Source organism: Sus scrofa, chromosome 17 (genome assembly GCF_054392235.1).
Source record: "Sus scrofa isolate SSC_HxYL_T2T_F1_AM1 chromosome 17, Sscrofa_HxYL_maternal_Yorkshire_Landrace_v2.0, whole genome shotgun sequence".
Taxonomy (NCBI): domain Eukaryota; kingdom Metazoa; phylum Chordata; class Mammalia; order Artiodactyla; family Suidae; genus Sus; species Sus scrofa.
The window spans coordinates 6,407,659-6,479,747 of record NC_139399.1 but is presented as its reverse complement, the minus strand read 5'-3'; positions in this window follow the sequence as shown (position 1 = coordinate 6,479,747).

Here is a 72,089-nt window from a genome sequence, read left to right as displayed (position 1 = left end):
ATTGAATGCAGAGGATTCCATGCATTGTGGCGCAATGGATCCCGATTGTATGCAGTGGAGTCGATGCAGCGAGGCCCAAAGCATCCCGATTGAATGCAGTGGATTCCATGCATTGTGATTGAATTCAGATTACTCCATGCAGCGTGGTAAAATGCATCCCTAGTGAATGCAGTGAACTCCATGCATTGTGTTAGAATTCAGTTGATTCCATGCAGCGTGAAGAAGTGGAACCCTATTGAATGCAGTGGATTCCATGCAGCATGATGGAATGCAGTGGATTTTATGCAGCATGGCCCAATGCATCCCGATTGAATGCAGTGGATTTTATGCAGCATGGCCCAAAGCATCTCGATTGAATGTGTGGATTCCATTCCTTGTGATTGAATTCAGTGTGCTCCATGCAGCGTGTTCAAATGCATCCTGATTGAATGCAGTGGAGTCTATGCAGTGTGAAGAAATGGAACCCATTGAATGTAGTGGATTTTATGCAGCATGATTGAATGCAGTGGATTCCATGCATCATGATTGAATGCAGTTGATTTTATGCAGCATGGCCCAAAGCATCCCGATTGAATGCAGTGGATTCCATGCAGCGTCATTGAATGAAGAGGATTCCATGCATTGTGGCGCAAAGGATCCCGATTGTATGCAGTGGAGTCCATGCAGCGAGGCCCAATACATCCAGATTGAATGCAGTGCGTTTTATGCAGCATGGCCCAAAGCATCCCGATGGAATGCAGTGGATTCCATGCAGCGAGATTGAATGTAGTGTACTCCATGCAGCGTGGTAAAATGCATCCGTATTGAATGCAATGGACTCCATGCAGGGTGATTGAATGCAGTGGATGTTATGCAGCATGGCCCAAAGCATCCCGATTGAACGTAGTGGATTCCATGCAGCGTCATTGAATGCAGAGGATTCCATGCATTGTGGCGCAATGGATACTGATTGTATGCAGTGGAGTCCATGCAGCGAGGCCCAATGCATCTCGATTAAATGCAGTGGATTTTATGCAGCATCGCTCAAAGCATCCCGATTGAATGCAGTGGATTCCATGCATTGTTATTTAATGCAGTGTACTCCATGCAGCGTGGACAAATGCATCCCGATTGAATGCAGAGGATTCCATGCAGCGAGAATGAATGCAGTGGATTCCATGCAGCGTGAAGAAATGGAACCATATTGAATGCAGTGGATTTTATGCAGCATGATTGAATGCAGTGGATTCCATGCAGCATGTTTGAAAGCAGTGGATTTTATGCAGCATGGCCCAAAGCATCCCGATTGAATGCAGTGGATTACATGCAGCATGGCTCAAATCATACCGATTGAATGCAGTGGACTCCATGCAGCGTGATAGAATGCAGTGGATTCCATGCACCGTGAAAAATGGAACCCTATTGAATGCAGTGGATTTTATGCAGCATGATTGAATGCAGTGGATTCCATGCAGCATATTTGAATGCAGTGGATTTTATGCAGCATGGCCCAAAGCATCCCGATTGAATGCAGTGGATTCCATGCAGCCTCATTGAATGAAGAGGATTCCATGCATTGTGGTGCAACAGATCCAAATTGTATACGGTGGAGTCCATGCAGCGAGGCCCAATGCATCCAGATTGAATGCAGTGCGTTTTATGCAGCATGGCCAAAAGCATCCCGATTGAATGCAGTTGATTCCATGCTTTGGGATTGAATGCAGTTTATTACATGCAGCGTGGTAAAATGCATCCCGATTGAATGCAGAGGATTTCATGAAGCGAGATTGAATGCAGTGGATTCCATGCAGCATGTTTGAAAGCAGTGGATTTTATGCAGCATGGCCCAAAGCATCCCGATTGAATGCAGTGGATTACATGCAGCATGGCCCAAATCATACCGATTGAATGCAGTGGACTCCATGCAGCCTGATTGAATGCAGTGGATTCCATGCACCGTGAAAAATGGAACCCTATTGAATGCAGTGGATTTTATGCAGCATGATTGAATGCAGTGGATTCCATGCAGCATGTTTGAATGCAGTGGATTTTATGCAGCATGGCCCAAAGCATCCCGATTGAACGAAGTGGATACCATGCAGCGTCATTGAATGCAGAGGATTCCATGCATTGTGGCGCAATGGATCCCGATTGTATGCAGTGGAGTCCATGCAGCGAGGCCCAATGCATCTCGATTGAATGCAGTGGATTTTATGCAGCATCGCCCAAAGCATCCCGATGGAATGCAGTGGATTCCATGCATTGTGATTGAATGCAGTGTACTCCATGCAGCGTGGTCAAATGCATCCCGATTGAATGCAGTGGATTGCATGCATTGTGAGTGAATTCAGTTTACTCCATACAGCCTGGTAAAATCCATCCATATTGAATGCAGTGGACTCCATGCATTTTGTTAGAATTCAGTTGATTGCATGCAGCGTGAGGAAATGGAACCCTATTGAATGCAGTGGATTTTATGCAGCATGATTGAATGCAGTGGATTCCATGCAGCATGTTTGAAAGCAGTGGATTTTATGCAGCATGGCCCAAAGCATCCCGATTGAATGCAGTGGATTCCATGCAGCATGTTTGAATGCAGTGGATTTTATGCAGCATGGCCCAAAGCATCCCGATTGAATGCAGTGGTTTCCATGCAGCGTCATTGAATGAAGAGGATTCCATGCATTGTGGTGCAACGGATCCCGATTGTATACGGTGGATTCCATGCAGTGAGGCCCAATGCATCCAGATTGAATGCAGTGCGTGTTATGCAGCATGGCCAAAAGCATCCCGATGGAATGCAGTGGATTCCATGCATTGTGATTGAATGCAGTGTACTCCATGCAGCGTGGTAAAATGCATCCGTATTGAATGCAATGGACTCCATGCCGGGTGATTGACTTCAGTGGATTCCATGCAGCGTCATTGAATGCAGAGGATTCCATGCATTGTGGCGCAATGGATCCCGATTGTATGCAGTGGAGTCCATGCAGCGAGGCCCAATGCATCCCGATTGAATGCAGTGGATTTTATGCAGCATCGCCCAAAACATCCCGATTGAATGCAGTGGATTCCATGCATTGTGATTGAATGCAGTGTACTCCATGCAGCGTGGTCAAATGCATCCCGATTGAATGCAGTGGATTCTATGTAGCGAGATTGAATGCAGTGGATTCCATGCAGCGTGAAGAAATGGAACCCTATTGAATGCAGTGGATTTTATGCAGCATGATTGAATGCAGTGGATTCCATGCAGTGTCATTGAATGCAGAGGATTCCATGCATTGTGGCGCAATGGATCCCGATTGTATGCAGTGGAGTCGATGCAGCGAGGCCCAAAGCATCCCGATTGAATGCAGTGGATTGCATGCATTGTGAGTGAATTCAGTTTACTCCATACAGCCTGGTAAAATCCATCCATATTGAATGCAGTGGACTCCATGCATTGTGTTAGAATTCAGTTGATTGCATGCAGCGTGAGGAAATGGAACCCTATTGAATGCAGTGGATTTTATGCAGCATGATGGGATGCAGTGGATTTTATGCAGCATGGCCCAAATCATCCCGATTGAATGCAGTGGATTACATGCAGCATCATTGAAGTTAGAGGATTCCATGCATTCTGGTGCAATGGATCCCGATTGTATGCAGTGGAGTCGATGCAGCGAGGCCCAAACCATCATGATTGAATGCAGTGGATTCCATGCATTGTGATTGACTGCAGTGTATTCCATGCAGCGTGGTAAAATGCATCCCTATTAATGCAGTGGACTCCATGCAGCGTGTTAGAATTCAGTGGATTCCATGCAGCGTGAAGAAATGGAACCCTATTGAATGTAGTGGATTTTATGCAGCATGATTGAATGCAGTGGATTCCATGGAGCGTCATTAAATGCAGAAGAATCCATGCAATGTGGTGCAATGAATCACGATTGTATGCAGTGGAATCGATGCAGCGAGGTCCAATGCATCCCGATAGAATGCAGTGGATTTTATGCAGCATGGCCCAAAGCATCCCGATTGAATGCAGTGGATTCCATGCAGCGTCATTGAATGCAGAGGATTCCATGCATTGTGGCGCAATGGATCCCGATTGTATGCAGTGGAGTCGATGCAGCGAGGCCCAAAGCATCCCGATTGAATGCAGTGGATTCCATGCATTGTGATTGAATTCAGATTACTCCATGCAGCGTGGTAAAATGCATCCCTATTGAATGCAGTGACCTCCATGCATTGTGTTAGAATTCAGTTGATTCCATGCAGCGTGAAGAAATGGAACCCTATTGAATGCAGTGGATTCCATGCAGCATGATGGAATGCAGTGGATTTTATGCAGCATGGCCCAATGCATCCCGATTGAATGCAGTGGATTTTATGCAGCATGACCCAAAGCATCTCGATTGAATGTGTGGATTCCATTCCTTGTGATTGAATTCAGTGTGCTCCATGCAGCGTGTTCAAATGCATCCCGATTGAATGCAGTGGAGTCTATGCAGTGTGAAGAAATGGAACCCATTGAATGTAGTGGATTTTATGCAGCATGATTGAATGCAGTGGATTCCATGCATCATGATTGAATGCAGTGGATTATATGCAGCATGGCCCAAAGCATCCCGATTGAATGCAGTGGATTCCATGCAGCGTCATTGAATGAAGAGGATTCCATGCATTGTGGCGCAAAGGATCCCGATTGTATGCAGTGGAGTCCATGCAGCGAGGCCCAATGCATCCAGATTGAATGCAGTGCGTTTTATGCAGCATGGCCCAAAGCATCCCGATGGAATGCAGTGGATTCCATGCAGCGAGATTGAATGCAGTGTACTCCATGCAGCGTGGTAAAATGCATCCGTATTGAATGCAATGGACTCCAGGCAGGGTGATTGAATGCAGTGGATATTATGCAGCATGGCCCAAAGCATTCCGATTGAATGCAGTGGATTGCATGCATTGTGATTGAATGCAGTGTACTCCATGCAGCGTGGTCAAATGCATCCCGATTGAATGCAGAGGATTCCATGAAGCGAGATTGAATGCAGTGGATTCCATGCAGCGTGAAGAAATGGAACCATATTGAATGCAGTGGATGTTATGCAGCATGATTGAATGCAGTGGATTCCATGCAGCATATTTGAAAGCAGTGGATTTTATTCAGCATGGCCCAAAGCATCCCGATTGAATGCAGTGGATTCCATGCAGCGTCATTGAATGCAGAGGATTCCATGCATTGTGGCGCAATGGATCCCGATTGTATGCAGTGGAGTCGATGCAGCGAGGCCCAAAGCATCCCGATTGAATGCAGTGGATTCCATGCATTGTGATTGAATTCTGATTACTCCATGCAGCGTGGTAAAATGCATCCCTAGTGAATGCAGTGAACTCCATGCATTGTGTTAGAATTCAGTTGATTCCATGCAGCGTGAAGAAATGGAACCCTATTGAATGCAGTGGATTCCATGCAGCATGATGGAATGCAGTGCATTTTATGCAGCATGGCCCAATGCATCCCGATTGAATGCAGTGGATTTTATGCAGCATGGCCCAAAGCATCTCGATTGAATGTGTGGATTCCATTCATTGTGATTGAATTCAGTTTGCTCCATGCAGCGTGTTCAAATGCATCCCGATTGAAAGAGGGGGAGTCTATGCAGTGTGAAGAAATGGAACCCATTGTATGTAGTGGATTTTATGCAGCATGATTGAATGCAGTGGATTCCATGCATCATGATTGAATGCAGTTGATTTTATGCAGCATGGCCCAAAGCATCCCGATTGAATGCAGTGGATTCCATGCAGCGTCATTGAATGAAGAGGATTCCATGCATTGTGGCGCAAAGGATCCCGATTGTATGCAGTGGAGTCCATGCAGCGAGGCCCAATGCATCCAGATTGAATGCAGTGCGTTTTATGCAGCATGGCCCAAAGCATCCCGATGGAATGCAGTGGATTCCATGCAGCGAGATTGAATGCAGTGTACTCCATGCAGCGTGGTAAAATGCATCCGTATTGAATGCAATGGACTCCATGCAGGGTGATTGAATGCAGTGGATGTTATGCAGCATGGCCCAAAGCATCCCGATTGAATGCAGTGGATTGCATGCAGCGTCATTGAATGCAGAGGATTCCATTCATTGTGGCGCAATGGATCCCGATTGTATGCAGTGGAGTCCATGCAGCGAGGCCCAATGCATCTCGATTGAATGCAGTGGATTTTATGCAGCATCGCCCAAAGCATCATGATTGAATGCAGTGGATTAGATGCATTGTGATTGAATGCAGTGTACTCCATGCAGCGTGGTCAAATGCATCCCGATTGAATGCAGTGGATTCCATGCAGCGTGAAGAAATGGAACCATATTGAATGCAGTGGATTTTATGCAGCATGATTGAATGCAGTTGATTCCATGCAGCATGTTTGAAAGCAGTGGATTTTATGCAGCATGGCCCAAAGCATCCCGATTGAATGCAGTGGATTACATGCAGCATGGCTCAAATCATACCGATTGAATGCAGTGGACTCCATGCAGCGTGATTGAATGCAGTGGATTCCATGCACCGTGAAAAATGGAATCCTATTGAATGCAGTGGATTTTATGCAGCATGATTGAATGCAGTGGATTCCATGCAGCATGTTTGAATGCAGTGGATTTTATGCAGCATGGCCCAAAGCATCCCGATTGAACGAAGTGGATTCCATGCAGCGTCATTGAATGCAGAGGATTCCATGCATTGTGGCGCAATGGACCCCGATTGTATGCAGTGGACTCCATGCAGCGAGGCCCAATGCATCTCGATTGAATGCAGTGGATTTTATGCAGCATCGCCCAAAGCATCCCGATGGAATGCAGTGGATTACATGCATTTTGATTGAATGCAGTGTACTCCATGCAGCCTGGTCAAATGCATCCCGATTGAATGCAGAGGATTCCATGAAGCGAAATTGAATGCAGTGGATTCCATGCAGCGTGAAGAAATGGAACCATATTGAATGCAGTGGATTTTATGCAGCATGATGGAGTGCAGTGGATTCCATGCAGCATGTTTGAAAGCAGTGGATTTTATGCAGCATGGCCCAAAGCATCCCGATTGAATGCAGTGGATTCCATGCAGCGTCATTGAATGCAGAGGATTCCATGCATTGTGGCGCAATGGATCCCGATTGTATGCAGTGGAGTCGATGCAGCGAGGCCCAAAGCATCCCGATTGAATGCAGTGGATTCCATGCATTGTGATTGAATTCAGATTACTCCATGCAGCGTGGTAAAATGCATCCCTAGTGAATGCAGTGAACTCCATGCATTGTGTTAGAATTCAGTTGATTCCATGCAGCGTGAAGAAGTGGAACCCTATTGAATGCAGTGGATTCCATGCAGCATGATGGAATGCAGTGGATTTTATGCAGCATGGCCCAATGCATCCCGATTGAATGCAGTGGATTTTATGCAGCATGGCCCAAAGCATCTCGATTGAATGTGTGGATTCCATTCCTTGTGATTGAATTCAGTGTGCTCCATGCAGCGTGTTCAAATGCATCCTGATTGAATGCAGTGGAGTCTATGCAGTGTGAAGAAATGGAACCCATTGAATGTAGTGGATTTTATGCAGCATGATTGAATGCAGTGGATTCCATGCATCATGATTGAATGCAGTTGATTTTATGCAGCATGGCCCAAAGCATCCCGATTGAATGCAGTGGATTCCATGCAGCGTCATTGAATGAAGAGGATTCCATGCATTGTGGCGCAAAGGATCCCGATTGTATGCAGTGGAGTCCATGCAGCGAGGCCCAATACATCCAGATTGAATGCAGTGCGTTTTATGCAGCATGGCCCAAAGCATCCCGATGGAATGCAGTGGATTCCATGCAGCGAGATTGAATGTAGTGTACTCCATGCAGCGTGGTAAAATGCATCCGTATTGAATGCAATGGACTCCATGCAGGGTGATTGAATGCAGTGGATGTTATGCAGCATGGCCCAAAGCATCCCGATTGAATGAAGTGGATTCCATGCAGCGTCATTGAATGCAGAGGATTCCATGCATTGTGGCGCAATGGATACCGATTGTATGCAGTGGAGTCCATGCAGCGAGGCCCAATGCATCTCGATTGAATGCAGTGGATTTTATGCAGCATCGCTCAAAGCATCCCGATTGAATGCAGTGGATTCCATGCATTGTTATTTAATGCAGTGTACTCCATGCAGCGTGGACAAATGCATCCCGATTGAATGCAGAGGATTCCATGCAGCGAGAATGAATGCAGTGGATTCCATGCAGCGTGAAGAAATGGAACCATATTGAATGCAGTGGATTTTATGCAGCATGATTGAATGCAGTGGATTCCATGCAGCATGTTTGAAAGCAGTGGATTTTATGCAGCATGGCCCAAAGCATCCCGATTGAATGCAGTGGATTACATGCAGCATGGCTCAAATCATACCGATTGAATGCAGTGGACTCCATGCAGCGTGATAGAATGCAGTGGATTCCATGCACCGTGAAAAATGGAACCCTATTGAATGCAGTGGATTTTATGCAGCATGATTTAATGCAGTGGATTCCATGCAGCATATTTGAATGCAGTGGATTTTATGCAGCATGGCCCAAAGCATCCCGATTGAATGCAGTGGATTCCATGCAGCCTCATTGAATGAAGAGGATTCCATGCATTGTGGTGCAACAGATCCAAATTGTATACGGTGGAGTCCATGCAGTGAGGCCCAATGCATCCAGATTGAATGCAGTGCGTTTTATGCAGCATGGCCAAAAGCATCCCGATTGAATGCAGTTGATTCCATGCTTTGGGATTGAATGCAGTTTATTACATGCAGCGTGGTAAAATGCATCCCGATTGAATGCAGAGGATTTCATGAAGCGAGATTGAATGCAGTGGATTCCATGCAGCATGTTTGAAAGCAGTGGATTTTATGCAGCATGGCCCAAAGCATCCCGATTGAATGCAGTGGATTACATGCAGCATGGCCCAAATCATACCGATTGAATGCAGTGGACTCCATGCAGCCTGATTGAATGCAGTGGATTCCATGCACCGTGAAAAATGGAACCCTATTGAATGCAGTGGATTTTATGCAGCATGATTGAATGCAGTGGATTCCATGCAGCATGTTTGAATGCAGTGGATTTTATGCAGCATGGCCCAAAGCATCCCGATTGAACGAAGTGGATACCATGCAGCGTCATTGAATGCAGAGGATTCCATGCATTGTGGCGCAATGGATCCCGATTGTATGCAGTGGAGTCCATGCAGCGAGGCCCAATGCATCTCGATTGAATGCAGTGGATTTTATGCAGCATCGCCCAAAGCATCCCGATGGAATGCAGTGGATTCCATGCATTGTGATTGAATGCAGTGTACTCCATGCAGCGTGGTCAAATGCATCCCGATTGAATGCAGTGGATTGCATGCATTGTGAGTGAATTCAGTTTACTCCATACAGCCTGGTAAAATCCATCCATATTGAATGCAGTGGACTCCATGCATTGTGTTAGAATTCAGTTGATTGCATGCAGCGTGAGGAAATGGAACCCTATTGAATGCAGTGGATTTTATGCAGCATGATTGAATGCAGTGGATTCCATGCAGCATGTTTGAAAGCAGTGGATTTTATGCAGCATGGCCCAAAGCATCCCGATTGAATGCAGTGGATTCCATGCAGCATGTTTGAATGCAGTGGATTTTATGCAGCATGGCCCAAAGCATCCCGATTGAATGCAGTGGTTTCCATGCAGCGTCATTGAATGAAGAGGATTCCATGCATTGTGGTGCAACGGATCCCGATTGTATACGGTGGATTCCATGCAGTGAGGCCCAATGCATCCAGATTGAATGCAGTGCGTGTTATGCAGCATGGCCAAAAGCATCCCGATGGAATGCAGTGGATTCCATGCATTGTGATTGAATGCAGTGTACTCCATGCAGCGTGGTAAAATGCATCCGTATTGAATGCAATGGACTCCATGCCGGGTGATTGACTTCAGTGGATTCCATGCAGCGTCATTGAATGCAGAGGATTCCATGCATTGTGGCGCAATGGATCCCGATTGTATGCAGTGGAGTCCATGCAGCGAGGCCCAATGCATCCCGATTGAATGCAGTGGATTTTATGCAGCATCGCCCAAAACATCCCGATTGAATGCAGTGGATTCCATGCATTGTGATTGAATGCAGTGTACTCCATGCAGCGTGGTCAAATGCATCCCGATTGAATGCAGTGGATTCTATGTAGCGAGATTGAATGCAGTGGATTCCATGCAGCGTGAAGAAATGGAACCCTATTGAATGCAGTGGATTTTATGCAGCATGATTGAATGCAGTGGATTCCATGCAGCGTCATTGAATGCAGAGGATTCCATGCATTGTGGCGCAATGGATCCCGATTGTATGCAGTGGAGTCGATGCAGCGAGGCCCAAAGCATCCCGATTGAATGCAGTGGATTGCATGCATTGTGAGTGAATTCAGTTTACTCCATACAGCCTGGTAAAATCCATCCATATTGAATGCAGTGGACTCCATGCATTGTGTTAGAATTCAGTTGATTGCATGCAGCGTGAGGAAATGGAACCCTATTGAATGCAGTGGATTTTATGCAGCATGATGGAATGCAGTGGATTTTATGCAGCATGGCCCAAATCATCCCGATTGAATGCAGTGGATTACATGCAGCATCATTGAAGTTAGAGGATTCCATGCATTCTGGTGCAATGGATCCCGATTGTATGCAGTGGAGTCGATGCAGCGAGGCCCAAACCATCATGATTGAATGCAGTGGATTCCATGCATTGTGATTGACTGCAGTGTATTCCATGCAGCGTGGTAAAATGCATCCCTATTAATGCAGTGGACTCCATGCAGCGTGTTAGAATTCAGTTGATTCCATGCAGCGTGAAGAAATGGAACCCTATTGAATGTAGTGGATTTTATGCAGCATGATTGAATGCAGTGGATTCCATGCAGCGTCATTAAATGCAGAAGAATCCATGCAATGTGGTGCAATGAATCACGATTGTATGCAGTGGAATCGATGCAGCGAGGTCCAATGCATCCCGATAGAATGCAGTGGATTTTATGCAGCATGGCCCAAAGCATCCCGATTGAATGCAGTGGATTCCATGCAGCGTCATTGAATGCAGAGGATTCCATGCATTGTGGCGCAATGGATCCCGATTGTATGCAGTGGAGTCGATGCAGCGAGGCCCAAAGCATCCCGATTGAATGCAGTGGATTCCATGCATTGTGATTGAATTCAGATTACTCCATGCAGCGTGGTAAAATGCATCCCTATTGAATGCAGTGAACTCCATGCATTGTGTTAGAATTCAGTTGATTCCATGCAGCGTGAAGAAATGGAACCCTATTGAATGCAGTGGATTCCATGCAGCATGATGGAATGCAGTGGATTTTATGCAGCATCACCCAATGCATCCAGATTGAATGCAGTGGATTTTATGCAGCATGGCCCAAATCATCTCGATTGAATGTGTGGATTCCATTCATTGTGATTGAATTCAGTGTGCTCCATGCAGCGTGTTCAAATGCATCCCGATTGAATGCAGTGGAGTCTATGCAGTGTGAAGAAATGGAACCCATTGAATGTAGTGGATTTTATGCAGCATGATTGAATGCAGTGGATTCCATGCATCATGATTGAATGCAGTTGATTTTATGCAGCATGGCCCAAAGCATCCCGATTGAATGCAGTGGATTCCATGCAGCGTCATTGAATGAAGAGGATTCCATGCATTGTGGCGCAAAGGATCCCGATTGTATGCAGTGGAGTCCATGCAGCGAGGCCCAATGCATCCAGATTGAATGCAGTGCGTTTTATGCAGCATGGCCAAAAGCATCCCGATTGAATGCAGTTGATTACATGCTTTGGGATTGAATGCAGTTTATTACATGCAGCGTGGTAAAATGCATCCCGATTGAATGCAGAGGATTTCATGAAGCGAGATTGAATGCAGTGGATTCCATGCAGCATGTTTGAAAGCAGTGGATTTTATGCAGCATGGCCCAAAGCATCCCGATTGAATGCAGTGGATTACATGCAGCATGGCCCAAATCATACCGATTGAATGCAGTGGACTCCATGCAGCCTGATTGAATGCAGTGGATTCCATGCACCGTGAAAAATGGAACCCTATTGAATGCAGTGGATTTTATGCAGCATGATTGAATGCAGTGGATTCCATGCAGCATGTTTGAATGCAGTGGATTTTATGCAGCATGGCCCAAAGCATCCCGATTGAACGAAGTGGATACCATGCAGCGTCATTGAATGCAGAGGATTCCATGCATTGTGGCGCAATGGATCCCGATTGTATGCAGTGGACTCCATGCAGCGAGGCCCAATGCATCTCGATTGAATGCAGTGGATTTTATGCAGCATCGCCCAAAGCATCCCGATGGAATGCAGTGGATTCCATGCATTGTGATTGAATGCAGTGTACTCCATGCAGCGTGGTCAAATGCATCCCGATTGAATGCAGTGGATTGCATGCATTGTGAGTGAATTCAGTTTACTCCATACAGCCTGGTAAAATCCATCCATATTGAATGCAGTGGACTCCATGCATTGTGTTAGAATTCAGTTGATTGCATGCAGCGTGAGGAAATGGAACCCTATTGAATGCAGTGGATTTTATGCAGCATGATTGAATGCAGTGGATTCCATGCAGCATGTTTGAAAGCAGTGGATTTTATGCAGCATGGCCCAAAGCATCCCGATTGAATGCAGTGGATTCCATGCAGCATGTTTGAATGCAGTGGATTTTATGCAGCATGGCCCAAAGCATCCCGATTGAATGCAGTGGTTTCCATGCAGCGTCATTGAATGAAGAGGATTCCATGCATTGTGGTGCAACGGATCCCGATTGTATACGGTGGATTCCATGCAGTGAGGCCCAATGCATCCAGATTGAATGCAGTGCGTGTTATGCAGCATGGCCAAAAGCATCCCGATGGAATGCAGTGGATTCCATGCATTGTGATTGAATGCAGTGTACTCCATGCAGCGTGGTAAAATGCATCCGTATTGAATGCAATGGACTCCATGCCGGGTGATTGACTTCAGTGGATTCCATGCAGCGTCATTGAATGCAGAGGATTCCATGCATTGTGGCGCAATGGATCCCGATTGTATGCAGTGGAGTCCATGCAGCGAGGCCCAATGCATCCCGATTGAATGCAGTGGATTTTTTGCAGCATCGCCCAAAGCATCCCGATTGAATGCAGTGGATTCCATGCATTGTGATTGAATGCAGTGTACTCCATGCAGCGTGGTCAAATGCATCCCGATTGAATGCAGTGGATTCCATACAGCGAGATTGAATGCAGTGGATTCCATGGAGCGTGAAGAAATGGAACCCTATTGAATGCAGTGGATTTTATGCAGCATGATTGAATGCAGTGGATTCCATGCAGCGTCATTGAATGCAGAGGATTCCATGCATTGTGGCGCAATGGATCCCGATTGTATGCAGTGGAGTCGATGCAGCGAGGCCCAAAGCATCCCGATTGAATGCAGTGGATTGCATGCATTGTGAGTGAATTCAGTTTACTCCATACAGCCTGGTAAAATCCATCCATATTGAATGCAGTGGACTCCATGCATTGTGTTAGAATTCAGTTGATTGCATGCAGCGTGAGGAAATGGAACCCTATTGAATGCAGTGGATTTTATGCAGCATGATGGAATGCAGTGGATTTTATGCAGCATGGCCCAAATCATCCCGATTGAATGCAGTGGATTACATGCAGCATCATTGAAGTTAGAGGATTCCATGCATTCTGGTGCAATGGATCCCGATTGTATGCAGTGGAGTCGATGCAGCGAGGCCCAAACCATCATGATTGAATGCAGTGGATTCCATGCATTGTGATTGACTGCAGTGTATTCCATGCAGCGTGGTAAAATGCATCCCTATTAATGCAGTGGACTCCATGCAGCGTGTTAGAATTCAGTTGATTCCATGCAGCGTGAAGAAATGGAACCCTATTGAATGTAGTGGATTTTATGCAGCATGATTGAATGCAGTGGATTCCATGCAGCGTCATTAAATGCAGAAGAATCCATGCAATGTGGTGCAATGAATCACGATTGTATGCAGTGGAATCGATGCAGCGAGGTCCAATGCATCCCGATAGAATGCAGTGGATTTTATGCAGCATGGCCCAAAGCATCCCGATTGAATGCAGTGGATTCCATGCAGCGTCATTGAATGCAGAGGATTCCATGCATTGTGGCGCAATGGATCCCGATTGTATGCAGTGGAGTCGATGCAGCGAGGCCCAAAGCATCCCGATTGAATGCAGTGGATTCCATGCATTGTGATTGAATTCAGATTACTCCATGCAGCGTGGTAAAATGCATCCCTATTGAATGCAGTGAACTCCATGCATTGTGTTAGAATTCAGTTGATTCCATGCAGCGTGAAGAAATGGAACCCTATTGAATGCAGTGGATTCCATGCAGCATGATGGAATGCAGTGGATTTTATGCAGCATCACCCAATGCATCCAGATTGAATGCAGTGGATTTTATGCAGCATGGCCCAAATCATCTCGATTGAATGTGTGGATTCCATTCATTGTGATTGAATTCAGTGTGCTCCATGCAGCGTGTTCAAATGCATCCCGATTGAATGCAGTGGAGTCTATGCAGTGTGAAGAAATGGAACCCATTGAATGTAGTGGATTTTATGCAGCATGATTGAATGCAGTGGATTCCATGCATCATGATTGAATGCAGTTGATTTTATGCAGCATGGCCCAAAGCATCCCGATTGAATGCAGTGGATTCCATGCAGCGTCATTGAATGAAGAGGATTCCATGCATTGTGGCGCAAAGGATCCCGATTGTATGCAGTGGAGTCCATGCAGCGAGGCCCAAAGCATCCCGATGGAATGCAGTGCGTTTTATGCAGCATGGCCCAAAGCATCCCGATGGAATGCAGTGGATTCCATGCAGCGAGATTGAATGCAGTGTACTCCATGCAGCGTGGTAAAATGCATCCGTATTGAATGCAATGGACTCCAGGCAGGGTGATTGAATGCAGTGTACTCCATGCAGCGTGGTAAAATGCATCCGTATTGAATGCAATGGACTCCAGGCAGGGTGATTGAATGCAGTGGATATTATGCAGCATGGCCCAAAGCATTCCGATTGAATGCAGTGGATTGCATGCATTGTGATTGAATGCAGTGTACTCCATGCAGCGTGGTTAAATGCATCCCGATTGAATGCAGAGGATTCCATGAAGCGAGATTGAATGCAGTGGATTCCATGCAGCGTGAAGAAATGGAACCATATTGAATGCAGTGGATTTTATGCAGCATGATTGAATGCAGTGGATTCCATGCAGCATATTTGAAAGCAGTGGATTTTATTCAGCATGGCCCAAAGCATCCCGATTGAATGCAGTGGATACCATGCAGCGTCATTGAATGCAGAGGATTCCATGCATTGTGGCGCAATGGATCCCGATTGTATGCAGTGGAGTCGATGCAGCGAGGCCCAAAGCATCCCGATTGAATGCAGTGGATTCCATGCAGCGAGATTGAATGCAGTGTACTCCATGCAGCGTGGTAAAATGCATCCGTATTGAATGCAATGGACTCCATGCAGGGTGATTGAATGCAGTGGATGTTATGCAGCATGGCCCAAAGCATCCCGATTGAATGAAGTGGATTCCATGCAGCGTCATTGAATGCAGAGGATTCCATGCATTGTGGCGCAATGGATACCGATTGTATGCAGTGGAGTCCATGCAGCGAGGCCCAATGCATCTCGATTGAATGCAGTGGATTTTATGCAGCATCGCTCAAAGCATCCCGATTGAATGCAGTGCATTCCATGCATTGTTATTGAATGCAGTGTACTCCATGCAGCGTGGACAAATGCATCCCGATTGAATGCAGATGATTCCATGCAGCGAGAATGAATGCAGTGGATTCCATGCAGCGTGAAGAAATGGAACCATATTGAATGCAGTGGATTTTATGCAGCATGATTGAATGCAGTGGATTCCATGCAGCATGTTTGAAAGCAGTGGATTTTATGCAGCATGGCCCAAAGCATCCCGATTGAATGCAGTGGATTCCATGCAGCATGTTTGAATGCAGTGGATTTTATGCAGCATGGCCCAAAGCATCCCGATTGAATGCAGTGGTTTCCATGCAGCGTCATTGAATGAAGAGGATTCCATGCATTGTGGTGCAACGGATCCCGATTGTATACGGTGGATTCCATGCAGTGAGGCCCAATGCATCCAGATTGAATGCAGTGCGTGTTATGCAGCATGGCCAAAGGCATCCCGATGGAATGCAGTGGATTACATGCATTGTGATTGAATGCAGTGTACTCCATGCAGCGTGGTCAAATGCATCCCGATTGAATGCAGTGGATTCTATGTAGCGAGATTGAATGCAGTGGATTCCATGCAGCGTGAAGAAATGGAACCCTATTGAATGCAGTGGATTTTATGCAGCATGATTGAATGCAGTGGATTCCATGCAGCGTGATTGAACGCAGTGGATGTAATGCAGCATGGCCCAAAGCATCCCAATTGAATGCAGTGGATTCCATGCAGCGTCATTGAATGCAGAGGATTCCATGCATTGTGGCGCAATGGATCCCGATTGTATGACGTGGAGTCGATGCAGCGAGGCCCAAAGCATCCCGATTGAATGCAGTGGATTGCATGCATTGTGAGTGAATTCAGTTTACTCCATACAGCCTGGTAAAATCCATCCATATTGAATGCAGTGGACTCCATGCATTGTGTTAGAATTCAGTTGATTGCATGCAGCGTGAGGTAATGGAACCCTATTGAATGCAGTGGATTTTATGCAGCATGATGGAATGCAGTGGATTACATGCAGCATCATTGAAGTTAGAGGATTCCATGCATTCTGGTGCAATGGATCCCGATTGTATGCAGTGGAGTCGATGCAGCGAGGCCCAAACCATCATGATTGAATGCAGTGGATTCCATGCATTGTGATTGACTGCAGTGTATTCCATGCAGCGTGGTAAAATGCATCCCTATTAATGCAGTGGACTCCATGCAGCGTGTTAGAATTCAGTTGATTCCATGCAGCGTGAAGAAATGGAACCCTATTGAATGTAGTGGATTTTATGCAGCATGATTGAATGCAGTGGATTCCATGCAGCGTCATTAAATGCAGAAGAATCCATGCAATGTGGTGCAATGAATCACGATTGTATGCAGTGGAATCGATGCAGCGAGGTCCAATGCATCCCGATAGAATGCAGTGGATTTTATGCAGCATGGCCCAAAGCATCCCGATTGAATGCAGTGGATTCCATGCAGCGTCATTGAATGCAGAGGATTCCATGCATTGTGGCGCAATGGATCCCGATTGTATGCAGTGGAGTCGATGCAGCGAGGCCCAAAGCATCCCGATTGAATGCAGTGGATTCCATGCATTGTGATTGAATTCTGATTACTCCATGCAGCGTGGTAAAATGCATCCCTAGTGAATGCAGTGAACTCCATGCATTGTGTTAGAATTCAGATGATTCCATGCAGCGTGAAGAAATGGAACCCTATTGAATGCAGTGGATTCCATGCAGCATGATGGAATGCAGTGGATTTTATGCAGCATGGCCCAATGCATCCCGATTGAATGCAGTGGATTTTATGCAGCATGGCCCAAAGCATCTCGATTGAATGTGTGGATTCCATTCCTTGTGATTGAATTCAGTGTGCTCCATGCAGCGTGTTCAAATGCATCCCGATTGAAAGAGGTGGAGTCTATGCAGTGTGAAGAAATGGAACCCATTGTATGTAGTGGATTTTATGCAGCATGATTGAATGCAGTGGATTCCATGCATCATGATTGAATGCAGTTGATTTTATGCAGCATGGCCCAAAGCATCCCGATTGAATGCAGTGGATTCCATGCAGCGTCATTGAATGAAGAGGATTCCATGCATTGTGGCGCAAAGGATCCCGATTGTATGCAGTGGAGTCCATGCAGCGAGGCCCAATGCATCCAGATTGAATGCAGTGCGTTTTATGCAGCATGGACCAAAGCATCCCGATGGAATGCAGTGGACTCCATGCAGCGAGATTGAATGCATTGTACTCCATGCAGCGTGGTAAAATGCATCCATATTGAATGCAATGGACTCCATGCAGGGTGATTGAATGCAGTGGATGTTATGCAGCATGGCCCAAAGCATCCCGATTGAATGCAGTGGATTGCATGCAGCGTCATTGAATGCAGAGGATTCCATTCATTGTGGCGCAATGGATCCCGATTGTATGCAGTGGAGTCCATGCAGCGAGGCCCAATGCATCTCGATTGAATGCAGTGGATTTTATGCAGCATCGCCCAAAGCATCATGATTGAATGCAGTGGATTAGATGCATTGTGATTGAATGCAGTGTACTCCATGCAGCGTGGTCAAATGCATCCCGATTGAATGCAGTGGATTCCATGCAGCGTGAAGAAATGGAACCATATTGAATGCAGTGGATTTTATGCAGCATGATTGAATGCAGTTGATTCCATGCAGCATGTTTGAAAGCAGTGGATTTTATGCAGCATGGCCCAAAGCATCCCGATTGAATGCAGTGGATTACATGCAGCATGGCTCAAATCATAACGATTGAATGCAGTGGACTCCATGCAGCGTGATTGAATGCAGTGGATTCCATGCACCGTGAAAAATGGAATCCTATTGAATGCAGTGGATTTTATGCAGCATGATTGGATGCAGTGGATTCCATGCAGCATGTTTGAATGCAGTGGATTTTATGCAGCATGGCCCAAAGCATCCCGATTGAACGAAGTGGATTCCATGCAGCGTCATTGAATGCAGAGGATTCCATGCATTGTGGCGCAATGGATCCCGATTGTATGCAGTGGACTCCATGCAGCGAGGCCCAATGCATCTCGATTGAATGCAGTGGATTTTATGCAGCATGGCCCAAAGCATCCCGATGGAATGCAGTGGATTACATGCATTTTGATTGAATGCAGTGTACTCCATGCAGCCTGGTCAAATGCATCCCGATTGAATGCAGAGGATTCCATGAAGCGAAATTGAATGCAGTGGATTCCATGCAGCGTGAAGAAATGGAACCATATTGAATGCAGTGGATTTTATGCAGCATGATTGAATGCAGTGGATTCCATGCAGCATGTTTGAAAGCAGTGGATTTTATGCAGCATGGCCCAAAGCATCCCGATTGAATGCAGTGGATTCCATGCAGCGTCATTGAATGCAGAGCATTCCATGCATTGTGGCGCAATGGATCCCGATTGTATGCAGTGGAGTCGATGCAGCGAGGCCCAAAGCATCCCGATTGAATGCAGTGGATTCCATGCATTGTGATTGAATTCAGATTACTCCATGCAGCGTGGTAAAATGCATCCCTAGTGAATGCAGTGAACTCCATGCATTGTGTTAGAATTCAGTTGATTCCATGCAGCGTGAAGAAATGGAACCCTATTGAATGCAGTGGATTCCATGCAGCATGATGGAATGCAGTGCATTTTATGCAGCATGGCCCAATGCATCCCGATTGAATGCAGTGGAGTTTATGCAGCATGGCCCAAAGCATCTCGATTTAATGTGTGGATTCCATTCCTTGTGATTGAATTCAGTGTGCTCCATGCAGCGTGTTCAAATGCATCCTGATTGAATGCAGTGGAGTCTATGCAGTGTGAAGAAATGGAACCCATTGAATGTAGTGGATTTTATGCAGCATGATTGAATGAAGTGGATTCCATGCATCATGATTGAATGCAGTTGATTTTATGCAGCATGGCCCAAAGCATCCCGATTGAATGCAGTGGATTCCATGCAGCGTCATTGAATGAGGAGGATTCCATGCATTGTGGCGCAAAGGATCCCGATTGTATGCAGTGGAGTCCATGCAGCGAGGCCCAATACATCCAGATTGAATGCAGTGCGTTATATGCAGCATGGCCCAAAGCATCCCGATGGAATGCAGTGGATTCCATGCAGCGAGATTGAATGCAGTGTACTCCATGCAGCGTGGTAAAATGCATCCGTATTGAATGCAATGGACTCCATGCAGGGTGATTGAATGCAGTGGATGTTATGCAGCATGGCCCAAAGCATCCCGATTGAATGAAGTGGATTCCATGCAGCGTCATTGAATGCAGAGGATTCCATGCATTGTGGCGCAATGGATACCGATTGTATGCAGTGGAGTCCATGCAGCGAGGCCCAATGCATCTCGATTGAATGCAGTGGATTTTATGCAGCATCGCTCAAAGCATCCCGATTGAATGCAGTGGATTCCATGCATTGTTATTGAATGCAGTGTACTCCATGCAGCGTGGACAAATGCATCCCGATTGAATGCAGATGATTCCATGCAGCGAGAATGAATGCAGTGGATTCCATGCAGCGTGAAGAAATGGAACCATATTGAATGCAGTGGATTTTATGCAGCATGATTGAATGCAGTGGATTCCATGCAGCATGTTTGAAAGCAGTGGATTTTATGCAGCATGGCCCAAAGCATCCCGATTGAATGCAGTGGATTCCATGCAGCATGTTTGAATGCAGTGGATTTTATGCAGCATGGCCCAAAGCATCCCGATTGAATGCAGTGGTTTCCATGCAGCGTCATTGAATGAAGAGGATTCCATGCATTTTGGTGCAACGGATCCGGATTGTATACGGTGGATTCCATGCAGTGAGGCCCAATGCATCCAGATTGAATGCAGTGCGTGTTATGCAGCATGGCCAAAAGCATCCCGATGGAATGCAGTGGATTCCATGCATTGTGATTGAATGCAGTGTACTCCATGCAGCGTGGTCAAATGCATCCCGATTGAATGCAGTGGATTGCATGCATTGTGAGTGAATTCAGTTTACTCCATACAGCCTGGTAAAATCCATCCATATTGAATGCAGTGGACTCCATGCATTGTGTTAGAATTCAGTTGATTGCATGCAGCGTGAGGAAATGGAACCATATTGAATGCAGTGGATTTTATGCAGCATGATTGAATGCAGTGGATTCCATGCAGCATGTTTGAAAGCAGTGGATTTTATGCAGCATGGCCCAAAGCATCCCGATTGAATGCAGTGGATTCCATGCAGCATGTTTGAATGCAGTGGATTTTATGCAGCATGGCCCAAAGCATCCCGATTGAATGCAGTGGTTTCCATGCAGCGTCATTGAATGAAGAGGATTCCATGCATTGTGGTGCAACGGATCCCGATTGTATACGGTGGATTCCATGCAGTGAGGCCCAATGCATCCAGATTGAATGCAGTGCGTGTTATGCAGCATGGCCAAAAGCATCCCGATGGAATGCAGTGGATTCCATGCATTGTGATTGAATGCAGTGTACTCCATGCAGCGTGGTAAAATGCATCCGTATTGAATGCAATGGACTCCATGCCGGGTGATTGACTTCAGTGGATTCCATGCAGCGTCATTGAATGCAGAGGATTCCATGCATTGTGGCGCAATGGATCCCGATTGTATGCAGTGGAGTCCATGCAGCGAGGCCCAATGCATCCCGATTGAATGCAGTGGATTTTATGCAGCATCGCCCAAAACATCCCGATTGAATGCAGTGGATTCCATGCATTGTGATTGAATGCAGTGTACTCCATGCAGCGTGGTCAAATGCATCCCGATTGAATGCAGTGGATTCTATGTAGCGAGATTGAATGCAGTGGATTCCATGCAGCGTGAAGAAATGGAACCCTATTGAATGCAGTGGATTTTATGCAGCATGATTGAATGCAGTGGATTCCATGCAGCGTCATTGAATGCAGAGGATTCCATGCATTGTGGCGCAATGGATCCCGATTGTATGCAGTGGAGTCGATGCAGCGAGGCCCAAAGCATCCCGATTGAATGCAGTGGATTGCATGCATTGTGAGTGAATTCAGTTTACTCCATACAGCCTGGTAAAATCCATCCATATTGAATGCAGTGGACTCCATGCATTGTGTTAGAATTCAGTTGATTGCATGCAGCGTGAGGAAATGGAACCCTATTGAATGCAGTGGATTTTATGCAGCATGATGGAATGCAGTGGATTTTATGCAGCATGGCCCAAATCATCCCGATTGAATGCAGTGGATTACATGCAGCATCATTGAAGTTAGAGGATTCCATGCATTCTGGTGCAATGGATCCCGATTGTATGCAGTGGAGTCGATGCAGCGAGGCCCAAACCATCATGATTGAATGCAGTGGATTCCATGCATTGTGATTGACTGCAGTGTATTCCATGCAGCGTGGTAAAATGCATCCCTATTAATGCAGTGGACTCCATGCAGCGTGTTAGAATTCAGTTGATTCCATGCAGCGTGAAGAAATGGAACCCTATTGAATGTAGTGGATTTTATGCAGCATGATTGAATGCAGTGGATTCCATGCAGCGTCATTAAATGCAGAAGAATCCATGCAATGTGGTGCAATGAATCACGATTGTATGCAGTGGAATCGATGCAGCGAGGTCCAATGCATCCCGATAGAATGCAGTGGATTTTATGCAGCATGGCCCAAAGCATCCCGTTTGAATGCAGTGGATTCCATGCAGCGTCATTGAATGCAGAGGATTCCATGCATTGTGGCGCAATGGATCCCGATTGTATGCAGTGGAGTCGATGCAGCGAGGCCCAAAGCATCCCGATTGAATGCAGTGGATTCCATGCATTGTGATTGAATTCAGATTACTCCATGCAGCGTGGTAAAATGCATCCCTATTGAATGCAGTGAACTCCATGCATTGTGTTAGAATTCAGTTGATTCCATGCAGCGTGAAGAAATGGAACCCTATTGAATGCAGTGGATTCCATGCAGCATGATGGAATGCAGTGGATTTTATGCAGCATCACCCAATGCATCCAGATTGAATGCAGTGGATTTTATGCAGCATGGCCCAAATCATCTCGATTGAATGTGTGGATTCCATTCATTGTGATTGAATTCAGTGTGCTCCATGCAGCGTGTTCAAATGCATCCCGATTGAATGCAGTGGAGTCTATGCAGTGTGAAGAAATGGAACCCATTGAATGTAGTGGATTTTATGCAGCATGATTGAATGCAGTGGATTCCATGCATCATGATTGAATGCAGTTGATTTCATGCAGCATGGCCCAAAGCATCCCGATTGAATGCAGTGGATTCCATGCAGCGTCATTGAATGAAGAGGATTCCATGCATTGTGGCGCAAAGGATCCCGATTGTATGCAGTGGAGTCCATGCAGCGAGGCCCAATGCATCCAGATTGAATGCAGTGCGTTTTATGCAGCATGGCCCAAAGCATCCCGATGGAATGCAGTGGATTCCATGCAGCGAGATTGAATGCAGTGTACTCCATGCAGCGTGGTAAAATGCATCCGTATTGAATGCAATGGACTCCAGGCAGGGTGATTGAATGCAGTGGATGTTATGCAGCATGGCCCAAAGCATCCCGATTGAATGAAGTGGATTCCATGCAGCGTCATTGAATGCAGAGGATTCCATGCATTGTGGCGCAATGGATACCGATTGTATGCAGTGGAGTCCATGCAGCGAGGCCCAATGCATCTCGATTGAATGCAGTGGATTTTATGCAGCATCGCTCAAAGCATCCCGATTGAATGCAGTGGATTCCATGCATTGTTATTGAATGCAGTGTACTCCATGCAGCGTGGACAAATGCATCCCGATTGAATGCAGATGATTCCATGCAGCGAGAATGAATGCAGTGGATTCCATGCAGCGTGAAGAAATGGAACCATATTGAATGCAGTGGATTTTATGCAGCATGATTGAATGCAGTGGATTCCATGCAGCATGTTTGAAAGCAGTGGATTTTATGCAGCATGGCCCAAAGCATCCCGATTGAATGCAGTGGATTCCATGCAGCATGTTTGAATGCAGTGGATTTTATGCAGCATGGCCCAAAGCATCCCGATTGAATGCAGTGGTTTCCATGCAGCGTCATTGAATGAAGAGGATTCCATGCATTGTGGTGCAACGGATCCCGATTGTATACGGTGGATTCCATGCAGTGAGGCCCAATGCATCCAGATTGAATGCAGTGCGTGTTATGCAGCATGGCCAAAAGCATCCCGATGGAATGCAGTGGATTCCATGCATTGTGATTGAATGCAGTGTACTCCATGCAGCGTGGTAAAATGCATCCGTATTGAATGCAATGGACTCCATGCCGGGTGATTGACTTCAGTGGATTCCATGCAGCGTCATTGAATGCAGAGGATTCCATGCATTGTGGCGCAATGGATCCCGATTTTATGCAGTGGAGTCCATGCAGCGAGGCCCAATGCATCCCGATTGAATGCAGTGGATTTTATGCAGCATCGCCCAAAACATCCCGATTGAATGCAGTGGATTCCATGCATTGTGATTGAATGCAGTGTACTCCATGCAGCGTGGTCAAATGCATCCCGATTGAATGCAGTGGATTCTATGTAGCGAGATTGAATGCAGTGGATTCCATGCAGCGTGAAGAAATGGAACCCTATTGAATGCAGTGGATTTTATGCAGCATGATTGAATGCAGTGGATTCCATGCAGCGTCATTGAATGCAGAGGATTCCATGCATTGTGGCGCAATGGATCCCGATTGTATGCAGTGGAGTCGATGCAGCGAGGCCCAAAGCATCCCGATTGAATGCAGTGGATTGCATGCATTGTGAGTGAATTCAGTTTACTCCATACAGCCTGGTAAAATCCATCCATATTGAATGCAGTGGACTCCATGCATTGTGTTAGAATTCAGTTGATTGCATGCAGCGTGAGGAAATGGAACCCTATTGAATGCAGTGGATTTTATGCAGCATGATGGAATGCAGTGGATTTTATGCAGCATGGCCCAAATCATCCCGATTGAATGCAGTGGATTACATGCAGCATCATTGAAGTTAGAGGATTCCATGCATTCTGGTGCAATGGATCCCGATTGTATGCAGTGGAGTCGATGCAGCGAGGCCCAAACCATCATGATTGAATGCAGTGGATTCCATGCATTGTGATTGACTGCAGTGTATTCCATGCAGCGTGGTAAAATGCATCCCTATTAATGCAGTGGACTCCATGCAGCGTGTTAGAATTCAGTTGATTCCATGCAGCGTGAAGAAATGGAACCCTATTGAATGTAGTGGATTTTATGCAGCATGATTGAATGCAGTGGATTCCATGCAGCGTCATTAAATGCAGAAGAATCCATGCAATGTGGTGCAATGAATCACGATTGTATGCAGTGGAATCGATGCAGCGAGGTCCAATGCATCCCGATAGAATGCAGTGGATTTTATGCAGCATGGCCCAAAGCATCCCGTTTGAATGCAGTGGATTCCATGCAGCGTCATTGAATGCAGAGGATTCCATGCATTGTGGCGCAATGGATCCCGATTGTATGCAGTGGAGTCGATGCAGCGAGGCCCAAAGCATCCCGATTGAATGCAGTGGATTCCATGCATTGTGATTGAATTCAGATTACTCCATGCAGCGTGGTAAAATGCATCCCTATTGAATGCAGTGAACTCCATGCATTGTGTTAGAATTCAGTTGATTCCATGCAGCGTGAAGAAATGGAACCCTATTGAATGCAGTGGATTCCATGCAGCATGATGGAATGCAGTGGATTTTATGCAGCATCACCCAATGCATCCAGATTGAATGCAGTGGATTTTATGCAGCATGGCCCAAATCATCTCGATTGAATGTGTGGATTCCATTCATTGTGATTGAATTCAGTGTGCTCCATGCAGCGTGTTCAAATGCATCCCGATTGAATGCAGTGGAGTCTATGCAGTGTGAAGAAATGGAACCCATTGAATGTAGTGGATTTTATGCAGCATGATTGAATGCAGTGGATTCCATGCATCATGATTGAATGCAGTTGATTTTATGCAGCATGGCCCAAAGCATCCCGATTGAATGCAGTGGATTCCATGCAGCGTCATTGAATGAAGAGGATTCCATGCATTGTGGCGCAAAGGATCCCGATTGTATGCAGTGGAGTCCATGCAGCGAGGCCCAATGCATCCAGATTGAATGCAGTGCGTTTTATGCAGCATGGCCCAAAGCATCCCGATGGAATGCAGTGGATTCCATGCAGCGAGATTGAATGCAGTGTACTCCATGCAGCGTGGTAAAATGCATCCGTATTGAATGCAATGGACTCCAGGCAGGGTGATTGAATGCAGTGTACTCCATGCAGCGTGGTAAAATGCATCCGTATTGAATGCAATGGACTCCAGGCAGGGTGATTGAATGCAGTGGATATTATGCAGCATGGCCCAAAGCATTCCGATTGAATGCAGTGGATTGCATGCATTGTGATTGAATGCAGTGTACTCCATGCAGCGTGGTTAAATGCATCCCGATTGAATGCAGAGGATTCCATGAAGCGAGATTGAATGCAGTGGATTCCATGCAGCGTGAAGAAATGGAACCATATTGAATGCAGTGGATTTTATGCAGCATGATTGAATGCAGTGGATTCCATGCAGCATATTTGAAAGCAGTGGATTTTATTCAGCATGGCCCAAAGCATCCCGATTGAATGCAGTGGATTCCATGCAGCGTCATTGAATGCAGAGGATTCCATGCATTGTGGCGCAATGGATCCCGATTGTATGCAGTGGAGTCGATGCAGCGAGGCCCAAAGCATCCCGATTGAATGCAGTGGATTCAATGCAGCGAGATTGAATGCAGATTACTCCATGCAGCGTGGTAAAATGCATCCGTATTGAATGGAATGGACTCCATGCAGGGTGATTGAATGCAGTGGATGTTATGCAGCATGGCCCAAAGCATCCCGATTGAATGAAGTGGATTCCATGCAGCGTCATTGAATGCAGAGGATTCCATGCATTGTGGCGCAATGGATACCGATTGTATGCAGTGGAGTCCATGCAGCGAGGCCCAATGCATCTCGATTGAATGCAGTGGATTTTATGCAGCATCGCTCAAAGCATCCCGATTGAATGCAGATGATTCCATGCAGCGAGAATGAATGCAGTGGATTCCATGCAGCGTGAAGAAATGGAACCATATTGAATGCAGTGGATTTTATGCAGCATGATTGAATGCAGTGGATTCCATGCAGCATGTTTGAAAGCAGTGGATTTTATGCAGCATGGCCCAAAGCATCCCGATTGAATGCAGTGGATTCCATGCAGCATGTTTGAATGCAGTGGATTTTATGCAGCATGGCCCAAAGCATCCCGATTGAATGCAGTGGTTTCCATGCAGCGTCATTGAATGAAGAGGATTCCATGCATTGTGGTGCAACGGATCCCGATTGTATACGGTGGATTCCATGCAGTGAGGCCCAATGCATCCAGATTGAATGCAGTGCGTTTTATGCAGCATGGCCAAAAGCATCCCGATGGAATGCAGTGGATTCCATGCATTGTGATTGAATGCAGTGTACTCCATGCAGCGTGGTAAAATGCATCCGTATTGAATGCAATGGACTCCATGCCGGGTGATTGAATTCAGTGGATTCCATGCAGCGTCATTGAATGCAGAGGATTCCATGCATTGTGGCGCAATGGATCCCGATTGTATGCAGTGGAGTCCATGCAGCGAGGCCCAATGCATCCCGATTGAATGCAGTGGATTTTATGCAGCATCGCCCAAAACATCCCGATTGAATGCAGTGGATTCCATGCATTGTGATTGAATGCAGTGTACTCCATGCAGCGTGGTCAAATGCATCCCGATTGAATGCAGTGGATTCTATGTAGCGAGATTGAATGCAGTGGATTCCATGCAGCGTGAAGAAATGGAACCCTATTGAATGCAGTGGATTTTATGCAGCATGATTGAATGCAGTGGATTCCATGCAGCGTGATTGAACGCAGTGGATGTAATGCAGCATGGCCCAAAGCATCCCAATTGAATGCAGTGGATTCCATGCAGCGTCATTGAATGCAGAGGATTCCATGCATTGTGGCGCAATGGATCCCGATTGTATGCAGTGGAGTCGATGCAGCGAGGCCCAAAGCATCCCGATTGAATGCAGTGGATTGCATGCATTGTGAGTGAATTCAGTTTACTCCATACAGCCTGGTAAAATCCATCCATATTGAATGCAGTGGACTCCATGCATTGTGTTAGAATTCAGTTGATTGCATGCAGCGTGAGGTAATGGAACCCTATTGAATGCAGTGGATTTTATGCAGCATGATGGAATGCAGTGGATTTTATGCAGCATGGCCCAAATCATCCCGATTGAATGCAGTGGATTACATGCAGCATCATTGAAGTTAGAGGATTCCATGCATTCTGGTGCAATGGATCCCGATTGTATGCAGTGGAGTCGATGCAGCGAGGCCCAAACCATCATGATTGAATGCAGTGGATTCCATGCATTGTGATTGACTGCAGTGTATTCCATGCAGCGTGGTAAAATGCATCCCTATTAATGCAGTGGACTCCATGCAGCGTGTTAGAATTCAGTTGATTCCATGCAGCGTGAAGAAATGGAACCCTATTGAATGTAGTGGATTTTATGCAGCATGATTGAATGCAGTGGATTCCATGCAGCATCATTAAATGCAGAAGAATCCATGCAATGTGGTGCAATGAATCACGATTGTATGCAGTGGAATCGATGCAGCGAGGTCCAATGCATCCCGATAGAATGCAGTGGATTTTATGCAGCATGGCCCAAAGCATCCCGATGGAATGCAGTGGATTCCATGCAGCGTCATTGAATGCAGAGGATTCCATGCATTGTGGCGCAATGGATCCCGATTGTATGCAGTGGAGTCGATGCAGCGAGGCCCAAAGCATCCCGATTGAATGCAGTGGATTCCATGCATTGTGATTGAATTCTGATTACTCCATGCAGCGTGGTAAAATGCATCCCTAGTGAATGCAGTGAACTCCATGCATTGTGTTAGAATTCAGATGATTCCATGCAGCGTGAAGAAATGGAACCCTATTGAATGCAGTGGATTCCATGCAGCATGATGGAATGCAGTGGATTTTATGCAGCATGGCCCAATGCATCCCGATTGAATGCAGTGGATTTTATGCAGCATGGCCCAAAGCATCTCGATTGAATGTGTGGATTCCATTCCTTGTGATTGAATTCAGTGTGCTCCATGCAGCGTGTTCAAATGCATCCCGATTGAAAGAGGTGGAGTCTATGCAGTGTGAAGAAATGGAACCCATTGTATGTAGTGGATTTTATGCAGCATGATTGAATGCAGTGGATTCCATGCATCATGATTGAATGCAGTTGATTTTATGCAGCATGGCCCAAAGCATCCCGATTGAATGCAGTGGATTCCATGCAGCGTCATTGAATGAAGAGGATTCCATGCATTGTGGCGCAAAGGATCCCGATTGTATGCAGTGGAGTCCATGCAGCGAGGCCGAATGCATCCAGATTGAATGCAGTGCGTTTTATGCAGCATGGACCAAAGCATCCCGATGGAATGCAGTGGACTCCATGCAGCGAGATTGAATGCAGTGTACTCCATGCAGCGTGGTAAAATGCATCCGTATTGAATGCAATGGACTCCATGCAGGGTGATTGAATGCAGTGGATGTTATGCAGCATGGCCCAAAGCATCCCGATTGAATGCAGTGGATTCCATGCAGCGTCATTGAATGCAGAGGATTCCATTCATTGTGGCGCAATGGATCCCGATTGTATGCAGTGGAGTCCATGCAGCGAGGCCCAATGCATCTCGATTGAATGCAGTGGATTTTATGCAGCATCGCCCAAAGCATCATGATTGAATGCAGTGGATTAGATGCATTGTGATTGAATGCATTGTACTCCATGCAGCGTGGTCAAATGCATCCCGATTGAATGCAGTGGATTCCATGCAGCGTGAAGAAATGGAACCATATTGAATGCAGTGGATTTTATGCAGCATGATTGAATGCAGTTGATTCCATGCAGCATGTTTGAAAGCAGTGGATTTTATGCAGCATGGCCCAAAGCATCCCGATTGAATGCAGTGGATTACATGCAGCATGGCTCAAATCATACCGATTGAATGCAGTGGACTCCATGCAGCGTGATTGAATGCAGTGGATTCCATGCACCGTGAAAAATGGAATCCTATTGAATGCAGTGGATTTTATGCAGCATGATTTAATGCAGTGGATTCCATGCAGCATGTTTGAATGCAGTGGATTTTATGCAGCATGGCCCAAAGCATCCCGATTGAACGAAGTGGATTCCATGCAGCGTCATTGAATGCAGAGGATTCCATGCATTGTGGCGCAATGGACCCCGATTGTATGCAGTGGACTCCATGCAGCGAGGCCCAATGCATCTCGATTGAATGCAGTGGATTTTATGCAGCATGGCCCAAAGCATCCCGATGGAATGCAGTGGATTACATGCATTTTGATTGAATGCAGTGTACAACATGCAGCCTGGTCAAATGCATCCCGATTGAATGCAGAGGATTCCATGAAGCGAAATTGAATGCAGTGGATTCCATGCAGCGTGAAGAAATGGAACCATATTGAATGCAGTGGATTTTATGCAGCATGATGGAGTGCAGTGGATTCCATGCAGCATGTTTGAAAGCAGTGGATTTTATGCAGCATGGCCCAAAGCATCCCGATTGAATGCAGTGGATTCCATGCAGCGTCATTGAATGCAGAGGATTCCATGCATTTTGGCGCAATGGATCCCGATTGTATGCAGTGGAGTCGATGCAGCGAGGCCCAAAGCATCCCGATTGAATGCAGTGGATTCCATGCATTGTGATTGAATTCAGATTACTCCATGCAGCGTGGTAAAATGCATCCCTAGTGAATGCAGTGAACTCCATGCATTGTGTTAGAATTCAGTTGATTCCATGCAGCGTGAAGAAATGGAACCCTATTGAATGCAGTGGATTCCATGCAGCATGATGGAATGCAGTGCATTTTATGCAGCATGGCCCAATGCATCCCGATTGAATGCAGTGGATTTTATGCAGCATGGCCCAAAGCATCTCGATTGAATGTGTGGATTCCATTCCTTGTGATTGAATTCAGTGTGCTCCATGCAGCGTGTTCAAATGCATCCTGATTGAATGCAGTGGAGTCTATGCAGTGTGAAGAAATGGAACCCATTGAATGTAGTGGATTTTATGCAGCATGATTGAATGCAGTGGATTCCATGCATCATGATTGAATGCAGTTGATTTTATGCAGCATGGCCCAAAGCATCCCGATTGAATGCAGTGGATTCCATGCAGCGTCATTGAATGAAGAGGATTCCATGCATTGTGGCGCAAAGGATCCCGATTGTATGCAGTGGAGTCCATGCAGCGAGGCCCAATACATCCAGATTGAATGCAGTGCGTTATATGCAGCATGGCCCAAAGCATCCCGATGGAATGCAGTGGATTCCATGCAGCGAGATTGAATGCAGTGTACTCCATGCAGCGTGGTAAAATGCATCCGTATTGAATGGAATGGACTCCATGCAGGGTGATTGAATGCAGTGGATGTTATGCAGCATGGCCCAAAGCATCCCGATTGAATGAAGTGGATTCCATGCAGTGTCATTGAATGCAGAGGATTCCATGCATTGTGGCGCAATGGATACCGATTGTATGCAGTGGAGTCCATGCAGCGAGGCCCAATGCATCTCGATTGAATGCAGTGGATTTTATGCAGCATCGCTCAAAGCATCCCGATTGAATGCAGTGGATTCCATGCATTGTTATTTAATGCAGTGTACTCCATGCAGCGTGGACAAATGCATCCCGATTGAATGCAGAGGATTCCATGCAGCGAGAATGAATGCAGTGGATTCCATGCAGCGTGAAGAAATGGAACCATATTGAATGCAGTGGATTTTATGCAGCATGATTGAATGCAGTGGATTCCATGCAGCATGTTTGAAAGCAGTGGATTTTATGCAGCATGGCCCAAAGCATCCCGATTGAATGCAGTGGATTACATGCAGCATGGCTCAAATCATACCGATTGAATGCAGTGGACTCCATGCAGCGTGATAGAATGCAGTGGATTCCATGCACCGTGAAAAATGGAACCCTATTGAATGCAGTGGATTTTATGCAGCATGATTGAATGCAGTGGATTCCATGCAGCATATTTGAATGCAGTGGATTTTATGCAGCATGGCCCAAAGCATCCCGATTGAATGCAGTGGATTCCATGCAGCGTCATTGAATGAAGAGGATTCCATGCATTGTGGTGCAACAGATCCAGATTGTATACGGTGGAGTCCATGCAGCGAGGCCCAATGCATCCAGATTGAATCCAGTGCGTGTTATGCAGCATGGCCAAAAGCATCCCGATTGAATGCAGTTGATTCCATGCTTTGGGATTGAATGCAGTTTATTACATGCAGCGTGGTATAATGCATCCCGATTGAATGCAGAGGATTCCATGAAGCGAGATTGAATGCAGTGGATTCCATGCAGCATGTTTGAAAGCAGTGGATTTTATGCAGCATGGCCCAAAGCATCCCGATTGAATGCAGTGGATTACATGCAGCATGGCTCAAATCATACCGATTGAATGCAGTGGACTCCATGCAGCCTGATTGAATGCAGTGGATTCCATGCACCGTGAAAAATGGAACCCTATTGAATGCAGTGGATTTTATGCAGCATGATTGAATGCAGTGGATTCCATGCAGCATGTTTGAATGCAGTGGATTTTATGCAGCATGGCCCAAAGCATCTCGATTGAATGTGTGGATTCCATTCATTGTGATTGAATTCAGTGTGCTCCATGCAGCGTGTTCAAATGCATCCCGATTGAATGCAGTGGGGTCTATGCAGTGTGAAGAAATGGAACACATTGAATGTAGTGGATTTTATGCAGCATGATTGAATGCAGTGGATTCCATGCATCATGATTGAATGCAGTGGATTTTATGCAGCATGGCCCAAAGCATCCCGATTGAATGCAGTGGATTCCATGCAGCGTCATTGAATGAAGAGGATTCCATGCATTGTGGCGCAAAGGATCCCGATTGTATGCAGTGGAGTCCATGCAGCGAGGCCCAATACATCCAGATTGAATGCAGTGCGTTATATGCAGCATGGCCCAAAGCATCCCGATGGAATGCAGTGGATTCCATGCAGCGAGATTGAATGCAGTGTACTCCATGCAGCGTGGTAAAATGCATCCGTATTGAATGGAATGGACTCCATGCAGGGTGATTGAATGCAGTGGATGTTATGCAGCATGGCCCAAAGCATCCCGATTGAATGAAGTGGATTCCATGCAGCGTCATTGAATGCAGAGGATTCCATGCATTGTGGCGCAATGGATACCGATTGTATGCAGTGGAGTCCATGCAGCGAGGCCCAATGCATCTCGATTGAATGCAGTGGATTTTATGCAGCATCGCTCAAAGCATCCCGATTGAATGCAGTGGATTCCATGCATTGTTATTTAATGCAGTGTACTCCATGCAGCGTGGACAAATGCATCCCGATTGAATGCAGAGGATTCCATGCAGCGAGAATGAATGCAGTGGATTCCATGCAGCGTGAAGAAATGGAACCATATTGAATGCAGTGGATTTTATGCAGCATGATTGAATGCAGTGGATTCCATGCAGCATGTTTGAAAGCAGTGGATTTTATGCAGCATGGCCCAAAGCATCCCGATTGAATGCAGTGGATTACATGCAGCATGGCTCAAATCATACCGATTGAATGCAGTGGACTCCATGCAGCGTGATAGAATGCAGTGGATTCCATGCACCGTGAAAAATGGAACCCTATTGAATGCAGTGGATTTTATGCAGCATGATTGAATGCAGTGGATTCCATGCAGCATATTTGAATGCAGTGGATTTTATGCAGCATGGCCCAAAGCATCCCGATTGAATGCAGTGGATTCCATGCAGCGTCATTGAATGAAGAGGATTCCATGCATTGTGGTGCAACAGATCCAGATTGTATACGGTGGAGTCCATGCAGCGAGGCCCAATGCATCCAGATTGAATCCAGTGCGTGTTATGCAGCATGGCCAAAAGCATCCCGATTGAATGCAGTTGATTCCATGCTTTGGGATTGAATGCAGTTTATTACATGCAGCGTGGTATAATGCATCCCGATTGAATGCAGAGGATTCCATGAAGCGAGATTGAATGCAGTGGATTCCATGCAGCATGTTTGAAAGCAGTGGATTTTATGCAGCATGGCCCAAAGCATCCCGATTGAATGCAGTGGATTACATGCAGCATGGCTCAAATCATACCGATTGAATGCAGTGGACTCCATGCAGCCTGATTGAATGCAGTGGATTCCATGCACCGTGAAAAATGGAACCCTATTGAATGCAGTGGATTTTATGCAGCATGATTGAATGCAGTGGATTCCATGCAGCATGTTTGAATGCAGTGGATTTTATGCAGCATGGCCCAAAGCATCCCGATTGAACGAAGTGGATACCATGCAGCGTCATTGAATGCAGAGGATTCCATGCATTGTGGCGCAATGGATCCCGATTGTATGCAGTGGAGTCCATGCAGCGAGGCCCAATGCATCTCGATTGAATGCAGTGGATTTTATGCAGCATCGCCCAAAGCATCCCGATGGAATGCAGTGGATTCCATGCATTGTGATTGAATGCAGTGTACTCCATGCAGCGTGGTCAAATGCATCCCGATTGAATGCAGAGGATTCCATGCATTGTGATTGAATTCAGATTACTCCATGCAGCGTGGTAAAATGCATCCCTAGTGAATGCAGTGAACTCCATGCATTGTGTTAGAATTCAGTTGATTCCATGCAGCGTGAAGAAATGGAACCCTATTGAATGCAGTGGATTCCATGCAGCATGAAGGAATGCAGTGCATTTTATGCAGCATCACCCAATGCATCCCGATTGAATGCAGTGGATTTTATGCAGCATGGCCCAAAGCATCTCGATTGAATGTGTGGATTCCATTCATTGTGATTGAATTCAGTGTGCTCCATGCAGCGTGTTCAAATGCATCCCGATTGAATGCAGTGGGGTCTATGCAGTGTGAAGAAATGGAACACATTGAATGTAGTGGATTTTATGCAGCATGATTGAATGCAGTGGATTCCATGCATCATGATTGAATGCAGTTGATTTTATGCAGCATGGCCCAAAGCATCCAGATTGAATGCAGTGGTTTCCATGCAGCGTCATTGAATGAAGAGGATTCCATGCATTGTGGCACAAAGGATCCCGATTGTATGCAGTGGAGTCCATGCAGCGAGGCCCAATGCATCCAGATTGAATGCAGTGCGTTTTATGCAGCATGGCCCAAAGCATCCCGATGGAATGCAGTGGATTCCATGCAGCGAGATTGAATGCAGTGTACTCCATGCAGCGTGGTAAAATGCATCCGTATTGAATGCAATGGACTCCATGCAGGGTGATTGAATGCAGTGGATATTATGCAGCATGGCCCAAAGCATCCCGATTGAACGAAGTGGATTGCATGCAGCGTCATTTAATGCAGAGCATTCCATGCATTTTGGCGCAATGGATCCCGATTGTATGCAGTGGAGTCCATGCAGCGAGGCCCAATGCATCTCGATTGAATGCAGTGGATTTTATGCAGCATCGCTCAAAGCATCCCGATTGAATGCAGTGGATTCCATGCATTGTTATTGAATGCAGTGTACTCCATGCAGCGTGGACAAATGCATCCCGATTGAATGCAGAGGATTCCATGCAGCGAGAATGAATGCAGTGGATTCCATGAAGCGTGAAGAAATGGAACCCTATTGAATGCAGTGGATTTTATGCAGCATGATTGAATGCAGTGGATTCCATGCAGCATATTTGAATGCAGTGGATTTTATGCAGCATGGCCCAAAGCATCCCGATTGAATGCAGTGGATTCCATGCAGCGTCATTGAATGAAGAGGATTCCATGCATTGTGGTGCAACAGATCCAGATTGTATACGGTGGAGTCCATGCAGCGAGGCCCAATGCATCCAGATTGAATCCAGTGCGTGTTATGCAGCATGGCCAAAAGCATCCCGATTGAATGCAGTTGATTCCATGCATTGGGATTGAATGCAGTTTATTCCATGCAGCGTGGAAAAATACATCCCGATTGAATGCAGAGGATTCCATGAAGCGAGATTGAATGCAGTGGATTCCATGCAGCATGTTTGAAAGCAGTGGATTTTATGCAGCATGGCCCAAAGCATCCCGATTGAATGCAGTGGACTCCATGCAGCGTGATTGAATGCAGTGGATTCCATGCACCGTGAAAAATGGAACCCTATTGAATGCAGTGGATTTTATGCAGCATGATTGAATGCAGTGGATTCCATGCAGCATGTTTGAATGCAGTGGATTTTATGCAGCATGGCCCAAAGCATCCCGATTGAACGAAGTGGATTCCATGCAGCGTCATTGAATGCAGAGGATTCCATGCATTGTGGCGCAATGGATCCCGATTGTATGCAGTGGAGTCCATGCAGCGAGGCCCAATGCATCTCGATTGAATGCAGTGGATTTTATGCAGCATCGCCCAAAGCATCCCGATGGAATGCAGTGGATTCCATGCATTGTGATTGAATGCAGTGTACTCCATGCAGCGTTGTCAAATGCATCCCGATTGAATGCAGAGGATTCCATGAAGCGAGATTGAATGCAGTGGATTCCATGCAGCGTGAAGAAATGGAACCATATTGAATGCAGTGGATTTTATGCAGCATGATTGAATGCAGTGGATTCCATGCAGCATGTTTGAAAGCAGTGGATTTTATGCAGCATGGCCCAAAGCATCCCGATTGAATGCAGTGGATTCCATGCAGCGTCATTGAATGCAGAGCATTCCATGCATTGTGGCGCAATGGATCCCGATTGTATGCAGTGGAGTCGATGCAGCGAGGCCCAAAGCATCCCGATTGAATGCAGTGGATTCCATGCATTGTGATTGAATTAAGATTACTCCATGCAGCGTGGTAAAATGCATCCCTAGTGAATGCAGTGAACTCCATGCATTGTGTTAGAATTCAGTTGATTCCATGCAGCGTGAAGAAATGGAACCCTAGTGAATGCAGTGGATTCCATGCAGCATGATGGAATGCAGTGCATTTTATGCAGCATGGCCCAATGTATCCCGATTGAATGCAGTGGAATTTATACAGCATGGCCCAAAGCATCTCGATTGAATGTGTGGATTCCATTCATTGTGATTGAATTCAGTGTGCTCCATTCAGCGTGTTCAAATTCATCCCGATAGAATGCAGTGGAGTCTATGCAGTGTGAAGAAATGGAACCCATTGAATGTAGTGGATTTTATGCAGCATGATTGAATGCAGTGGACTCCATGCATCATGATTGAATGCAGTTGATTTTATGCAGCATGGCCCAAAGCATCCCGATTGAATGCAGTGGATTCCATGCAGCGTCATTGAATGAAGAGGATTCCATGCATTGTGGCACAAAGGATCCCGATTGTATGCAGTGGAGTCCATGCAGCGAGGCCCAATGCATCCAGATTGAATGCAGTGCGTTTTATGCAGCATGGACCAAAGCATCCCGATGGAATGCAGTGGATTCCATGCAGCGAGATTGAATGCAGTGTACTCCATGCAGCGTGGTTAAATGCATCCCGATTGAATGCAATGGACTCCATGCAGGGTGATTGAATGCAGTGGATGTTATGCAGCATGGCCCAAAGCATCCTGATTGAATGAAGTGGATTCCATGCAGCGTCATTGAATGCAGAGGATTCCATGCATTGTGGCGCAATGGATCCCGATTGTATGCAGTGGAGTCCATGCAGCGAGGCCCAATGCATCTCGATTGAATGCAGTGGATTTTATGCAGCATCGCTCAAAGCATCCTGATTGAATGCAGTGGATTCCATGCATTGTTATTGAATGCAGTGTACTCCTTGCAGCGTGGACAAATGCATCCCGATTGAATGCAGAGGATTCCATGCAGCGAGAATGAATGCAGTGGATTCCATTCAGCGTGAAGAAATGGAACCATATTGAATGCAGTTGATTTTATGCAGCATGATTGAATGCAGTGGATTCCATGCAGCATGTTTGAATGCAGTGGAGTTTATGCAGCATGGCCCAAAGCATCCCGATTGAATGCAGTGGATTACATGCAGCATGGCTCAAATCATACAGATTGAATGCAGTGGACTCCATGCAGCGTGATTGAATGCAGTGGATTCCATGCACCGTGAAAAATGGATCCCTATTGAATGCAGTGGATTTTATGCAGCATGATTTAATGCAGTGGATTCCATGCAGCATGTTTGAATGCAGTGGATTTTATGCAGCATGGCCCAAAGCATCCCGATTGAATGCAGTGGTTTCCATGCAGCGTCATTGAATGAAGAGGATTCCATGCATTTTGGTGCAACGGATCCCGATTGTATACGGTGGAGTCCATGCAGTGAGGCTCAATGCATCCAGATTGAATGCAGTGCGTGTTATGCAGCATGGCCAAAAGCATCCCGATGGAATGCAGTGGATTCCATGCATTGTGATTGAATACAGTGTACTCCATGCAGCGTGGTAATATGCATCCGTATTGAATGCAATGGACTCCATGCCGGGTGATTGAATTCAGTGGATTCCATGCAGCGTCATTGAATGCAGAGGATTCCATGCATTGTGGCGCAATGGATCCCGATTGTATGCAGTGGAGTCCATGCAGCGAGTCCCAATGCATCCCGATTGAATGCAGTGGATTTTATGCAGCATCGCCCAAATCATCCCAATTGAATGCAGTGGATTCCATGCATTGTGATTGAATGCAGTGTACTCCATGCAGCGTGGTCAAATGCATCCCGATTGAATGCAGTGGATTCTATGTAGCGAGATTGAATGCAGTTGATTCCATGCAGCGTGAAGAAATGGAACCTTATTGAATGCAGTGGATTTTACGCAGCATGATTGTATGCAGTGGATTCCATGCAGCGTGATTGAACGCAGTGAATGTTATGCAGCATGGCCCAAAGCATCCCGATTGAATGCAGTGGATTCCATGCAGCGTCATTGAATGCAGAGGATTCCATGCATTGTGGCACAATGGATCCCGATTGTATGCAGTGGAGTCGATGCAGCGAGGCCCAAAGCATCCCGATTGAATGCAGTGGATTCCATGCATTGTGAGTGAATTCAATTTACTCCATACAGCCTGGTAAAATGCATCCCTGTTGAATGAAGTGGACTCCATGCATTGTGTTATAATTCAGTTGATTCCATGCAGCGTGAGGAAATGGAACCCTATTGAATGCAGTGGATTTTATGCAGCATGATGGAATGCAGTGGATTTAATGCAGCATGGCCCAAAGCATCCCGATTGAATGCAGTGGATTACATGCAGCATCATTGAATGCAGAGGATTCCATGCATTCTGGTGCAATGGATCCCGATTGTTTTCAGTGGAGTCGATGCAGCGAGGCCCAAACCATCATGATTGAATGCAGTGGACTCCATGCATTGTGATTGACTGCAGTGTATTCCATGAAGCGTGGTAAAATGCATCCCTATTAATGCAGTGGGCTCCATGCAGCGTGATTGAATGCAGTGGATTCCATGCAGCGTCATTGAATGCAGAGAATTCCATGCATTGTGGCGCAATGGATCCCGATTGTATGCAGTGGAGTCCATGCAGCGAGGCCCAATGCATCCCGATTGAATGCAGTGGATTTTATGCAGCATCGCCCAAAGCATCCCAATGGAATGCAGTGGATTCCATGCATTGTGATTGAATGCAGAGTACTCCATGCAGCGTGGTCAAATGCATCCCGATTGAATGCAGTGGATTCTTTGTAGCGAGATTGAATGCAGTGGATTCCATGCAGCGTGAAGAAATGGAACCCTATTGAATGCAGTGGATTTTATGCAGCATGATTGTATGCAGTGGAATCCATGCAGCGTGATTGAACGCAGTGGATGTTATGCAGCATGGCCAAAAGCATCCCGATTGAATGCAGTGGATTCCATGCAGCGTCATTGAATGCAGAGGATTCCATGCATTGTGGCGCAATGGATCCCGATTGTATGCAGTGGAGTCGATGCAGCGAGGCCCAAAGCATCCCGATTGAATGCAGTGGATTCCATGCATTGTGAGTGAATTCAATTTACTCCATACAGCCTGGTAAAATGCATCCCTGTTGAATGCAGTGGACTCCATGCATTGTGTTATAATTCAGTTGATTCCATGCAGCGTGAGGAAATGGAACCCTACTGAATGCAGTGGATTTTATGCAGCATGATGGAATGCAGTGGATTTAATGCAGCATGGCCCAAAGCATCCCGATTGAATGCAGTGGATTACATGCAGCATCATTGAATGGAAGAGGATTTCATGCAATCTGGTGCAATGGATCCCGATTGTTTTCAGTGGAGTCGATGCAGCGAGGCCCAAATCATCATGATTGAATGCAGTGGATTCCATGCATTGTGATTGACTGCAGTGAATTCCATGCAGCGTGGTAAAATGCATCCCTATTAATACAGTGGACTCCATGCAGCGTGTTAGAATTCAGTTGATTCCATGCAGCGTGAAGAAATGGAACCCTATTGAATGTAGTGGATTTTATGCAGCATGATTGAATGCAGTGGATTCCATGCAGCGTCATTAAATGCAGAAGAATCCATGCATTGTGGTGCAATGGATCACGATTGTATGCAGTGGAATCGATGCAGCGAGGTCCAATGCATCCCGATAGAATGCAGTGGATTTTATGCAGCATGGCCCAAAGCATCCCGATGGAATGCAGTGGATTCCATGCAGCGAGATTGAATGCAGTGTACTCCATGCAGCGTGGTAAAATGCGTCCCGATTCAATGCAGAGGATTCCATGAAGCGAGATTGAATGCAGTGTTTTTCATGCAGCATGTTTGAAGCAGTGGATTTTATGCAGCATGGCCCAAAGCATCCCGATTGAATGCAGTGGATTACATGCAGCATGGCTCAAATCATACCGATTGAATGCAGTGGATTCCATGCACCGTGAAAAATGCAACCCTATTGAATGCAGTGGATTTTATGAGCATGATTGAATGCAGTGGATTCCATGCAGCATGTTTGAATGCAGTGGATTTTATGCAGCATGGCCCAAAGCATCCCAATTGAATGCAGTGGTTTCCATGCAGCGTCATTCAATGAAGAGTATTCCATGCATTGTGGTGCAACGGATCCCGATTGTATGCAGTGGAGTTGATGCAATGAGGCCCAGTGCATCCCGATTGAATGCAGTGGTATTTATGCAGCATGGCCCAAAGCATCCCGTTTGAATGCAGTGGATTACATGCATTGTGATAGAATGCAGTGTAATCAATGCAGCGTGGTAAAATGCATCTCGATTGCATGCAGTGGATTGCATGCAGCGTGGTTGAATGCAGTTGATTCTATGCAGCGTGAAGTAATGGAACCCTATTGAATGCAGTGGATTTTATGCAGCATGATTGAATGCAGTGGATTCATCCAGCATGATTGAATGCAGTGGATGTTATGCAGCATGGCCCAAAGCATCCCGATTGAATGCAGTGTATTACATGCAGCGTCATTGAATGCAGAGGATTCCATGCATTGTGGTGCAATGGATCCCGATTGTATGCAGTGGAGTCGATGCTGCGAGGCCCAAAGCATCCCGATTGAATGCAGTGGATTCCATGCATTGTGATTGAATGCAGTGTATTCCATGCAGCGTGGTAAAATGCATCCCTCTTGAATGCAGTGGACTCCATGCAGCGTGTTAGAATTCAGTTGATTCCATGCAGCGTGAAGAAGTAGAACCCTATTGAATGTAGTGGATATTATGCAGCATGATTGAATGCAGTGTATTCCATGCTTCATGATGGAATGCAGTGGATTTTATGCAGCATGGCCCAAAGCATCCCGATTGAATGCAGTGGATTGCATGCAGCGTTATTGAATGCAGAGGATTCCATGCATTGTGGCGCAATGGATCCCGATTGTATGCAGTGGAGTCGATGCAGCGAGGTCCAATGCATCCCGATAGAATGCAGTGGATTTTATGCAGCATGGCCCAAAGCATCCCGATTGAATGCAGTGGATTCCATGCATTGTGATTGAATGCAGTGTACTCCATGCAGCGTGGTAAAATGCATCCCGATTGAATGCAGTGGAGTCTATGCAGCGTGAAGAAATGGAACCCATTGAATGTAGTGGATTTTATGCATCATGATTAAATTCAGTGGATTCCATGCATCATGATTGAATGCAGTTGATTTTATGCAGCATGGCCCAAAGCATCCAGATTGAATGCAGTAGATTCCATGCAGCGTTTTTGAATGAAGAGGATTCCATGCATTGTGGCCCAACGGATCCCGATTGTATGCAGTGGAGTCCATGCAGCGAAGCCCAATGCATCCAGGTTGAATGCAGTGCGTTTTATGCAGCATGGCCCAAAGCATCCCGATTGAATGCAGTGTACTCCATGCAGCGTGGTAAAATGCATCCGTATTGAATGCAATGGACTCCATGCAGGGTGATTGAATGCAGTGGATGTTCTGCAGCATGAACCAAAGCATCCGGATTGAATGCAGTGGAGTCTATGCAGTGTGGTAAAATGCATCCGTATTGAATGCAATGGACTCCATGCAGGGTGATTGAATGCAGTGGATGTTATGCAGCATGGCCCAAAGCATCCCGATTGAATGCAGTGGATTCCATGCAGCGTCATTGAATGCAGAGGATTCCATGCATTGTGGCGCAATGGATCCCGATTGTATGCAGTGGAGTCGATGCAGCGAGGCCCAAAGCATCCCGATTGAATGCAGTGGATTTTATGCAGCATGGCGCAATGCATCCCATTAGAATGCAGTGGATTCCATGCATTGTGATTGAATGCAGTGTACTCCATGCAGCGTGGTCAAATGCATCCCTATTAATGCAGTACACTCCATGCAGCGTGTTAGAATTCAGTTGATTCCATGCAGCATGAAGTAATGGAACCCTATTGAATGTAGTGGATTCAACGCAGCATGATTGAATGCAGTGGATTCCATGCAGCATGATGGAATGCAGTGGATTTATGCAGCATGGCCCAAAGCATCCCGATTGAATGCAGTGGATTCCATGCAGCGTCATTGAATGCAGAGGATTCCATGCATTGTGGCGCAATGGATCCCGATTGTATGCAGTGGAGTCGATGCAGCGAGGCCCAAAGCATCCCGATTGAATGCAGTGGATTCCATGCATTGTGATTGAATTCAGTTTATTCCATGCAGCCTGGTAAAATGCATCCCTATTGAATGCAGTGGACTCCATTCATTGTGTTAGAATTCAGTTGATTCCATTCAGCGTGAAGAAATGGAACCCTATCGAATGCAGTGGATTTTATGCAGCATGGCCCAAAGCATCCCGATTGAATGCAGTAGATTATATGGATCATGGCCCAAAGCATCCCGATTGAATGCAGTGGACTCCATGCAGCGTGATTGAATGCAGTGGATTCCATGCACCGTGAAAAATGGAACCCTATTGAATGCAGTGGATTTTATGCAGCATGATTTAATGCAGTGGATTCCATGCAGCATGTTTGAATGCAGTGGATTTTATGCAGCATGGCCCAAAGCATCCCGATTGAATGCAGTGGTTTCCATGCAGCGTCATTGAATGAAGAGGATTCCATGCATTGTGGTGCAACGGATCCCGTTTGTATACGGTGGATTCCATGCAGTGAGGCCCAATGCATCCAGATTGAATGCAGTGCGTGTTATGCAGCATGGCCAAAAGCATCCCGATGGAATGCAGTGGATTCCATGCATTGCGATTGAATGCAGTTTACTCCATGCAGCGTGGTAAAATGCATCCGTATTGAATGCAATGGACTCCATGCCGGGTGATTGACTTCAGTGGATTCCATGCAGCGTCATTGAATGCAGAGGATTCCATGCATTGTGGCGCAATGGATCCCGATTTTATGCAGTGGAGTCGATGCAGCGAGGCCCAAAGCATCCCGATTGAATGCAGTGGATTCCATGCATTGTGATTGAATGCAGTGTACTCCACGCAGCGTGGTCAAATGCATCCCGATTGAATGCAGTGGATTCCATGTAGCGTGATTGAATGCAGTGGATTCCATGCAGCGTGAAGAAATGGAACCCTATTGAATGCAGTGGATTTTATGCAGCATGATTGTATGCAGTGGAATCCATGCAGCGTGATTGAACGCAGTGGATGTTATGCAGCATGGCCCAAAGCATCCCGATTGAATGCAGTGGATTCCATGCAGTGTCATCGAATGCAGATGATTCCATGCATTGTGGCGCAATGGATCCCGATTGTATGCAGTGGAGTCGATGCAGCGAGGCCCAAAGCATCCCGATTGAATGCAGTGGATTCCATGCATTGTGATTGAATTCAGTTTACTCCATACAGCCTGGTAAAATGCATCCCTATTGAATGCAGTGGACTCCATGCATTGTGTTAGAATTCAGTTGATTCAATTCAGCGTGAAGAAATGGAACTCTATTGAATGCAGTGGATTTTATGCAGCATGATGGAATGCAGTGGATTTTATGCAGCATGGCCCAAAGCATCCCGATTGAATGCAGTGGATTCCATGCATTGTGATTGAATTCAGTTTACTCCATGCAGCGTGGTAAAAAGCACCCCGATTGAATGCAGTGGACTCCATGCATTGTGTTAGAATTCAGTTGATTCGATTCAGCGTGAAGAAATGGAACCCTATTGAATGCAGTGGATATTATGCAGCATGATTGAATGCAGTGGATTCCATGCAGCATGATTGAATGCAGTGGATGTTATGCAGCATGGCCAAGAGCATCCCGATTGAATGCAGTGGATTCCATGCAGCGTCATTGAATGCAGATTATTCAATGCATTTTAGCGCAATGGATCCCGATTGTATGCAGTGGAGTCCATGCAGCGAGGCGCAATTCACCCAGATTGAATGAAGTGCGTTTTATGCAGCATGGCCCAATGCATCCCGATTGAATGCAGTGGATTCCATGAATTGTGATTGAATGCAGTGTACTCCATGCAGCGTGGTCAAATGCATCCCGGTTGAATGCAGTGGATCCCATGCAGCGAGAGTGAATGCAGTGGATTCCATGCAGCATGAAGAAATGGAACCCTATTGAATGCAGTGGATTATATGCAGCATGATTGAATGCAGTGGATTCCATGCAGCGTGATTGAATGCAGTGTGTTTTATGCAGCATGGCCCAAAGCATCCCGATTGCATGCAGTGGATTCGATGCAGCGTCATTGAATGCAGAGGATTCCATGCATTGTGGCGCAATGAATCTCGATTGTATGCAGTGATGTCGTTACAGCGAGGTCCAATGCATCCCGATAGAATGCAGTGGATTTTATGCAGCATGTCCCAAAGCATCCCGATTGAATGCAGTGGATTCCATGCATTGTGATTGAATGCAGTGTACTCCATGCAGCGTGCTAAAATGCATCCCGATTGAATGCAGTGGACTCCATGCAACATGATTAAATGCAGTGGATTCCATGCAGCATGAAGAAATGGAACCCTATTGAATGCAGTGGATTTTATGCAGCATGATTGAATGCAGTGGATTTTATGCAGCTTGGCCCAAAGCATCCAGACTGAATGCAGTGGATTCCTTGCCGCGTCATTGAATGCAGAGGATTCAATGCATTGTGGCACAATGGATTCCGATTGTATGCAGTGGAGTCGATGCAACGAGGCCAAGTGCATCCCGATTGAATGCAGTGGTATTTATGCAGCATGGCCCAAAGCATCCTGATTGAATGCAGTGGATTAAATGCGTTGTGATTGAATGCAGTGTAATCCATGCAGCGTGGTAAAATGCATCCCGATTGCATGCAGTGGATTGCATGCAGCGTGGTTGAATGCAGTAGATTCTATGCAGCGTGAAGAAATGGAACCGTATTGAATGCAGTGGATTTTATGCAGCATGATTGAATGCAGTGGATTCCATGCAGCATGATTGAATGCAGTGGATTACATGCAGCATGGCACAAAGCATCCCGAATGAATGCAGTGTTTTACCTGCAGCGTCATTGAATGCAGAGGATTCCATGCATTGTGGCGCAATGGATCCCGATTGTATGCAGTGGAGTCCATGCAGCGAGGCGCAATTCAACCAGATTGAATGAAGTGCGTTTTATGCAGCATGGCCCAATGCATCCCGATTGAATGTAGTGGATTCCATGAATTGTGATTGAATGCAGTGTACACCATGCAGCGTGGTCAAATGCATCCCGATTGAATGCAGTGGATTATATGCAGCGAGATTGAATGCAGTGGATTCTATGAAGCGTGAAGTAATGGAACCCTATTGAATGCAGTGGATTTTATGCAACATGATTTAATGCAGTGGATTCCATGCAGCGTGATTGAATGCAGTGTGTTTTATGCAGCATGGCCCAAAGCATCCCGATTGAATGAAGTGGATTCCATGCAGCGTCATTGAATGCAGAGGATTCCATGCATTGTGGCCCAATGGATCCCGATTGTATGCAGTGGAGTCCATGAAGCGAGGCGCAATTCAACCAGATTGAATGAAGTGCGTTTTATGCAGCATGGCCCAATGCATCCCGATTGAATGCAGTGGATTCCATGAATTGTGATTGAATGCAGTGTACACCATGCAACGTGGTCAAATGCATTCCGATTGAATGCAGTGGATTCCACGCAGCGAGATTGAATGCAGTGGATTCTATGAAGCGTGAAGTAATGGAACCCTATTGAATGCAGTGGATTTTATGCAGCATGATTGAATGCAGTGGATTCCATGCAGCGTGATTGAATGCAGTGTGTTTTATGCAGCATGGCCCAAAGCATCCCGATTGAATGCAGTGGAGTCCATGCAGCGTCATTGAATGCAGAGGATTCCATGCATTGTGGCGCAATGGATCCCGATTGTATGCAGTGGAGTCGATGCAGCGAGGCCCAAAGCATCCCGATTGAATGCAGTGGATTCCATGCATTGTGAGTGAATGCAGATTACTCCATGCAGCGTGGTAAAATGCATCCCTAGTGAATGCAGTGAACTCCATGCATTGTGTTAGAATTCAGTTGATTCCATGCAGCGTGAAGAAATGGAACCCTATTGAATGCAGTGGGTTTTATGCAGCATGATGGAATGCAGTGGATTTTATGCAGCATCACCCAATGCATCCCGATTGAATGCAGTGGATTTTATGCAGCATGGCAAAAGCATCTCGATTGAATGTGTGGATTCCATTCATTGTGATTGAATTCAGTGTGCTCCATTCAGCGTGTTCAAATGCATCCCGATTGAATGCAGTGGAGTCTATGCAGTGTGAAGAAATGGAACCCATTGAATGTAGTGGATTTTATGCAGCATGATTGAATGCAGTGGATTTTATGCAGCATGGCCCAATGCATCCCGATTGAATGCAGTGGATTCCATGCAGCGTCATTGAATGAAGAGGATTCCATGCATTGTGGCGCAAAGGATCCCGATTGTATGCAGTGGAGTCCATGCAGCGAGGCCCAATGCATCCAGATTGAATGCAGTGCGTTTTATGCAGCATGGCCCAAAGCATCCCGATGGAATGCAGTGGATTCCATGCAGCGAGATTGAATGCAGTGTACTCCATGCAGCGTGGTAAAATGCATCCGTATTGAATGCAATGGACTCCATGCAGGGTGATTGAATGCAGTGGATGTTATGCAGCATGGCCCAAAGCATCCTGATTGAATGAAGTGGATTCCATGCAGCGTCATTGAATGCAGAGGATTCCATGCATTGTGGCGCAATGGATCCCGATTGTATGCAGTGGAGTCCATGCAGCGAGGCCCAATGCATCTCGATTGAATGCAGTGGATTACATGCAGCATGGCTCAAATCATACCGATTGAATGCAGTGGACTCCATGCAGCGTGATTGAATGCAGTGGATTCCATGCACCGTGAAAAATGGAACCCTATTGAATGCAGTGGATTTTATGCAGCATGATTTAATGCAGTGGATTCCATGCAGCATGTTTGAATGCAGTGGATTTTATGCAGCATGGCCCAAAGCATCCCGATTGAATGCAGTGGTTTCCATGCAGCGTCATTCAATGAAGAGTATTCCATGCATTGTGGTGCAACGGATCCCGATTGTATGCAGTGGAGTTGATGCAATGAGGCCCAGTGCATCCCGATTGAATGCAGTGGTATTTATGCAGCATGGCCCAAAGCATCCCGTTTGAATGCAGTGGATTACATGCATTGTGATAGAATGCAGTGTAATCAATGCAGCGTGGTAAAATGCATCTCGATTGCATGCAGTGGATTGCATGCAGCGTGGTTGAATGCAGTTGATTCTATGCAGCGTGAAGTAATGGAACCCTATTGAATGCAGTGGATTTTATGCAGCATGATTGAATGCAGTGGATTCATCCAGCATGATTGAATGCAGTGGATGTTATGCAGCATGGCCCAAAGCATCCCGATTGAATGCAGTGTATTACATGCAGCGTCATTGAATGCAGAGGATTCCATGCATTGTGGTGCAATGGATCCCGATTGTATGCAGTGGAGTCGATGCTGCGAGGCCCAAAGCATCCCGATTGAATGCAGTGGATTCCATGCATTGTGATTGAATGCAGTGTATTCCATGCAGCGTGGTAAAATGCATCCCTCTTGAATGCAGTGGACTCCATGCAGCGTGTTAGAATTCAGTTGATTCCATGCAGCGTGAAGAAGTAGAACCCTATTGAATGTAGTGGATATTATGCAGCATGATTGAATGCAGTGTATTCCATGCTTCATGATGGAATGCAGTGGATTTTATGCAGCATGGCCCAAAGCATCCCGATTGAATGCAGTGGATTGCATGCAGCGTTATTGAATGCAGAGGATTCCATGCATTGTGGCGCAATGGATCCCGATTGTATGCAGTGGAGTCGATGCAGCGAGGTCCAATGCATCCCGATAGAATGCAGTGGATTTTATGCAGCATGGCCCAAAGCATCCCGATTGAATGCAGTGGATTCCATGCATTGTGATTGAATGCAGTGTACTCCATGCAGCGTGGTAAAATGCATCCCGATTGAATGCAGTGGAGTCTATGCAGCGTGAAGAAATGGAACCCATTGAATGTAGTGGATTTTATGCATCATGATTAAATTCAGTGGATTCCATGCATCATGATTGAATGCAGTTGATTTTATGCAGCATGGCCCAAAGCATCCAGATTGAATGCAGTAGATTCCATGCAGCGTTTTTGAATGAAGAGGATTCCATGCATTGTGGCCCAACGGATCCCGATTGTATGCAGTGGAGTCCATGCAGCGAAGCCCAATGCATCCAGGTTGAATGCAGTGCGTTTTATGCAGCATGGCCCAAAGCATCCCGATTGAATGCAGTGTACTCCATGCAGCGTGGTAAAATGCATCCGTATTGAATGCAATGGACTCCATGCAGGGTGATTGAATGCAGTGGATGTTCTGCAGCATGAACCAAAGCATCCGGATTGAATGCAGTGGAGTCTATGCAGTGTGGTAAAATGCATCCGTATTGAATGCAATGGACTCCATGCAGGGTGATTGAATGCAGTGGATGTTATGCAGCATGGCCCAAAGCATCCCGATTGAATGCAGTGGATTCCATGCAGCGTCATTGAATGCAGAGGATTCCATGCATTGTGGCGCAATGGATCCCGATTGTATGCAGTGGAGTCGATGCAGCGAGGCCCAAAGCATCCCGATTGAATGCAGTGGATTTTATGCAGCATGGCGCAATGCATCCCATTAGAATGCAGTGGATTCCATGCATTGTGATTGAATGCAGTGTACTCCATGCAGCGTGGTCAAATGCATCCCTATTAATGCAGTACACTCCATGCAGCGTGTTAGAATTCAGTTGATTCCATGCAGCATGAAGTAATGGAACCCTATTGAATGTAGTGGATTCAACGCAGCATGATTGAATGCAGTGGATTCCATGCAGCATGATGGAATGCAGTGGATTTATGCAGCATGGCCCAAAGCATCCCGATTGAATGCAGTGGATTCCATGCAGCGTCATTGAATGCAGAGGATTCCATGCATTGTGGCGCAATGGATCCCGATTGTATGCAGTGGAGTCGATGCAGCGAGGCCCAAAGCATCCCGATTGAATGCAGTGGATTCCATGCATTGTGATTGAATTCAGTTTATTCCATGCAGCCTGGTAAAATGCATCCCTATTGAATGCAGTGGACTCCATTCATTGTGTTAGAATTCAGTTGATTCCATTCAGCGTGAAGAAATGGAACCCTATCGAATGCAGTGGATTTTATGCAGCATGGCCCAAAGCATCCCGATTGAATGCAGTAGATTATATGGATCATGGCCCAAAGCATCCCGATTGAATGCAGTGGACTCCATGCAGCGTGATTGAATGCAGTGGATTACATGCACCGTGAAAAATGGAACCCTATTGAATGCAGTGGATTTTATGCAGCATGATTTAATGCAGTGGATTCCATGCAGCATGTTTGAATGCAGTGGATTTTATGCAGCATGGCCCAAAGCATCCCGATTGAATGCAGTGGTTTCCATGCAGCGTCATTGAATGAAGAGGATTCCATGCATTGTGGTGCAACGGATCCCGTTTGTATACGGTGGATTCCATGCAGTGAGGCCCAATGCATCCAGATTGAATGCAGTGCGTGTTATGCAGCATGGCCAAAAGCATCCCGATGGAATGCAGTGGATTCCATGCATTGCGATTGAATGCAGTTTACTCCATGCAGCGTGGTAAAATGCATCCGTATTGAATGCAATGGACTCCATGCCGGGTGATTGACTTCAGTGGATTCCATGCAGCGTCATTGAATGCAGAGGATTCCATGCATTGTGGCGCAATGGATCCCGATTTTATGCAGTGGAGTCGATGCAGCGAGGCCCAAAGCATCCCGATTGAATGCAGTGGATTCCATGCATTGTGATTGAATGCAGTGTACTCCACGCAGCGTGGTCAAATGCATCCCGATTGAATGCAGTGGATTCCATGTAGCGTGATTGAATGCAGTGGATTCCATGCAGCGTGAAGAAATGGAACCCTATTGAATGCAGTGGATTTTATGCAGCATGATTGTATGCAGTGGAATCCATGCAGCGTGATTGAACGCAGTGGATGTTATGCAGCATGGCCCAAAGCATCCCGATTGAATGCAGTGGATTCCATGCAGTGTCATCGAATGCAGATGATTCCATGCATTGTGGCGCAATGGATCCCGATTGTATGCAGTGGAGTCGATGCAGCGAGGCCCAAAGCATCCCGATTGAATGCAGTGGATTCCATGCATTGTGATTGAATTCAGTTTACTCCATACAGCCTGGTAAAATGCATCCCTATTGAATGCAGTGGACTCCATGCATTGTGTTAGAATTCAGTTGATTCAATTCAGCGTGAAGAAATGGAACTCTATTGAATGCAGTGGATTTTATGCAGCATGATGGAATGCAGTGGATTTTATGCAGCATGGCCCAAAGCATCCCGATTGAATGCAGTGGATTCCATGCATTGTGATTGAATTCAGTTTACTCCATGCAGCGTGGTAAAAAGCACCCCGATTGAATGCAGTGGACTCCATGCATTGTGTTAGAATTCAGTTGATTCGATTCAGCGTGAAGAAATGGAACCCTATTGAATGCAGTGGATATTATGCAGCATGATTGAATGCAGTGGATTCCATGCAGCATGATTGAATGCAGTGGATGTTATGCAGCATGGCCAAGAGCATCCCGATTGAATGCAGTGGATTCCATGCAGCGTCATTGAATGCAGATTATTCAATGCATTTTAGCGCAATGGATCCCGATTGTATGCAGTGGAGTCCATGCAGCGAGGCGCAATTCACCCAGATTGAATGAAGTGCGTTTTATGCAGCATGGCCCAATGCATCCCGATTGAATGCAGTGGATTCCATGAATTGTGATTGAATGCAGTGTACTCCATGCAGCGTGGTCAAATGCATCCCGGTTGAATGCAGTGGATCCCATGCAGCGAGAGTGAATGCAGTGGATTCCATGCAGCATGAAGAAATGGAACCCTATTGAATGCAGTGGATTATATGCAGCATGATTGAATGCAGTGGATTCCATGCAGCGTGATTGAATGCAGTGTGTTTTATGCAGCATGGCCCAAAGCATCCCGATTGCATGCAGTGGATTCGATGCAGCGTCATTGAATGCAGAGGATTCCATGCATTGTGGCGCAATGAATCTCGATTGTATGCAGTGATGTCGTTACAGCGAGGTCCAATGCATCCCGATAGAATGCAGTGGATTTTATGCAGCATGTCCCAAAGCATCCCGATTGAATGCAGTGGATTCCATGCATTGTGATTGAATGCAGTGTACTCCATGCAGCGTGCTAAAATGCATCCCGATTGAATGCAGTGGACTCCATGCAACATGATTAAATGCAGTGGATTCCATGCAGCATGAAGAAATGGAACCCTATTGAATGCAGTGGATTTTATGCAGCATGATTGAATGCAGTGGATTTTATGCAGCTTGGCCCAAAGCATCCAGACTGAATGCAGTGGATTCCTTGCCGCGTCATTGAATGCAGAGGATTCAATGCATTGTGGCACAATGGATTCCGATTGTATGCAGTGGAGTCGATGCAACGAGGCCAAGTGCATCCCGATTGAATGCAGTGGTATTTATGCAGCATGGCCCAAAGCATCCTGATTGAATGCAGTGGATTAAATGCGTTGTGATTGAATGCAGTGTAATCCATGCAGCGTGGTAAAATGCATCCCGATTGCATGCAGTGGATTGCATGCAGCGTGGTTGAATGCAGTAGATTCTATGCAGCGTGAAGAAATGGAACCGTATTGAATGCAGTGGATTTTATGCAGCATGATTGAATGCAGTGGATTCCATGCAGCATGATTGAATGCAGTGGATTACATGCAGCATGGCACAAAGCATCCCGAATGAATGCAGTGTTTTACCTGCAGCGTCATTGAATGCAGAGGATTCCATGCATTGTGGCGCAATGGATCCCGATTGTATGCAGTGGAGTCCATGCAGCGAGGTGCAATTCAACCAGATTGAATGAAGTGCGTTTTATGCAGCATGGCCCAATGCATCCCGATTGAATGTAGTGGATTCCATGAATTGTGATTGAATGCAGTGTACACCATGCAGCGTGGTCAAATGCATCCCGATTGAATGCAGTGGATTATATGCAGCGAGATTGAATGCAGTGGATTCTATGAAGCGTGAAGTAATGGAACCCTATTGAATGCAGTGGATTTTATGCAACATGATTTAATGCAGTGGATTCCATGCAGCGTGATTGAATGCAGTGTGTTTTATGCAGCATGGCCCAAAGCATCCCGATTGAATGAAGTGGATTCCATGCAGCGTCATTGAATGCAGAGGATTCCATGCATTGTGGCCCAATGGATCCCGATTGTATGCAGTGGAGTCCATGAAGCGAGGCGCAATTCAACCAGATTGAATGAAGTGCGTTTTATGCAGCATGGCCCAATGCATCCCGATTGAATGCAGTGGATTCCATGAATTGTGATTGAATGCAGTGTACACCATGCAACGTGGTCAAATGCATTCCGATTGAATGCAGTGGATTCCACGCAGCGAGATTGAATGCAGTGGATTCTATGAAGCGTGAAGTAATGGAACCCTATTGAATGCAGTGGATTTTATGCAGCATGATTGAATGCAGTGGATTCCATGCAGCGTGATTGAATGCAGTGTGTTTTATGCAGCATGGCCCAAAGCATCCCGATTGAATGCAGTGGAGTCCATGCAGCGTCATTGAATGCAGAGGATTCCATGCATTGTGGCGCAATGGATCCCGATTGTATGCAGTGGAGTCGATGCAGCGAGGCCCAAAGCATCCCGATTGAATGCAGTGGATTCCATGCATTGTGAGTGAATGCAGATTACTCCATGCAGCGTGGTAAAATGCATCCCTAGTGAATGCAGTGAACTCCATGCATTGTGTTAGAATTCAGTTGATTCCATGCAGCGTGAAGAAATGGAACCCTATTGAATGCAGTGGGTTTTATGCAGCATGATGGAATGCAGTGGATTTTATGCAGCATCACCCAATGCATCCCGATTGAATGCAGTGGATTTTATGCAGCATGGCAAAAGCATCTCGATTGAATGTGTGGATTCCATTCATTGTGATTGAATTCAGTGTGCTCCATTCAGCGTGTTCAAATGCATCCCGATTGAATGCAGTGGAGTCTATGCAGTGTGAAGAAATGGAACCCATTGAATGTAGTGGATTTTATGCAGCATGATTGAATGCAGTGGAGTTTATGCAGCATGGCCCAAAGCATCCCGATTGAATGCAGTGGATTCCATGCAGCGTCATTGAATGAAGAGGATTCCATGCATTGTGGCGCAAAGGATCCCGATTGTATGCAGTGGAGTCCATGCAGCGAGGCCCAATGCATCCAGATTGAATGCAGTGCGTTTTATGCAGCATGGCCCAAAGCATCCCGATGGAATGCAGTGGATTCCATGCAGCGAGATTGAATGCAGTGTACTCCATGCAGCGTGGTAAAATGCATCCGTATTGAATGCAATGGACTCCATGCAGGGTGATTGAATGCAGTGGATGTTATGCAGCATGGCCCAAAGCATCCTGATTGAATGAAGTGGATTCCATGCAGCGTCATTGAATGCAGAGGATTCCATGCATTGTGGCGCAATGGATCCCGATTGTATGCAGTGGAGTCCATGCAGCGAGGCCCAATGCATCTCGATTGAATGCAGTGGATTACATGCAGCATGGCTCAAATCATACCGATTGAATGCAGTGGACTCCATGCAGCGTGATTGAATGCAGTGGATTCCATGCACCGTGAAAAATGGAACCCTATTGAATGCAGTGGATTTTATGCAGCATGATTTAATGCAGTGGATTCCATGCAGCATGTTTGAATGCAGTGGATTTTATGCAGCATGGCCCAAAGCATCCCGATTGAATGCAGTGGATTCCATGCAGCGTCATTTAATGAAGAGGATTCCATGCATTGTGGTGCAACGGATCCAGATTGTATACGGTGGAGTCCATGCAGCGAGGCCCAATGCATCCAGATTGAATGCAGTGCGTGTTATGCAGCATGGCCAAAAGCATCCAGATCGAATGCAGTTGATTCCATGCATTGTGATTGAATGCAGTGTACTCCATGCAGCGTGGTAAAATGCATCCGTATTGAATGCAATGGACTCCATGCCGGGTGATTGAATTCAGTGGATTCCCTGCAGTGTCATTGAATGCAGAGGATTCCATGCATTGTGGCGCAATGGATCCCGATTGTATGCAGTGGGGACGATGCAGCGAGGCCCAATGCATCTCGATTGAATGCAGTGGACTTTATGCAGCATCGCCCAAAGCATCCCGATTGAATGCAGTGGATTCCATGCATTGTGATTGAATGCAGTGTACTCCATGCAGCGTGGAGAAATGCATCCCGATTGAATGCAGAGGATTCCATGCAGCGAGAATGAATGCAGTGGATTCCATGCAGCGTGAAGAAATGGAACCATATTGAATGCAGTGGATTTTATGCAGCATGATTGAATGCAGTGGATTCCATGCAGCATGTTTGAATGCAGTGGATTTTCTGCAGCATGGCCCAAAGCATCCCGATTGAATGCAGTGGATTCCATGCAGCGTCATTGAATGAAGAGGATTCCATGCATTGTGGCACAAAGGATCCCGATTGTATGCAGTGGAGTCCATGCAGCGAGGCCCAGTGCATCCAGATTGAATGCAGTGCGTTTTATGCAGCATGGCCCAAAGCATCCCGATGGAATGCAGTGGATTCCATGCAGCGAGATTGAATGCAGTGTACTCCATGCAGCGTGGTAAAATGCATCCGTATTGAATGCAATGGACTCCATGCAGGGTGATTGAATGCAGTGGATGTTATGCAGCATGGCCCAAAGCTTCCCGATTGAACGAAGAGGATTCCATGCAGCGTCATTGAATGCAGAGGATTCCATGCATTGTGGCGCAATGGATCCCGATTGTATGCAGTGGAGTCCATGCAGCGAGGCGCAATGCATCTCGATTAAATGCAGTGGATTTTATGCAGCATCGCTCAAAGCATCCCGATGGAATGCAGTGGATTCCATGCATTGTTATTGAATGCAGTGTACTCCATGCAGCGTGGACAAATGCATCCCGATTGAATGCAGAGGATTCCATGCAGCGAGAGTGAATGCAGTGGATTCTATGCAGCATGAAGAAATGGAACCATATTGAATGCAGTGGATTTTATGCAGCATGATTGAATGCAGTGGATTCCATGCAGCATGTTTGAATGCAGTGGATTTTATGCAGCATGGCCCAAAGCATCCCGATTGAATGCAGTGGATTACATGCAGCATGGCTCAAATCATACCGATTGAATGCAGTGGACTCCATGCAGCGTGATTGAATGCAGTGGATTCCATGCACCGTGAAAAATGGAACCCTATTGAATGCAGTGGATTTTATGCAGCATGATTGAATGCAGTGGATTCCATGCAGCATGTTTGAATGCAGTTGATTTTATGCAGCATGGCCCAAAGCATCCCGATTGAAGGAAGTGGATTCCATGCAGCGTCATTGAATGCAGAGGATTCCATGCATTGTGGTGCAACGGATCCCGAGTGTATGCAGTGCAGTCCATGCAGCGAGGCCCAATGCATCTCGATTGAATGCAGTGGATTTTATGCAGCATCGCCCAAAGCATCCCGATGGAATGCAGTGGATTCCATGCATTGTGATTGAATGCAGTGTACTCCATGCAGCGTGGTCAAATGCATCCCGATTGAATGAAGTGAACTCCATGCATTGTGTTAGAATTCAGTTGATTCCATCCAGCGTGAAGAAATGGAACCCTATTGAATGCAGTGGATTCCATGCAGCATGATGGAATGCAGTGCATTTTATGCAGCATCACCCAATGCATCCCGATTGAATGCATTGGATTTTATGCAGCATGGCCCAAAGCATCTCGATTGAATGTGTGGATTCCATTCATTGTGATTGAATTCAGTGTACTCCATGCAGCGTGGTCAAATGCATCCCGATTGAATGCAGAGGATTCCATGCAGCGTGAAGAAATGGAACCCTATTGAATGTAGTGGATTATATGCAGCATGATTGAATGCAGTGGATTCCATGCAGCGTGATTGAAAGCAGTGTGTTTTATGCAGCATGGCCCAAAGCATCCTGATTGAATGCAGTGTATGCCATGCATTGTGATTGAATGCAGTTTACTCCATGCAGCCTGGTAAAATGCATCCCTATTGAATGCAGTGGACTCCATGCATTGTGTTAGAATTCAGTTGATTCCATTCAGCGTGAAGAAATGGAACTCTATTGAATGCAGTGGATTTTATGCAGCATGATGGAATGCAGTGGATTTTATGCAGCATGGCCCAAAGCATCCCGATTGAATGCAGTGGATTCCATGCATTATCATTGAATGCAGAGGATTCCATGCATTGTTGCGCAATGGATCCCGATTGCATGCAGTGGAGTCCATGCAGTGAGGCCCAATGCATCCCTATTGAATGAAGTGGATTATATGCAGCATCGCCCAAAGCATCCCGATTGAATGTAGTTAATTCCATGCATTGTGAGTGAATGCAGTGTACTCCATGCAGCGTGGTAAAATTCATCCCGATTGAATGCAGAGGATTCCATGCAGCGAGATTGAATGCAGTTGATTCCATGCAGCGTGAAGAAATGGAACCATATTGAATGCAGTGGATTTTATGCAGCATGATTGAATGCAGTGGATTTCATGCAGCGTGATTGCAAGCTGTGGATTTTATGCAGCATGGCCCAAAGCATCCCAATTGAATGCAGTGGATTACATGCAGCATGGCCCAAATCATACCGATTGAATGCAGTGGACTCCATGCAGCGTGATTGAATGCAGTGGATACCATGCACCGTGAAAAATGGAACCATATTGAATGCAGTGGATTATATGCAGCATGATTGAATGCAGTGGATTCTATGCAGCATGTTTGAATGCAGTGGATTTTATGCAGCATCACCCAATGCATCCCGATTGAAATCAGTGGATTTTATGCAGCATGGCCCAAATCATCTCGATTGAATGTGTGGACTCCATTCATTGTGATTGAATTCAGTGTGCTCCATGCAGAGTGTTCAAATGCATCCCGATTGAATGCAGTGGAGTCTATGCAGCGTGAAGAAATGGAACCCATTGAATGTAGTGGATTTTATGCAGCATGATTGAATGCAGTGGATTCCATGCATCAAGATTGAATGCAGTTGATTTTATGCAGCATGGCCCAAAGCATCCCGATTGAATGCAGTGGATTCCATGCAGCGTCATTGAATGAAGAGGATTCCATGCATTGTGGTACAAAGGACCCCGATTGTATGCAGTGAAGTCCATGCAGCGAGGCCCAATGCATCCAGATTGAATGCAGAGCGTTTTATGCAGCATGGCCCAAAGCATCACGTTTGAATGCAGTGGATTCCATGCAGCGAGATTGAATGCAGTGTACTCCATGCAGCGTGGTAAAATGCATCCCTATTGAATGCAGTGGACTCCTTGAATTGTGGTAGAATTCAGTTGATTCCATGCAGCGTGAAGAAATGGAACTCTATTGAATGCAGTGGATTTATGCAGCAAGATGGAATGCAGTGGATGTTATGCAGCATGGCCCAAAGCATCCCGATTGAATGCAGTGGATTCCATGCAGCGTCATTGAATGCCGAGGATTCCATGCATTGTGGCGCAATGGATCCCGATTGTATGCAGTGGAGTCCATGCAGCGAGGCCCAATGCATCCCGATTGAATGCAATGGATTTTATGCAGCATCACCCAAAGCATCCCGATTGAATGCAGTGGATTCCATGCATTGTGATTGAATTCAGTTTACTCCATGCAGCGTGGTAAAATGCATCCGTATTGAATGCAGTGGACTCCATGCATTGTGTTAGAATTCAGTTGATTCCATGCAGCGTGAAGAAATGGAACCCTATTGAATGCAGTGGATTTTATGCAGCATGATTGAATGCAGTGGATTCCATGCAGCATGATTGAATGCAGTGGATGTTATGCAGCATGGCCCAAAGCATCCCGATTGAATGCAGTGGATTCCATGCAGCGTCATTGAATGCAGATTATTCAATGCATTTTAGCGCAATGGATCCCGATTGTATGCAGTGGAGTCCATGCAGCGAGGCGCAATGCATCCAGATTGAATGAAGTGCGTTTTATGCAGCATGGCCCAATGCACCCCGATTGAATGCAGTATATTCCATGCATTGTGATTGAATGCAGTGTACTCCATGCAGCGTGGTCAAATGCATCCCGGTTGAATGCAGTGGATCCCATGCAGCGAGAGTGAATGCAGTGGATTCCATGCAGCGTGAAGAAATGGAACCCTATTGAATGTAGTGGATTTTATGCAGCATGATTGAATGCAGTGGATTCCATGCAGCATATTTGAAAGCAGTGGATTTTATGCAGCATGGCCCAAAGCATCCCGATTGAATGCAGTGGATTCCATGCAGCATCATTGAATGCAGAGGATTCCATGCATTGTGGCGCAATGGATCCCGATTGTATGCAGTGGAGTCGATGCAGCGAGGCCCAAAGCATCCCGATTGAATGCAGTGGATTCCATGCATTGTGATTAAATGCAGATTACTCCATGCACCGTGGTAAAATGCATCCCTATTGAATGCAGTGGACTCCATGCATTGTGTCAGAATTCAGTTGATTCCATGCAGCGTGAAGAAATGGAACCCTATTGAATGCAGTGGATTTTATGCAGCATGATGGAATGCTGTGGATTTTATGCAGCATGGCCCAAAGCATCCCGATTGAATGCAGTGGATTACATGCAGCGTCATTGAATGCAGAGGAATCCTTGCATTGTGGCGCAGTGGATCCCGATTGTATGCCGTTGAATCGATGCAGCGAGGTCCAATGCATCCCGATAGAATGCAGTGGATTTTATGCAGCATGGCCCAAAGCATCCCGATTGAATGCAGTGGATTCCATGCAGCGAGATTGAATGCAGTGTACTCCATGCAGCGTGGTAACATGCATCCCGATTGAATGCATTGGACTCCATTCAGGGTGATTGAATGCAGTGGATGTTATGCAGCCTGGCCCAAAGCATCCCGATTGAATGAAGTGGATTATATGCAGCATCGCCCAAAGCATCCCGATTGAATGAAGTGAATTCCATGCATTGTGTGTGAATGCAGTGTACTCCATGCAGCGTGGTAAAATTCATCCCGATTGAATGCAGAGGATTCCATGCAGCGAGATTGAATGCAGTTGATTCCATGCAGCGTGAAGAAATGGAACCATATTGAATGCAGTGGATTTTATGCAGCATGATTGAATGCAGTGGATTACATGCAGCGTGATGAAAGCAGTGGATTTTATGCAGCATGGCCCAAAGCATCCCAATTGAATGCAGTGGATTACATGCAGCATGGCCCAAATCATACCGATTGAATGCAGTGGACTCCATGCAGCGTGATTGAATGCAGTGGATTCCATGCACCGTGAAAAATGGAACCATATTGAATGCAGTGGATTACATGCAGCGTGATTGAAAGCAGTGGATTTTATGCAGCATGGCCCAAAGCATCCCAATTGAATGCAGTGGATTACATGCAGCATGGCCCAAATCATACCGATTGAATGCAGTGGACTCCATGCAGCGTGATTGAATGCAGTGGATTCCATGCACCGTGAAAAATGGAACCATATTGAATGCAGTGGATTCTATGCAGCATGATTGAATGCAGTGGATTCTATGCAGCATGTTTGAATGCAGTGGATTTTATGCAGCATGGCCCAAAGCATCCCGATTGAATGCAGTTGTTTCCATGCAGCGTCAATGAATGAAGAGGATTCCATGCATTGTGGTGCAACGGAACCCGATTGTATGCAGTGGAGTCCATGCAGCGAGGTCCAGTGCATCCAGATTGAATGTAGTGCCTTTTATGCAGCATGGCCAAAAGCATCCCGATTGAATTCAGTGGATTCCATGCATTGTGATTGAATGCAGTGTACTCCATGCAGAGTGGTAAAATGCATCCGTATTGAATGCAATGGACTCCATGCAGGGTGATTGAATGCAGTGGATGTTATGCAGCATGGCCCAAAGCATCCCGAATGAATGCAGTGGATTCCATGTAGCGTGATTGAATGCAGTGGATTCCATGCAGCTTGAAGAAATGGAACCCTATTGAATGCAGTGGATTTTATGCAGCATGATTGAATGCAGTGGATTCCATGCAGCGTGATTGAATGCAGTGTGTTTTATGCAGCATGGCCCAAAGCATCCCGATTGAATGCAGTGGATTCCATGCAGCGTCATTGAATGCAGAGGATTCCATGCATTGTGGTGCAATGGATCCAAAATGTATGCAGTGGAGTCCATGCAGCGAGGCCAAATGCATCTCGATTGAATGCAGTGGATTTTATGCAGCATCGCTCAAAGCATCCCGATTGAATGCTGTGGATTCCATGTAGCGTTATTGAATGCAGTGGATTCCATGCAGCGTGAAGAAATGGAACCCTATTGAATGTAGTGGATTTTATGCAGCATGATTGAATGCAGTGGATTCCATGCAGCGTGATTGAGTGCAGTGTGTTTTTTGCAGCATGGCTCAAAGAATCCCGATTGAGTGCAGTGGATTCCATGCAGTGTCATTGAATTCAGAGGATTCCATGCATTGTGGCGCAATGGATCCCGATTGTATGCAGTGGAGTTGATGCAGCGAGGCCCAAAGCATCCCGATTGAATGCAGTGGATTCCATGCATTGTGATTGAATTCAGTTTACTCCATGCAGCCTGGTAAAATGCATCCCTATTGAATGCAGTGGACTCCATGCATTGTGTTAGAATTCAGTTGATTACATTCAGCGTGAAGAAATGGAACCCTATTGAATGCAGTGGATTTTATGCAGCATGATGGAATGCAGTGGATTTTATGCAGCATGGCCCAAAGCATCCCGATTGAATGCAGTGGATTCCATGCAGCGAGATTGAATGCAGTGTACTCCATTCAGTGTGGTAAAATGCATCCCGATTGAATGCATTGGACTCAATTCAGGGTGATTGAATGCAGTGGATGTTATGCAGCCTGGCCCAAAGCATCCCGATTGAATGCAGTGGATTCCATGCATTATCATTGAATGCAGAGGATTCCATGCATTGTTGCGCAATGGATCCCGATTGCATGCAGTGGAGTCCATGCAGTGAGGCCCAATGCATCCCTATTGAATGAAGTGGATTATATGCAGCATCGCCCAAAGCATCCCGATTGAATGTAGTTAATTCCATGCATTGTGAGTGAATGCAGTGTACTCCATGCAGCGTGGTAAAATTCATCCCGATTGAATGCAGAGGATTCCATGCAGCGAGATTGAATGCAGTTGATTCCATGCAGCGTGAAGAAATGGAACCATATTGAATGCAGTGGATTTTATGCAGCATGATTGAATGCAGTGGATGCTATGCAGCATGGCCCAAAGCATCCCGATTGAATGCAGTGGATTCCATGCAGCGTCATTGAATGCAGATTATTCAATGCATTTTAGCGCAATGGATCCCGATTGTATGCAGTGGAGTCCATACACTGAGGCCCAATGCATCCCGATTGAGTGAAGTGGGTTTTATGCAGCATGGCCAAATGCATCCCGATTGAATGCAGTATATTCCATGCATTGTGATTGAATGCAGTGTACTCCATTCAGCGTGGTCAAATGCATCCCGTTTGAATGCAGTGAATTCCATGCAGCGAGATTGAATGCAGTGTATTCCATGCAGCGTGAAGAAATGGATCTCTATTGAATGCAGTGGATTATATGCAGCATGATTGAATGCAGTGGATTCCATGCACCGTGATTGAATGCAGTGGATTTTATGCAGCATGGCCGAAAGTATCCCGATTGAATGCAGTGGATTCCATGCAGCGTCATTGAATGCAGAGGATTCCATGCATTGTGGCGCAATGGATCCCGATTGTATGCATTGGGGTCGATGCAGCGAGGTCCAATGCATCCCGATATAATGCAGTGGATTTTATGCAGCCTGGCACAAAGCATCCCGATTGAATGCAGTGGATTCCATGCAGCGGCATTGAATGCAGTTTACTCCATGCAGCGTTGTAAAATGCATCCCGTTTGAAAGCAGTGGATTCTATGCAGCATGAATAAATGCAGTGGATTCCATGCAGCATGAAGAAATAGAACCCTATTGAATGCAGTGGATTTTATGCAGCATGATTGAATGCAGTGGGTTTTATGCAGCATGGCCAAAAGAATCCTGATTGAATGCAGAGGATTCCATGCATTGTGGCGCAATGGATCCCGATTGTATGCAGTGGAGTCAATGCAGCGTGATGAATGCATGGATTCCATGCAGCCTGGTAAAATGCATCCCGATTGAATGCAGTGGATTCCATGCAGCGTGATTGAATGCAGTGTGTTTTATGCAGCATGGCCCAAAGCATCCCGATTGAATGCAGTGGATTCCATGCAGCGTCATTGAATGCAGAGGATTCCATGCATTGTGGTGCAATGGATCCAAAATGTATGCAGTGGAGTCCATGCAGCGAGGCCAAATGCATCTCGATTGAATGCAGTGGATTTTATGCAGCATCGCTCAAAGCATCCCGATTGAATGCTGTGGATTCCATGTAGCGTTATTGAATGCAGTGGATTCCATGCAGCGTGAAGAAATGGAACCCTATTGAATGTAGTGGATTTTATGCAGCATGATTGAATGCAGTGGATTCCATGCAGCGTGATTGAGTGCAGTGTGTTTTTTGCAGCATGGCTCAAAGAATCCCGATTGAGTGCAGTGGATTCCATGCAGTGTCATTGAATTCAGAGGATTCCATGCATTGTGGCGCAATGGATCCCGATTGTATGCAGTGGAGTTGATGCAGCGAGGCCCAAAGCATCCCGATTGAATGCAGTGGATTCCATGCATTGTGATTGAATTCAGTTTACTCCATGCAGCCTGGTAAAATGCATCCCTATTGAATGCAGTGGACTCCATGCATTGTGTTAGAATTCAGTTGATTACATTCAGCGTGAAGAAATGGAACCCTATTGAATGCAGTGGATTTTATGCAGCATGATGGAATGCAGTGGATTTTATGCAGCATGGCCCAAAGCATCCCGATTGAATGCAGTGGATTCCATGCAGCGAGATTGAATGCAGTGTACTCCATGCAGTGTGGTAAAATGCATCCCGATTGAATGCATTGGACTCAATTCAGGGTGATTGAATGCAGTGGATGTTATGCAGCCTGGCCCAAAGCATCCCGATTGAATGCAGTGGATTCCATGCATTATCATTGAATGCAGAGGATTCCATGCATTGTTGCGCAATGGATCCCGATTGCATGCAGTGGAGTCCATGCAGTGAGGCCCAATGCATCCCTATTGAATGAAGTGGATTATATGCAGCATCGCCCAAAGCATCCCGATTGAATGTAGTTAATTCCATGCATTGTGAGTGAATGCAGTGTACTCCATGCAGCGTGGTAAAATTCATCCCGATTGAATGCAGAGGATTCCATGCAGCGAGATTGAATGCAGTTGATTCCATGCAGCGTGAAGAAATGGAACCATATTGAATGCAGTGGATTTTATGCAGCATGATTGAATGCAGTGGATGCTATGCAGCATGGCCCAAAGCATCCCGATTGAATGCAGTGGATTCCATGCAGCGTCATTGAATGCAGATTATTCAATGCATTTTAGCGCAATGGATCCCGATTGTATGCAGTGGAGTCCATACACTGAGGCCCAATGCATCCCGATTGAGTGAAGTGGGTTTTATGCAGCATGGCCAAATGCATCCCGATTGAATGCAGTATATTCCATGCATTGTGATTGAATGCAGTGTACTCCATTCAGCGTGGTCAAATGCATCCCGTTTGAATGCAGTGAATTCCATGCAGCGAGATTGAATGCAGTGTATTCCATGCAGCGTGAAGAAATGGATCTCTATTGAATGCAGTGGATTATATGCAGCATGATTGAATGCAGTGGATTCCATGCACCGTGATTGAATGCAGTGGATTTTATGCAGCATGGCCGAAAGTATCCCGATTGAATGCAGTGGATTCCATGCAGCGTCATTGAATGCAGAGGATTCCATGCATTGTGGCGCAATGGATCCCGATTGTATGCATTGGGGTCGATGCAGCGAGGTCCAATGCATCCCGATATAATGCAGTGGATTTTATGCAGCCTGGCACAAAGCATCCCGATTGAATGCAGTGGATTCCATGCAGCGGCATTGAATGCAGTTTACTCCATGCAGCGTTGTAAAATGCATCCCGTTTGAAAGCAGTGGATTCTATGCAGCATGAATAAATGCAGTGGATTCCATGCAGCATGAAGAAATAGAACCCTATTGAATGCAGTGGATTTTATGCAGCATGATTGAATGCAGTGGGTTTTATGCAGCATGGCCAAAAGAATCCTGATTGAATGCAGAGGATTCCATGCATTGTGGCGCAATGGATCCCGATTGTATGCAGTGGAGTCAATGCAGCGTGATGAATGCATGGATTCCATGCAGCCTGGTAAAATGCATCCCGATTGAATGCAGTGGATTCCATGCAGCGTCATTGAATGCAGAGGATTCCATGCATTGTGGCGCAATGGATCCCGATTGTATGCAGTGGAGTCGATGCAGCGAGGCCCAAAGCATCCCGATTGAATGCAGTGGATTCCATGCATTGTGATTGAATTCAGATTACTCCATGCAGTGTGGTAAAATGCATCCCTATTGAATGCAGTGAACTCCATGCATTGTGTTAGAATTCAGTTGATTCCATGCAGCGTGAAGAAATGGAACCCTATTGAATGCAGTGGATTCCATGCAGCATGATGGAATGCAGTGCATTTTATGCAGCATCACCCAATGCATTCCGATTGAATGCAGTGGAGTTTATGCAGCATGGCCCAAAGCATCTCGATTGAATGTGTGGATTCCATTCATTGTGATTGAATTCAGTGTGCTCCATGCAGCGTGTCCAAACGCATCCCGATTGAATGCAGTGGAGTCTATGCAGTGTGAAGAAATGGAACCCATTGAATGTAGTGGATTTTATGCAGCATGATTGAATGCAGTGGATTCCATGCATCATGATTGAATGCAGTTGATTTTATGCAGCATGGCCAAAGCATCCCGATTGAATGCAGTGGATTCCATGCAGCGTCATTGAATGAAGAGGATTCCATGCATTGTGGCGCAAAGGATCCCGATTGTATGCAGTGGAGTCCATGCAGCGAGGCCCAATGCATCCAGATTGAATGCAGTGCGTTTTATGCAGCATGGCCCAAACCATCCCGATTGAATGCAGTGGATTACATGCAGCATGGCTCAAATCATACCGATTGAATGCAGTGGACACCATGCAGCGTGATTGAATGCAGTGGATTCCATGCACCGTGAAAAATGCAACCCTATGGAATGCAGTGGATTTTATGCAGCATGATTTAATGCAGTGGATTCCATGCAGCATGTTTGAATGCAGTGGATTTTATGCAGCATGGCCCAAAGCATCCCGATTGAATGCAGTGGATTCCATGCAGCGTCATTTAATGAAGAGTATTCCATGCATTTTGGTGCAACGGATCCAGATTGTATACGGTGGAGTCCATGCAGCGAGGCCTAATGCATCCAGATTGAATGCAGTGCGTGTTATGCAGCATGGCCAAAAGCATCCCGATTGAATGCAGTTGATTCCATGCATTGTGATTGAATGCAGTGTACTCCATGCAGCGTGGTAAAATGCATCCGTATTGAATGCAATGGACTCCATGCCGGGTGATTGAATTCAGTGGATTCCCTGCAGCGTCATTGAATGCAGAGGATTCCATGCATTGTGGCGCAATGGATCCCGATTTTATGCAGTGGGGTCGATGCAGTGAGGTCCAATGCATCCCGATAGAATGCAGTGGATTTTATGCAGCATGTCCCAAAGCCTCCCGATTGAATGCAGTGGATTCCATGAAGCGTCATTGAATGCATTGTACTCCATGCAGTGTGGTAAAATGCATCCCGATTGCATGCAGTGGACTCCATGCAACATGATTAAATGCAGTGGATTCCATGCAGCGTGAAGAAATGGAACCCTATTGAATGCAGTGGATTTTATGCAGCATGATTGAATGCAGTGGATTTTATGCAGCTTGGCCCAAAGCATCCAGACTGAATGCAGTGGATTCCTTGCCGCGTCATTGAATGCAGTGGATTCCATGCATTGTGGCACAATGGATACCGATTGTATGCAGTGGAGTCGATGCAACGAGGCCCAGTGCATCCCGATTGAATGCAGTGGATTTTATGCAGCATGGCCCAAAGCATGCCGATTGAATGAAGTGGATTCCATGCAGCGTCATTGAATGCAGAGGATTCCATGCATTGTGGCGCAATGGATCCCGATTGTATGCAGTGGAGTCCATGCAGCGAGGCGCAATTCAACCAGATTGAATGCAGTGCGTTTGATGCAGCATGGCCCAATGCATCCCGATTGAATGCAGTGGATTCCATGAATTGTGATTGAATGCAGTGTACACCATGCAGCGTGGTCAAATGCATCCCGATTGAATGCAGTGGATTCCATGCAGCGAGATTGAATGAAGTGTATTCTATAAAGCGTGAAGAAATGGAACCATATTGAATGCAGTGGATTTTATGCAGCATGATTGAATGCAGTGGATTCCATGCAGCGTGATTGAATGCAGTGTGTTTTATGCAGCATGGCCCAAAGCATCCCGATTGAATGCAGTGGATTCCATGCAGCGTCATTGAATGCAGAGGATTCCATGCATTGTGGCGCAATGGATCCCGATTGTATGCAGTGGAGTCGATGCAGCGAGGCCCAAAGCATCCCAATTGAATGCAGTGGATTCCATGCATTGTGATTGAATGCAGATTACTCCATGCAGCGTGGTTAAATGCATCCCTAGTGAATGCAGTGAACTCCATGCATTGTGTTAGAATTCAGTTGATTCCATGCAGCGTGAAGAAATGGAACCCTATTGAATGCAGTGGATTCCATGCAGCATGATGGAATGCAGTGCATTTTATGCAGCATCACCCAATGCATCCCGATTGAATGCAGTGGATTTTATGCAGCATGGCCCAAATCATCTCGATTGAATGTGTGGATTCCATTCATTGTGATTGAATTCAGTGTACTCCATGCAGCGTGTTCAAATGCATCCCGATTGAATGCAGTGGAGTCTATGCAGCGTGAAGAAATGGAACCCATTGAATGTAGTGGATATTATGCAGCATGATTGAATGCAGTGGATGCCATGCATCATGATTGAATGCAGTTGATTTTATGCAGCATGGCCCAAAGCATCCCGATTGAATGCAGTGGATTCCATGCAGCGTCATTGAATGAAGAGGATTCCATGCATTGTGGCGCAAAGGATCCCGATTGTATGCAGTGGAGTCCATGCAGCGAGGCCCAATGCATCCAGATTGAATGCAGTGCGTTTTATGCAGCATGGCCCAAAGCATCCCGATGGAATGCAGTGGATTCTATGCAGCGAGATTGAATGCAGTGTACTCCATGCAGCGTGGTAAAATGCATCCGTATTGAATGCAATGGACTCCATGCAGGGTGATTGAATGCAGTGGATGTTATGCAGCATGGCCCAAAGCATCCCGATTGAATGAAGTGGATTCCATGCAGCGTCATTGAATGCAGAGGATTCCATGCATTGTGGTGCAATGGATCCCGATTGTATGCAGTGGAGTCCATGCAGCGAGGCCCAATGCATCTCGATTGAATGCAGTGGATTTTATGCAGCATCGCCCAAAGCATCCCGATGGAATGCAGTGGATTCCATGCATTGTGATTGAATGCAGTGTACTCCATGCAGCGTGGTCAAATGCATCCCGATTGAATGCAGAGTATTCCATGCAGCGTGAAGAAATGGAACCATATTGAATGCAGTGGATTTTATGCAGCATGATTGAATGCAGTGGATTCCATGCAGCGTGTTTGAAAGCAGTGGATTTTATGCAGCATGGCCCAAAGCATCCCGATTGAATGCAGTGGATTACATGCAGCATGGCTCAAATCATACCGATTGAATGCAGTGGACTCCATGCAGCGTGATTGAATGCAGTGGATTCCATGCAGCATGTTTGAATGCAGTGGATTTTATGCAGCATGGCCCAAAGCTTCCCGATTGAATGCAGTGGATTCCATGCAGCGTCATTGAATGAAGAGGATTCCATGCATTGTGGTGCAACGGATCCAGATTGTATACGGTGGAGTCCATGCAGCGAGGCCCAATGCATCCAGATTGAATGCAGTGCGTGTTATGCAGCATGGCCAAAAGCATCCAGATCGAATGCAGTTGATTCCATGCATTGTGATTGAATGCAGTGTACTCCATGCAGCGTGGTAAAATGCATCCGTATTGAATGCAATGGACTCCATGCCGGGTGATTGAATTCAGTGGATTCCCTGCAGTGTCATTGAATGCAGAGGATTCCATGCATTGTGGCGCAATGGATCCCGATTGTAAGCAGTGGGGTCGATGCAGCGAGGCCCAATACATCTCGATTGAATGCAGTGGACTTTATGCAGCATCGCCCAAAGCATCCCGATTGAATGCAGTGGATTCCATGCATTGTGATTGAATGCAGTGTACTCCATGCAGCGTGGAGAAATGCATCCCGATTGAATGCAGAGTATTCCATGCAGTGAGAATGAATGCAGTGGATTCCATGCAGCGTGAAGTAATGGAACCATATTGAATGCAGTGTATTTTATGCAGCATGATTGAATGCAGTGGATTCCATGCAGCATGTTTGAATGCAGTGGATTTTCTGCAGCATGGCCCAAAGCAACCCGATTGAATGCAGTGGATTCCATGCAGCGTCATTGAATGCAGAGGATTCCATGCATTGTTGCGCAAAGGATCCCGATTGTATGCAGTGGAGTCCATGCAGCGAGGCCCAATGCATCCAGATTGAATGCAGTGGATTTTATGCAGCATGGCCCAAAGCATCCCGATTGAACGAAGTGGATTCCATGCAGCGTCATTGAATGCAGAGGATTCCATGCATTGTGGCGCAATGGATCCCGATTGTATGCAGTGGAGTCCATGCAGCGAGGCCCAATGCATCTCGATTGAATGCAGTGGATTTTATGCAGCATCACCCAAAGCATCACGATTGAATGCAGTGGATTCCATGCATTGTGATTGAATGCAGTGTACTCCATGCAGCGTGGTCAAATGCATCCCGATTGAATGCAGAGTATTCCATGCAGCGTGAAGAAACGGAACCATATTGAATGCAGTGGATTTTATGCAGCATGATTGAATGCAGTGGATTCCATGCAGCGTGTTTGAAAGCAGTGGATTTTATGCAGCATGGCCCAAAGCATCCCGATTGAATGCAGTGGATTACATGCAGCATGGCTCAAATCATACCGATTGAATGCAGTGGACTCCATGCAGCGTGATTGAATGCAGTGGATTCCATGCAGCATGTTTGAATGCAGTGGATTTTATGCAGCATGGCCCAAAGCATCCCGATTGAATGCAGTGGATTCCATGCAGCGTCATTGAATGAAGAGGATTCCATGCATTGTGGTGCAACGGATCCAGATTGTATACGGTGGAGTCCATGCAGCGAGGCCCAATGCATCCAGATTGAATGCAGTGCGTGTTATGCAGCATGGCCAAAAGCATCCAGATCGAATGCAGTTGATTCCATGCATTGTGATTGAATGCAGTGTACTCCATGCAGCGTGGTAAAATGCATCCGTATTGAATGCAATGGACTCCATGCCGGGTGATTGAATTCAGTGGATTCCCTGCAGTGTCATTGAATGCAGAGGATTCCATGCAGCATGATGGAATGCAGTGCATTTTATGCAGCATCACCCAATGCATCCCGATTGAATGCAGTGGATTTTATGCAGCATGGCCCAAATCATCTCGATTGAATGTGTGGATTCCATTCATTGTGATTGAATTCAGTGTACTCCATGCAGCGTGTTCAAATGCATCCCGATTGAATGCAGTGGAGTCTATGCAGCGTGAAGAAATGGAACCCATTGAATGTAGTGGATATTATGCAGCATGATTGAATGCAGTGGATTCCATGCATCATGATTGAATGCAGTTGATTTTATGCAGCATGGCCCAAAGCATCCCGATTGAATGCAGTGGATTCCATGCAGCGTCATTGAGTGAAGAGGATTCCATGCATTGTGGCGCAAAGGATCCCGATTGTATGCAGTGGAGTCCATGCAGCGAGGCCCAATGCATCCAGATTGAATGCAGTGCGTTTTATGCAGCATGGCCCAAAGCATCCCGATGGAATGCAGTGGATTCTATGCAGCGAGATTGAATGCAGTGTACTCCATGCAGCGTGGTAAAATGCATCCGTATTGAATGCAATGGACTCCATGCAGGGTGATTGAATGCAGTGGATGTTATGCAGCATGGCCCAAAGCATCCCGATTGAATGAAGTGGATTCCATGCAGCGTCATTGAATGCAGAGGATTCCATGCATTGTGGCGCAATGGATCCCGATTGTATGCAGTGGAGTCCATGCAGCGAGGCCCAATGCATCTCGATTGAATGCAGTGGATTTTATGCAGCATCGCCCAAAGCATCCCGATGGAATGCAGTGGATTCCATGCATTGTGATTGAATGCAGTGTACTCAATGCAGCGTGGTCAAATGCATCCCGATTGAATGCAGAGGATTCCATGCAGCGTGAAGAAATGGAACCATATTGAATGCAGTGGATTTTATGCAGCATGATTGAATGCAGTGGATTCCATGCAGCATATTTGAAAGCAGTGGATTTTATGCAGCATGGCCCAAAGCATCCCGATTGAATGCAGTGGATTACATGCAGCATGGCTCAAATCATACCGATTGAATGCAGTGGACTCCATGCAGCGTGATTGAATGCAGTGGATTCCATGCAGCATGTTTGAATGCAGTGGATTTTATGCAGCATGGCCCAAAGCATCCCGATTGAATGCAGTGGATTCCATGCAGCGTCATTGAATGAAGAGGATTCCATGCATTGTGGTGCAACGGATCCAGATTGTATACGGTGGAGTCCATGCAGCGAGGCCCAATGCATCCAGATTGAATGCAGT